Source organism: Cyanistes caeruleus, chromosome 3, assembly GCF_971803275.1.
Source record: "Cyanistes caeruleus chromosome 3, bCyaCae1.hap1.1, whole genome shotgun sequence".
Classification (NCBI taxonomy): domain Eukaryota; kingdom Metazoa; phylum Chordata; class Aves; order Passeriformes; family Paridae; genus Cyanistes; species Cyanistes caeruleus.
This window is the reverse complement of record NC_141703.1, coordinates 73,836,374-73,907,616: the sequence shown is the minus strand read 5'-3', so window position 1 is coordinate 73,907,616 and position 71,243 is coordinate 73,836,374. Positions and strand designations below refer to the sequence as shown.

Genomic DNA, 71,243 nt, shown 5'->3' with positions numbered 1-71,243 from the left:
GGTATGAAGTCATCAATAAGAAAACTTTATCTTCTATTTTTTAATTAGCTCTCTTGGATAAATGCCACAAAACCCATTTATTCAGTAAAAGGATGTTAAGACAAAAAAAGTCCCTTTCTAGAACATCCTCTCTTATGTTCTTTGTTAGAAGAAAGAACAGGAAAGAAAAAAGTTTGTACATTTTCCAACTGTGGAATTGAAATTTTTATAGGGAAACAGCACATGCCATTGAGCAACATTTCAGTCAATGGGAAGACCGGTGTCAGCCCACAAAAAAAGAAAATGAAAAAATGCCAAACTCCACAGTTCCAGCTACCATTAATGTCAAACAGAAAATGTTCAATTGAAACAAAAACAAAGAAAGAATTCTAGCAGTACTCTCAAAAGTGGGCAGTACTTGGAGAAAGTCCTTGGAATGAGTCACAGAAAGGCTAAATCTTTTGTACTGAGCTGGTCCTAGTGGTCATGTGGCAATCCAAATATCTTGCTAGAACAAATCCAATGGGAGATTGTTCCAAGGAAAGAGAGAGCGTCTCCGGAAACACCAAGTCAAGAGCTGTGTACAAAGGCAGCAAAAGGACATGACACAGTGGAGAGAACTAGCAACAGCAGAAATCCAAGTTAGATAATTGTAAACAGAATTTTTACAGAAAGGTTGGTCAAACATGGAGACAGACTGCTCTGAGGGACTGTGGAAACTCCATTCTCAGGGATAATTAAAGGTGCTGGATGTGATTCTGAGTAACCTGATCTAACACTGAGATGGGATGTCCTAGCTTTGAGTGTGGGTTGGGTACAGAAACTTGAGCATCTTGCAAGTTAAATGATATTCTCTAAATCTTTTTCAGTGGAGGATTGTTTCCTTCCTGTCACTGGCTCTTCAACATGGAATAGCATTGTTCCTTGACTGGAAAAATCTAGAGAGATAGAGTTGTTTTGTGGCAAACTAAAAACAAAAAGGCAGCGGAACTGCCTGACATGAGACTTTGGAGCCATTCTTAGAGGTACATTCCATATGTGGGATTTTCTGACTTTGAAACCCTTTGCAGCCAACGTGGCAGCAATGAGTCACAAAGATGAGGGAAGCAACAAGTTTCCTGGAACAGAAGGAACAGGTTGCTGAGCAGGAGTTTTATGCTTAGCATGTGATAAGACAGTGTGTTATGAGAGATGATGTGGAGGGTGCAATTTAAGGTGCTGATCATACACAAAATTTAAGAGCCAAACAGCACACCCACAGATCCTGATTTGTCCATCCCAGTGGGGAAGTGGCATTCTTCACCAAGGATTATTCATATCTAGTAAATGATTAGTTTGAAAAGGATGAGACCATATATTAAACAGTTGTTCCTTCTAATGCCCAACTTCCCCACAGCCCCTTTGCTCTCTCTGCTCCTTTCGTGACCAGGTACCAAACATTTCCCAAATCTCTTTCACTAAGAGAAACCCCATTTTGCAAGATCCATGTGTAGTTGCTTGGACTTCTACTGTCCATAGGTACACAGTTCCCTATACACAGGAAAGAGGGATATTTTCATTTCTAAAAGAGACTTAAGGAAAAGCATAGAGGCACAGGAATGGGGAGAGCACCTATAGCAAAGTCCTGGCACAGAAAAGGAGTGTGTGATGGATGCAGTGCTAAGGTGGTTGTCATTGCTGAAGGGAGTAAACATTTGTACCACAGTAAATGCAAACTGTTGAAAATGGATCATTTAGGTTGGAAAAGACCTTCAAGACTGGTGAGTCCAGCTGTAAACCTAACACTTCCAAGTCTACCACAAAAGGATAAAGCCCAAGGGGTTGCTGTTTTCCGGTGTTTATTTTGGAAAAATACATCATAATGGCAGGATTGCAAGGACATAAGGAGCACCTGCCAGCATACAGTGTAATTTATACCATATAAAGGTAACAGGGAAAAAGCACTGGGATGTAGGCTGGTCACTTGGTTTCACAAGCTCACTTTTTGTGAGGTGCATCCATGCTCCATGTCATGATACCCACCTACCACCCGGAGTGTTTGTCTTCTAGAGGCACTCAGACCTTGATCATTTATTAGCAGGGACACTTTGGGCAATCCCAAATTGCTCTTTTCAGAGACTCACAGGAGTACAGTGGAGAAGAGAAAATTAAAAGCATCTCACTGGAGGGCACATTTGTCACAGCCCACAGCACCTCCCATGCTGGTGCTGGGCTTTCAAATGCCACTCAGAGCTGACTTAAACCCTAACTTTTTTCAAGGTTAAACACAGCTACTTTCTTTATCCAAGAATTTTATTGTGTTGTTTTGCCTTCATGTGCTAGAATATCCTACCCTCTGAAATCTCCCATGTAGACCTTTCCAGACTTTAATCAAGCTATGTAGTCATGACATGTTCTCTCAGATAAATTAAATTGATCTATTATTTAAATAGCTGGTTGTGCAGCAGTTCTTTTCAACCTGGAACAGCTCTTGAGACATGCACCCTGGGGCTGTGTCAGCACAATGCTTTAGTCAGCCATATTTCATACTCCTAAAAGCTTTGTCAACCCGAGACCACTTTGGCAGTAGGAAGGGAAACCTCTGCAGCTCTGTGAGACCCACTCAGATGTGTGCACTTGAAGACAGAAAGTTCTGCCTTGCCTGGTTTTAGCTGGAGATCTGCCTGACCTCTCTTCAGGGACATGGCAGGTTTGCTGTCCCAGCAGTGACCCAAGGGAAGAGATGCTCTCCTCTCCCTCCAAAAGCAGTCAATGAGGGCACTGCCCAGACCCCACCACAGCCACCAGCCTTGGATGGACACTCAGGGAAGAATGAAGCCAAGCTCCCACCCAGGACCCCTAGGACAGGTTTAACCCCCCAGAGCTGATCCTGGAGCAACCAGGCAAATTCCAGGGCAGTCACAGACTGCTGGAGGAAGGACAAGGTGGGATGAGAGCAAAACCACACTCGGCAGTGAGTGATTATCACATGCTGCAGTGAACATGTGGTGGCTTTTTCCCTGCCTACTCCTTGCGGGCCGACAACCTTGCTCTGGTAATTTCAGTGGGAAATGTGATGAGTAGGTGAGTATGTCCCCTGAATTGGTATTTCAGGAAGAAAAGATTAATTTATGTATATTTGATAATTGGTGATGCATTTCTTAATTTGATTTCTTTTGGATGATTTCCTATATACCCACACATATACAAAATAAAGGACAAAAAATTTTTGGCTGCTGCATTTCATATATATTAGTAGCACGGTTGGTGGGCTGGGGTGTTTTTCTGCCAAATACATAAGACCTGCTAAAACTTACCAAACAGACTCCATTTTTAAACTTAAATTTCTTGTATAGGGAAAAATATTCCACAAGCACTAACAGCTGCCCCTAGACCACACCAGTAAATCTTGACATCAGCCTTTATTTAAAAAGGAAAACACACCTCACTTATCCTTCTCTGCATTTTGCTTCTGGAGATGAACTGCCTAGTATATTGGTGACAAAGCTGTCTGTCCAGTTGTAACTTTCTTGGGTCAGCTTGAAGGTGGTGTCAAACTTTGGTGCTGATGTAGGGGAAACCGCTGTAGGGGAATGCCTGAGAATTGATTTGAGCCACTCTTTCTGCTGCTGATACAAATATGCTCAGCTTTTGAAAACCTGTTTGTCCCTGAAGATTCTCATCACCTATGAAACAGCATCTCTCAGGGCTGCATAGGTTAATAGTAGTTACATTGAAGGTCAAATATCAATAAGGAACAAGCCAAAAATGTTAAATTAAAAAACTTTGTAAGCATTTGGTTTTAGTTCTCACAAATACCTTGTCAGGATTTCCTTTAATACTTGTTTAAAACAGGTTCATACCTTTGTTCAGTCCCTATTATTTCTCTTCCTACTGCAGTATAAAAAAATATGCATATTGGGAAAAACTTTTCCAGGTAGCCATTGTATCCAAAGTTTGGGAAATCTAAACAGGACACTTCAGTTTTGCTACCCACCTCACTATACTGGTTCAAAAAACTAATTTTAAATTTCAGTTTGAACTCCAGGTTAAATATGACAAAGGAGCAGAGATAAGTCTAGAAAAAATATCTCTAATAAAAATGCAGGATTAATAAGATCAGTGTGGAATTTATACTGGAAAAACAAAGACACTGTCAGAAAAGCAGCTTGATGGGAAGACATTGGTTCATGCGAAAATATAGCCCCAAAGCTCTCTGTTTGTTTACTTTCTGGTATTCATTTTTAGCTATCAAATTAAATTAAGTCTAAACAATGCCATTGTGCCACATAAACTGTATCTGTCACAACTCTGGACCTGCTCACTTTTCTCAGACACTCATCCCAGGATAGTTCCATAGCTCAGGCCTTTGACAAGAAATATTCCATCAGGAAAATGTGCTATGCAACTAACCTGAGAAGCTCCCTTCTGCCCTTCCAGTTTTATGATTTCCTTTTCCTTGGATGCACCACCGAATTTTTGAAAAGTCTCACCATGGATGTTCACCATTGTTTTTGGAGGAATGTTTTCAGACTAAAATCCATTTATCTCAGTATCACAGAATCAGTTTGAATAACCAATATAGTCACTTCTTAACAATGGGACTTGCTTCTTCCTTTCTCTTTCATTCTCAAAGAGGAGCTTTTTTTTCCTTAGTAGACTTTGGATGAGACTCTGAGCCAATGATGTTCTCGTGGGCACTTGATAGGGAATATTCTTTAAATTTCCTTAGGAGTTACAAGTGCTAATTTGGTCTCTTCCTGATAGCATCTGAATTCTCCAACTGTCCAGGCTCTCCACCCTTTTGTTCTTTGTTTGCTCCAGTTCTAGAAGCACAGCAATGCTGGAGAGGCTGTGAAGCAGATGGAAAACCTGCCACAGGACCTGGAATGCTTGTGCCATGCTGGACAAGACTAATAAAGGAAAACAACCTCCTTCCCTCCTTTTGTGAATGAGTGCTGTAAATTGCTTAAAGAATCACCAGCAAAGGTATCAGTAAAAACAAGTTAATTATAAAAGTGACAGCATGACAAAGTTCATTGGCAAGGTTCCCTCTGCTGCTTACTAGATGGTTAAGCACAGTGAGAAAAACCAGCAAGAGATCCAGGGTGAATCAATCCAAACCAAAATGAACCAAAACAACCCCAAAACTATCTTTGCGAAGACAGGGGGAGGGGAAGGTACAGGGAGTAAAAGATTTGTATGGGATTTACAATAACACAACAGTAACTTACTTACAGGGCTAATTTACTTAAAAACCTAAAGTACTTCAGAAGCCAGGAGAGCAGCATTTTTCCCACATTGGTTATAGCAGATACACACTTGTAGGCACACAGACAGTGTGGTCCGGGAGAGTTCAAAGGATCTCATTACAGGGACTCAAGAGAGTAGGCTCTAGTCATAATGAAGTTTTATCCTGGCTGCACTTCAGGTCGGCACCCTTTCTTTAGAAGTTTGAGAACAAAAATGTCATTCCACTTGGGTTGTTACTCAGGCAAAAAAAAAAAAAGTTTCTAAGGCTGTATATTAAAAAAGTAGGGGAAGAGGCAGCACAAGTTTCTGGGAGCAGGTGGTGTTTCTGATAAGGTCAAGAGGAGCTCTTTCCAGGTGCTGTTGGTCATAGGCCGAGGCCTCATGGGCATTTCCCTGATAATAGTATGGCCTGGGAGGAAAGGAGGGATGAACCACCTCACCTCCCACTCACAAAAACCACCCAAACAAAAACGTCATGTGTCAGATTTGTAGTGTGCACCTGGGTAGGGGTACACCAAAACTTGGGACAAGTGTTCAACTGCATTACTCATGGGCTGAGGGGAAGCTCTTATCCTGTGGTCCATGGTGCCTATCTTCCTCAGAACCTATATTCTCCTAAACCTCCTCCATATGGTTTATATGCACACACAGATGTACACTTTCCTGTTCATGTCTCCATCGACTGAAGAGCAGTAGAGACACTGCTGAGGCCTTCTGAGCTTCCCCTGGTGCAGGCAATGGTGAGGATGCCTGCACAGTGATCATCAGGAGAAGGACCATGGCCCTGACACCTTCTGTGCCATGCAGAAGGTTCTGCTGACCCCAAGGGAAGCTGGCAGATCAAGTCTGGAGGCTGCTCCCTCCCTCTGACAATGTCAGAGCAGGTTTAGGAAAAGCTTTTCAAAGTCTGCTCCACTTACACTGTTTTTGTTTTTCTCCTAACCTCTTTCTGAACTCCTGGATAAAAAGCTGCGAACTGAAGTTCACAGAACTTGATTTCTTTCCCAAAAGACTTTTGTTCTACAGGAAATAACTCTTTTCTACAAAAAGAATAAACATATGAACTACTCAGACTTAACAATGCTCATGTATCAAAAGGGAGAGTGTGAAGAGGGCACAAGGGATTTATTTTCTGAATGGATTTGCTCATCCTGAATAAAAGCTGGCATCTCTTAATAGATTGGATTTTCTTTTCTGGCAAACAGACCAGCTAAACTGACAAGCTTCTGAGTACAGCCTCCTAAATAAACAGCCCTGTCTCCGTCTTGCAAAAACATTGCAACAATTATAAACACTGCAGATGGAAAAAACAATCTGAAGGAAGGGAAGCTGGCAGGCTCCAGGAAGAAGGAGGAGCCGGCACGTGCATTTCAATTCACAGGAAGGGTCCTTTTGTGATAAAAATGAACTAATTCAAGTATTTGTGTTCACTCTTGCCTCCGAAAGAATTGCTTCTGGAAAATCTTTTGTTATCAAGATGATCTAGGATAAAAAAATTTAGATTATCTACATCTTTTATATGAGGTCAACTATAAATCAGTATTTTATGTGACAATGCCTATTTGACTAGACAGAATTTTTTTTCTTTAGTGTGAGATAGTTCAGAGGCTGGCCATAACCCTTAGCTAGTCCTTCAGAAGTAACAGCTCTCCTGTAAACCACTCTGGATTAGAGCACCATTTTTCTTCTATAATTCTGAGCCAAAGGATCTCTCCAGCTCCAACCTGTAAGAGAAGCAGTGTTAGTTCTTTTACCTGTAGTCCACACTGAGTGATTTAGAAAGCCATTAGTGCACCAGCCACCATCCCTAGAGCAGACCACGCAGCGGTGCTCTGGGAGGTCTCTGCAGGGAGACCTCCACACATCTAAAAGCTCTTGCCCAAGCCCTATGCAGGTCATGAAAAGTAGCACCCACACAGTCATACAATTTTTATTTTTTAAAAATAAAAATAATTGTTTTTTAAAAAACAATTTTTATTTTTTTAGTGTTTTCATTAGATTAGTCCATTTTTGTCTCCTGGGCTCAGGTCTGAGACTTTTTTTGTGTGCTAAAACCAATACAAAAGAACAGTAACAGTTATCTATGTTTTCTTTCCTTTCTGTATTTTGTGCAATTCCTTAAGCTTTGGGGCAGTTGGCAGAGGACAAGGATGCTGAACCTCTCGTCCTCCCAGATGCTCAGAATCAGCACAGGCTGACCCTTGGGATCCCAGGCTTAAGGACCATTGCACTCCCCAGGGGTCTGTGCTGATACTGCTCACCATCCTAATTTCACCTCCTGAATTCTCTCTAGAAATCTTGAGGCTTATTCCCCAAGGAGGGATCACCAAGCAGACCTCAGTTCCACAAGTGCTTAAAGCACTATTGCTGTTCTTGTTCAGCATATCTGAACCCAGGCATGGCAAAATTAGTCATTCATCTCTTCACCTTTGCATATTTAATTTCCCCAATTTTTTCTGCTGTGCTTTTACTTTCTCAATTGCTATTTTGATGCAATAGTGAAAAAAGATGCATACCAAAAGTAGAGTAGACTGAACAAATGATCTGTCTTCACAGTACTTCTTCAAAATTTTCTTGGTTGGAGTAGCTTTCTGCTCTCAGAAACAACATGAAGTCCTTCAACTAAAAATGTTTGTGTTAGTAGCACGTGTATAAAATAGTAGTGATGTTTCCATTTCAAAAAGTCAGTTGAATGCCTGAATCAATAGAAAAGCATATTGATCCTGCAGAGCCAGGAAGAGAGGTGAGATGCTATCCATTCTGTAGCTGCCATCATTCTTGGCCTTCACCCATGTCCCTGGAATTCACTTACTGACTCTACCTCTGTAATCCAATTCCAGATGTGGTCTTTTTGTGTTGTTCTTTTATCATTACAGCTGGCCTTGACACGTCAGTTTTGCTCATCTGCCACGTAGGGGATGCTGGAAGGAGCTGCTCTGGTGGAAAATCCAAAGCAATTCTGTATTAATATTATTCCCTTCTTGAGAAAGGGGAGGAGGCAGTGGAAGGCAGCCCAGAATGCTCTGTCTGATGCCTCGTTTCCCTGTCTCCTCGTCTCTCTACTTGATAAGTATCACAGTTAACTCCCTTCAGCTGTTTTAATATCCACTGTCAGAGCAGAGTGTGTACCACCCACCTCACCAGTCCAGTCCTCCTGCTGCCCTCTCTCGTTTGAACTACCTCTAACTGAATTCTGAACCTCTGACCTTTCCCAAAGTTTTGGATACAAAATGACCTTGACATAATTTGAGACACAGCCACCTTGCTTTGCTTTGGTGAGATGACAAAATTCCCATTAGGGTACCAGACCTTGGCTTTCTGAGGGATCTGTAAGTTTGTTATTTCTGACTAGTGGAATCTATCTAGTATTCCTTGGGGGAAGGCTTACATACAAAAAAGGATGGCAGATAGGATGTAAGATGGAAAAGTCCAAGGTGCAGCCCTGAGCAAAAGTCAAAGAGCAATGAAGGGCAGAGAATTTTACAACATAAACAGGAAAAAATTCTATTTATGTTCAAAATCTAGGAACAGGTTTTGCCCTCATATCTACAAAGATATGCAAGAACATGAACTTTGCTTTATTGAACCAAAGCAATTGTCTGTCTGGACAGAAATTCTGTCCATGAAATTGGCTCCTAGCAGGTCCTTTTCAGAAAATTGTAAACATGCCCCACTAGGATCAGGCTTTCCTCTGCTGTAACCTCAGGGCAGTAGGATGTCATTTGTTCCTAAAGGCCCCAGCTCTCTCCATCCTTACTCCACTGGCATGGCTGTCCTGGCTGTCCCTGCAACTCATGCTACACTCTTGTACCCTATAATTGCTACCCTTTCCTTGCTAGGAAAAGGCACTCCCTATATCCTGTATATCCTATATCCCTATATCCTATGACTGTTTGAACATTTCCAGCACTTCAGAGAATTGTTTGACTCACACACACCTCTATGACACAGAAAAAAACCTTTGGAAATCTTTTTTTTTCCACAGGCCTAGCACTGAGCAATAGTAGTAAGTAAGATGATGAGCTCATTTCACATAACCCTTAGAACAGTTATAAGAAGCAGGTAATGATTTTCTCCAGTACATTAAACAGGTGACTAGAAGATTGGCAATCCATTAACAGAATAACACACAATAGCTTTCTGCAGAGGAACATTTAATTTTTATCTTTCCTGGTTTGCAAACCAAAACTTTATAAAATGCTTTTCAAACTTCTATTCTCTCTTTTAAGTTCTCATTTCTGTAATCTCTACAGTGAGATAAATATTGGCCTGAAAAGAAGTATTCGAGTAGCTAAATTGACAGAGGAGCAAAATTAAAAATTTGCTTCTTCCTTTAACTCTTATACACTCTGTGATGGGGCTATCCATCACAAGTGAGCTATCTCAGGACTGATCACAAGTCTGGCACAATGTAATTACTGAACCAAAAGCATTGTATTATACAGCATGAAATGAAATAGCAACTTTGCCTTCCACATTATGAACCCGTTGACTAATGATGGAGTGTTGCAATTAGAAAATATGGAAATAACAAGACAAGGTATTTCACAGTCTACTAATGTATAGAGTAAAACTACTGATAGAGTGAAGCAGGGAAATGAAAACCAATAAAACTAGAACAGAAAATAACAATGGCATTCTTAATAATCTGTAAAAGGAGAGGATGGAAGTGTCCTCTAAAGCAGGTCAAGTTTTAAAGGATAATGTGCAGCATCTGAAAAGTGCTTTTTCTGGTCTTGTGTCAGTGGACCAATTGTTTTTATTCTGGTATTTTTTGTGATGGCTGAGAAGTCTTGCATTCATTGGCATCCTGTGACCTAGCATCAGGAGATTTTGCTTTAAGAGACTAGAGAGGAAAACCCAGTGAGCTGGGGGCAAGAGCTCCCACTGCCCAGAGCTCCCTCCCCGACTCCCATTTGATGCTGCCTGAGGCAAAAGGCTGATCACCCCGTCACTGCTAGATCACCTGGGGACACCAAGCCAAGAGCACAAGTGGCATAGCTAGTGCTTTGGAAATCATGGCTTTGGTACAAATTGGCAACAAAATACAACAACAAGGAAAAGATGAAGTACTATAAATTGCCCCGAGCCCACACGAAAGCCATTCTTCCCTCCTCATATTTGCTTGAAGCATGCATTTTCAAATAAGTTGATTATCTGGAAACAAATACAGGTGGGAATTTATTCTAAAAATGCAATCTTTTTTCTTTTCTTCTTTATCTTTTCTCATCTTCTCTCTTCTCTTCTCTCTCTTCTCTTCTCTTCTCTTCTCTTCTCTTCTCTTCTCTTTTCTTCTCTTCTCTTCTCTTCTCTTCTCTTCTCTTCTCTTCTCTTCTCTTCTCTTCTCTTCTCTTCTCTTTTCTCTTCTCTTCCCACACCTTCCCACACCTTCCCTTCCTTTCCTGCACCTTCCCTTCCTTTCCTTCCTTTCCTTTCTCCTTTCCTTTCCTTTCCTTTCCTTTCCTTTCCTTTCCTTTCCTTTCCTTTCCTTTCCTTTCCTTTCCTTTCCTTTCCTTTCCTTTCCTTTCCTTTCCTTTCCTTTCCTTTCCTTTCCTTTCCTTTCCTTTCCTTTCCTTTCCTTTCCTTTCCTTTCCTTTCCTTTCCTTTCCTTTCCTTTCCTTTCCTTTCCTTTCCTTTCCTTTCCTTTCCTTTCCTTTCCTTTCCTTTCTTTTCCCTGGATTAAAATCTTTCCATAGTCCTTAATACCAACTACAAACATTCTGAGCCCCTGATGCAAAACAAACTCATTAACCTACAGAATAATCCAGCCTACTTATATTTCATCTTAATGTTAGCTGCAAACTTCCACAGTGCCTGAGTGATGCAGGTATTCAGATTTACAGTGATACACAGAAAAGAAAATGAAAAAGAGAAAGAAAAAACAAACAGGAAAAGATGAAGAGAAAAAAGGAAAAGAAAAAGAGGAGAAAAAAGGTGAATACTATTGCATATGGTGACATTTTCTGACACCATCTGGCTTAAATTCACTAATTAATTTCAACAACAACAATGAAAAATTAGTCTTTCCTCCTCCCTCTTCTCCCACCTATCACTTCTGTCAAGACTCCTGACTGACAGAGAGTAGGATTTTTGATGGTATTTTTGTGTCTGTAAAATATCAGCCCTAGGTCTGACTCCATCTCCTTGGAGCACTCTGTGCTTTTCTGCAGAGACTTTTTGGGGGTGAATGAGCCAGACAGGATACTCATCACTGATTCTCTTTTGTGGCAACTGCATGAACAGTTCCATGAAAAAGTGAAGAAATATAAATTACAGGCTTCTGTTCCCACTTGCACAGGGGATTTTAGAAACTCTTCCTCTCCTGGCTAATAATTCCCTGGCTAGTAAAGACACCTTGAGGTGATGAGGACACAAATACTTACGAAATCCTAACCATCTCTTGTTTATCTTAAAAAACTAATGTTTTATGCCTTGTATACATTGCTTGCAGCATCTCTTTATGCACAATGAAAGAGGGTCAAAATGTCCTAGAAATAACATAAGACCACTGACTCAAGTAAAGGAAGTTCTCTTTGAATTCTACTCAGCTGTGTCCTGTTGGGATGCTGTTCGTCCTGGGCTGTTCCTGGGGACTGCATCTACAACTTTAACCCCATGATAAATGTTGGTAGAACAGTGACTTCATGTGTATGTCCTAACTTGGGTTACATTTACAGGGTTGAAATCTTAACCTTAGGCTTCACCATCAGGATCACAGGTTGGTAAATCAAGCAATTAAAGTTAAAGAGATTGCAGATTAGTATTTAAATACATGACATTTTAATTCAAATTAGCACAAAATGACTGCATTTTCATTGTGAAAAGCAAGCTATAAAATGGATGTATTAAACTCTGTAATTTTCTCTAAATTTTATGTTGAAACTATTTTCAATGATTTATCTCAATACTTAATTTCATCATTCAGTATTTTCCAAGACGTTTACTATAACCAGAAGATGCATCATTTCCCTAGGAGGCTGAATAGTTGTTAGGAAAAGTAATTGCTTACATACAGCACTATTAACATTTGGAAAAGTGTCCAAATTTCCAAAACAATTAAGAATTCAGAAATGGTTCAGATTTATCTACCTATTCTTCCCTAAAACCTTTAATGCTCTTGGGGTACAACAATTCTGAGGATGTTCAATGTAAAATACAAATCATTATCCTAATGAATAAATGGAGTACAAAACATGAAGACAGAGGTGCTGGGATCAAGCAGCAGCTCAACTACCTGTCAAAACAGGAGCCAGAGTCCACACCTGCTCCTTCCTGGCCAGACATATCTTCCAGATAAGATCATAGGAGCTTTCTCTCTCTTCTCACTTGGTCCTTCTGGTCACTACCTCTTGCAGAGCTGGTTACGTTGCCGCTTGTTCCTACTCTGACCATGTTTGGCAGTCAGAATAGTTATTTAGAATGTTGATCACCTCAGATCACAGCAACCATAATATCCATGCTATCCCACTATCTTGGTCAATGTTCTGTGCACTAGACACCTGACTAACTCCGTAAATTCTGCCTCTTTCATGCTTTAAAAGGAAAAGGTAAGTATTTTCTCTAAATCACAGGCAGTTACTTTTAATATCAATTTGCATGATACATATCAAGGAGCTGCTGATTTGCCCCTTTATTTTGGGGTATTTGATTTGTGAGGTAATGTCTTGCTGGCAGAAAGGGCTACAGGGGTGTTTCTGAGAGAAGTTGCTTGTCCACATGTCCAACAGAGCCAAACCCTGGGGGCTCCAAGATGGATCCACCCCTGGACAAGTCAATCAGTGATGGTGCTGAGCAATGACAGTGTATTTAACAAGGGGGAAATGCACAGAAGCAAATACATCCAGAGAGGAATGACAATATCCAAGCAAAAAAGCCCCAGATGCTAAGGTCAGTGCACAAGGAGGGGCAGGAGGTGCCCCAGGTGCTGGAGCTGAAGTTCCCCTGCAGCCTGTGGTGCAGACCACGGCAAGGCAGCTGTGCCCCAGCAGCCCATGGGGGTGCAGAGATCCACCTGCAGCCCCCATGCTGGAGCATGTGGAAACATCTGAAGGAGGCTGTGACTGCAGGGGAAGCCTGCACTGGAGCAGACTACCAGCAGGACCTGTGGAGAGAGAAGCCCACACTGGAGCAGTCCTGCTGGCAGGACTTGAGACCCCACAGGAGACACACATTGGAGCAGCCTGTTCCTGCTGCACCCTGTAGGAGCCACACCAGAACACTTCATGAGGAACTGCTGCCTGTGGGAAGGACTCCTGTTGCAGAAATACATGGAGGACTGTCTCCTGTGGGAAGAACCCTGTGCTAGAGCAGGGGAAGTGTGTGAGTCCGACCCTTAAGGAAGGAGAAGACAAGTATGGGATGAAGTGACCATAGTCCCCATTCCCCATCCTCCTGCACCACTTGCAGAGAGAGGTAGAGAAATTCAGGAGTGAACTTAAGCCTGGGAAGAAGGGAATGCTGTGGGAAAGGTGGTTAAAGATTTGGTTTTCTCTTTAATCTACTCTTAACTGATTGATAGTAAACTAATTTCCCCATGTCGAGCCAGTTTTGCCCATGACTGTAACTGCTGAGTGATCTCTTCCCTGCTCTTACCTCCACATATGAACCTTTTGTTGTATTTTCTCTCCCTGTCCAGCTGAAGAGTGATGGAGCAATATTGGCATGCACCTGGCATCCCACTGAGGTCAGCCCATCACATTCAGGAAGAAAAAACTCACAGAAACTTCCCCCTGGGAATTTTTATCTAAGTGGTTGGTTTCTCCTTCCTTGTTCATTTCTCAAGTAAGCCCCAGCTGATTTAAGTCCAGCTCTGAGGCGCTTCCTCATTCTGACTACATAGGGAATTACAGGCATCAGCAACTTTGGGGCGCTGCAGTGCTCAGTATCCAGGTTTCTCTTCAGATGTAACCTAGTTCTCTGTGAAAAAAGCCTCAAGAGACATTTTGGAGTGTAGTAGTCAAATTTATTTCCACTGTAGAAGCACATTTGTTTCAGTAATAAAAAAATAATCTTTGCAGAATAAAAGTAAACCTGTAGTGGTATAAATATTATTTACTTGCACAAGAATTCACCTAAGTCACCCAACATATGTTTAGACTTAGTATTCCCACGGTCCTACATTTCCAATGGAGTTTACAAGATAGTTACTAGCAGAAAGATGAGAAAGGTGGAAGTCTGGCTCAGCTGGGATTTAAACATATATGAAATAATAGAAAGCTTCCTTGGTTGGTTTTTTTGGTTGTTGTTATAACACTACACTGCCTATGAAAAATACTAACAGCCTTCAGCACTGACCATTTCTGTTTGTCTAATTAAAATATATAACTTAGAGAGCCACAGAAGCCTCTTCTGGCTGCCTTGCAGACATGACCTTGGTGCTGGCCAAGCAGAACCAGCAATGAGTGTATATAAGTGCTCAAGCTCAGAGGTTCTTAGGCTGTGCTCAGTCTCCATTTCTGACTCCCATTACCAGCTGCTGCCTTCCAAGAAGAAGGTCTAGTAATTTCCTTCAGGGGGTCATCACAGACTCATTAGTCAGCATGCCTTATCAATCAGTAAATCCTTGTGCTATGCTAACATAGGTGCTCTACTCCATACAGCATTATTAATGATCTGGTGAAACCAACAGGCCAGCTTATAGTAAAGTATGGCTGATGTGTAACTTGACCTAACACGAATACTTCATCCACAAAAAAAAAAAAAAAGCCAAAAAAACTCTAATGTTTTTTTCTGCACTCCCATTCAGTTCAAGCCATGAAACAACAGTAAACTGCAACAAACTTAACTTGCACTTTTAACTTCTGGATAACTCTTCAACTGTTTTTCCCAATTGTGGGGGTGGAGAAAAAAAAAAGACGGGAATAAAATGTAATGAATCGCTCTCATATTGACTGTATTCCTGTGTTCTGCTGAAGTTATACTTCTTTATCATACAGGCTATTGTCAGCACCACGTCCTCACAGCAAACGCTGATTTATTCTGATCCTTCCTTACTACAAGTACAGTGACAAAAAGTACAAGGTTCAGCCTTGACTCTTCTCAAGGCCACTATGAGAGGAGGACACCGAACTAATACAGCACAATACTGAAGACAAGAGAACGTTAACAGTTAAGTTCTGATACACTGAAAAGCAATTTTACACATAAGCTCATTTATGTAGGCACACCAACATACTGAGCACCATTTTTTTTTTTTTTCCAGTTTAACATCAACATTCAACTCTGAACAGAAGAATGTTAAGTCTCTAGGACAGTTTCAGTATCAAGGAAAGAACTACTTCTAATTTAGAAACATCAAAACACTAAAGTTGACACCTCAGCTGAGACGTTCACTGCAAGTGACCCTCTCTCTGAATTCGAAGGCGCTCCTTCTCCACTTGCAAGCGTTCCTTCTCAATCTGCAGCTTCTCTGACTCAAACTTTAGGAACTGCAGCCTCTCTTTCTCTAACTGCAAACGTTCCTTTTCAAGTTTTAACTTTTCAGTTTCTAGATCCAGAGGCTGCATGATGGGTTTTTCAGTTTGGGTGAGGTCATTTTCCAGAGCAGGCTTTTCAGCATGCAGAGTCTCTAGCCTGAGCTTCTCCCACTCAATCTGAAGTCGCTCCTTCTCAATCTGAAGCCTCTCACGCTCCAAGTCAACGTGCCGCAACCGCTCCTTCTCAATCTGCAGGCGCTCCTTCTCCACTTGCAACCTTTCGGCTTCAATGTCCAGTCGCTGTTTCTCCAGCTCCACCTTTTGCTTCTCCAGATTTATAAGCAAGTGAGAATCTTCATAGGCTAGCCTAGCTTGAGCAGAGCTCAGATTTCCAAACTCTTCAATGTGGGGGAAGTCTGGTAGGTCATTTTCCTTTTTCGAATCTGGCAGAACTGACGACAATATTTCTTCTTCTTCCTCAATAGGAAACTGCAGAGAGGAACGCGACAGACAAGAATTACATTCCAGTCTTTATGCCAGAATAAATTTGTGACACACAACTTGACTGAAAAGAACATACTGCATTTTTTCATCTTTAAAGCTATTCAGAAGTGTTTAACTTGTATGTTGTAAAATAACCATGCTACATCAGAAGATTTTTTTATCATTACACAGGAAGAGAAAGAGGCTTTATCTGCAAGCTAATATCTGGTAAGAAAAAATGGAAAATCTTGTCAGTGAACATACAAGAGCATCCAGAAAATACAGCACAGTAGTTATTATAGATCATTCAGAACAGCTGATAGAAAACTGCATCTAGAAGACCATATGTTGTTCTTACCTTTCATAGAGCTGAGTGACATTTATGTAACCCACCAGGCATTTGTTGTGACTAATTATTTATCAGAGCAGATGGATCCATAGGCTATGTGTTATGTAAGCTAGCCTAACCTTCAATAACTTGGGCTATTCCATTCCTAAAAAATATTTAACACTGACATTTTCCACATGCTCCTAACGCTTCCAACTCTATTAAGTGGGTCAATAAGCAAGACTTGTTTAACCATTTTGTATTATCACATTTGCTGTAAAGCTATTTGTGACACAGATGATGAGGTGGTTAGGACCACTGCTCTTGGCAGGCTGTAACATTTTGTGTCACAGCCCTTAGGTGCTACAAATTCATAGTGCAAAAGAGACAATTTGTCTCCCAATATGTAGGCTGCAAGAGAAAGGCAAACTGAGGAAGGTAAGGTTCAGAAAAACCTTAGGACTAGGAGAGCCATTACCAGTCCTCTAGCATTAGAGAAGACACACACTGTTCTTCAGCACTGTCTGACAGTAGTTCTCACTAACATCTAACAGCTTACAGTGATTTTCTCCCAGCATATATATCAAAGGAGTTCAGGCAGGAGTCTCTTCCCCACTCCTCCCACTCAAAAAAACCCAAACCAAACCCAAAAAAACAAAAAACAAAAACAAACAAAAACAAAAAATGTCCCCTCCAAAAAACCCAAAGCAATAAAATACCCCAAACAAAACTGAGTACCCCTTTTGGAAATGAGAACTATGTACTTCAAGAAGAACAGTAAAACTATCCCAGCATTTGATTGCACTCCAGCTGGTTGCCTACCCCAGGATAGTCACAGTACTACTAGGAGTATCAACTTGTCTACAGAATTTGATACTGCTTGTCCAAGTCACACTAAAATTCTGACAGAGAGGAAAGGTTAACTGACCAATTCAAGTAATGTTTTCATCTCCTGTAGGTTCACTTCAAGAAATGCAAAAAGTATGATATTTCTTTCTGTATTCTACTTCTTTCTGTACCTGCAGGTAACATATACTTTCACCTGTTAAAGATGAGCACTTCTCTGTTCATCCATCAAGGCAGTCTGAATACTAAAATGACCAGTTTCCTTAAATAGGGTATTTTCCTTGCATTGACTCAACTAATTCTTATCTGTGGCACATAAAATGGCAAATACATGTGAAAAGACATACTCAAAGTTTAGGGATATCAAATCAGTAATCAGCATCCAAGACCTTACACACAATTGCAAGTTGCTTGATTTGAATACCATGTCTCTGAATTATATTTATTTCTACAGTTTAATTCACACGTTCAGAAAAAAACCAGAAACAGATGCTATGAAGAAACACAGTATTATGTGTTTATGCTGACAGTGTATTATGCTGAAATGAAGCAAAGGCCATATTGCATATAGCTCACGTATGTCAGTAACTCACTTCGAAATTCTGCGGATCCTCCTCTTCCTCTTCTACTTTGATTTCTGTTAAAGATCCACCAGCTTCTCTGAAGTCAGTCATATTTTGCCATTCAAAACTAGATTCAATTGCAAAGCCCATTTTCTCGTCCATGTCTTCATTGAGAGAGTCATCTAAATTGGATGAAGGAAGGTGAAACCCAGCACCCACTACTTTGATGTTTGCATTCAGACGTTTTCTCTTCATGAGTGCTCTCCAGTCAAGGTATCGCCTTTTCACTTCTGTCCCTGTTCTCTGCTCTCCTTCACCTACAGCATTGACACACTCAGCTATTTCCTCCCAAGCTTTCCGTTTCATCTCATTAATTGTTGTATTAAGTTGCTTTGAAAAGAGTACTTCTCTCCTTTTTCTGATTTCCTTAAGGAGAGTTTGAGTTTCCTGAACACTAAAATTACTTTTTCTTTTTCTTTTTAACTGTTTCATTTTTTCCAGGCTTAACCTAGTAATTTCACCACAGCAGACTACAGAGATGATCTGACACTAATCAGCTACTAATATAAATAAATTTAAAAGCAAATGAAAGCAGAGCTCAGTTCTCATGAAGTAAATTTTCTCTTCACTTTGTAGTATTTTTCTATTTGTCAGGCTTCCTAAGAGAAAAAGAGCAAACAAGATAAATCTCCAAGGTATACACCATATATTTTCATTTAACAACTTGACTCCTAAGTCATCATTTAAGGAAAGCATATTTTGAACTAACTTGTTATTTGATAAAGGAAAACCATTCTGTTAAACTCTCAATACAAAGCAGTCATAGATACTTCCTCTGGTCTCCTATGAATTATAAAACCATTAATATATTCATATCACGACTGTTAAGGTTGATTTGGTATTTTCATTACAAAAGTACAGCTATTTTCCTTCAGTTCCTAAGAGTTTTGCCGGTCGGGATTTCCTTGAGACTGAAATTTGACACGTACATTTCAGTTTGAATGCTCAATTAAATCCCAAAGAACCTGAAATTGTTGTCTCATTACTTCAAAAATATGAAATGTTTAGGGGACTGAAATTTTGAGAGACATTTTAAATGAGACACCGTTTTCATTTTAAAAAAAAGTAAATTAATATGGTAAGTTGGCATTTTCGAGGATCTTCTAACTTAGCATAATCATAAATAAAAGAAATGGAGCAATCCCATTGTATGCCATAAAATAACTACTAGTTCAAACAAATGTGATTCATTAGAGACATTTTAACAGGAAATAGATTTAAGTTACTACATGCCCAAGGTAAAAACCCTTCTGTGTCCTTCTAATGCAGCTAAACATCTCATCAGATACCATGGCAACTTTAAAGTTCATCCAGTGCTCTGCCCTCAGCACCATTTAGTCCTGTGCCTAAAGAGAACACGAACCCCTATAATTCACCTAGTGTGTGCAACTCTGCAGAGAAGTGGAGAGTGAGTGGGAGAAACAGTGGACTATTAATACAGTAATGAATATTATTACTGCATTAATTACAGATCATATTACCAAATAAACCCCAAAACAACCTACAGAAACTTGGAAGCAAAGACTAAGAATCAAAAATTATTCTTGGTCACAGAGTGCTTGGCAATAGGTTCAATTTAGGATTATTTTAAGAAGTCTTTTGTACCATGCTATCTACCACTGCAGGTAGGTTTAAAAGGCTTTAAGTCAAGAGAGCCAGGGATTCACTATACACTACAGGCAGTTTCAAGCTGCTGTTTGTTCCCTGTTCATGAAGTAGAGGCATTTGTCTACCTGAAGGCAAATGGCTTCCAGATAATAGATTCAATTGTTACTAACTAATAGACTTAATTCTTAAATAACTCCCTCTAGGGAGTTAATCCCAGGATTCTTAAATTACTAAGTATTTTTCCTCCTATTGTCCTCCCTAAACTTGGTTAAAGCATACACATCAGCAGACTGCACTACAACTCCCCACTTGGGGAATAATGTCTAGTAGCTTAGACATTGTCCTTCATCTCCTATACACTATTGACTGTAAATAAATGGCTCACTTGCAGTTTTGTCAAGCAACATTCTTGCATAGCCAACAGGTAAGCATGCTGCCATCAAGTATTTTTTCAAACACTGCATTTAAAAAACTGCTTTACTACTTTTCCTCACTAAAATACTACTCTGACTGTGAAGACACTTACTTCCAGTCATTCCTAGATAGAAAATCTGTAAAACCAAGTCCCAGGAAGAAACTGACTGCATAAAGCAGAGGCTTGTATCAGCACACACCACTCTACAGCGCTCCCAAGTAGCTACCCAGCACTTTGGATTCCTCAGGCTCAAGTAGGAAGCTGCATGCTGCTGTTTAGGACACGTGAAACTTTCTGTCCTTCTGAAAATAAAATCCCAATTGTTTTTGAGAAATATTTATCCAGAAGACAAACTCTATCTGCTAGAATTACACCAATTTTTTCTGAGACCTTTTATCTGATCTTTAAGCATACTCTTTAGCAGACTTGTGCTGAATGACAGCCTTTTTCATCTCAAGGTATATACTGGTTAAGTCCTTTACTTAGCCTCAGCTAGGTTCTTTTGGTCATTTCAAGATGGAACCTTCCAACAAGGAACCACAGGAATTTACAGACTCACCTGTATCTCTAGTTACCCTGGCTTCTTTTAAATTTCTCAGGGCTAGCACAGCATGCTAACGTGGGCATAAACACAGAAAAACAAACAACAATAAACTGGGTTTCCAAATCAAATTTTCACCATCTTCCAAACACAGTTCTGCATCAACATGGAAAATGCTGACAGGTAAGCTTTCTCCTTAGCTCCAGAGAGAGCTGAGAGTTAAAACATGCAAATGTCAGGCCACTGCTCCTTGCACCAGTGCTCTGCATCATCCGACTGATCTCCCCAGCCACGCTTTGTTAAGTGTCTAGTCTCTGTTTTGGACTTTATGGCATAAGCCAAGGAAATAACCTTTAAGAACTACAATACTAACTTGGAAACTATTGGCAACCAATTCTTTTATTAAGTAGTTTTCTTTTAGATTCTTTTAAACTTTTGCTAGAACACATCTGATACAAGCCTCTGAATTTCCCACTGAAACATCACCAAAACCTATATATTTTAAAACTCATGACTACCAACTTCTGACTGGTAAGGGCATCCTGTCTCTTTAACACTTTCCTTTTTGAAAGCACACTGCCTTGCTAAGGATAATTCCTTTCTAATTAACATGAACTGAGTTAGTGAACTGTCTTAACAGGATATTTACTGCCAGAGATAGCTCTGTGTACCTTTCTGATATATTAACTAAAAAACATTATCTAACAAAAGCTGAGATTTGAGATATTCGGTTCTTAGCCATTGCCAGATGGTCTCCAGAATATTATGCTTTAATGAGGAAAAATGAGCTGTTATATGCTCAAAGTACCTAAGAGACAGGAATGTAAATAAACTAGGATTTGTATACCTTCTCAACAGCTACAGCAAAAAAACATCTAACATTCCAAACCTCAGCTTCTGGGATAGCATTAATGCTCATCCTAGTAGCTGGGACAACATTGAGTTTTGGATTAGTGTGACTATAATGTTGGCAATGCACCAATGTGTTGGTTGTGGTTAAAGAGTGCTTACTTTAAACCAAGGACTTTTCAGTTTCCCGTGCTCCACCAGTGAGGAGGTGCACAAGAGGCTGGGGCGTACTGCAATGCAAAATGTGTAATGTGTACTTTTACAGTTTGGGTAGAAATGTGAAGTGCTGGCTAAAAAAAACACAATTCTGATGACATCAGAAAGACATCAAGGGTCTTCCAGAAAAGATGGGCAATATGGAGCTTTGACTTTGGGCCTGTCAGGCCAAAAGCAGCCTGTGATCAAGAAGGCTCTCGTTACTGCACCAAAGAAACACAAACTGTTGGGGTTGAAAAGAAACAAGTACTGTAAAACTAAGCTGGAAACTCCATAAACAGATAGAATATGCATACACTGAATACCTTCTGCATAAAGACAGAAGCATCTACATTCTGCCTCTATCTTTTCTGTCTCCTTTGTTGACACTTTATTGTCTGACTACATGTTGGACCAACAGAAAAAAATTTAGCAAATGCCCCAAACAAGCAATGAAGCAAACAAAAAGGTCCATGCATTCACCAGGAATGGAAGACTGCTGCTAGCATTAAACTTGAATTTTACGAAAATCATTACTTTTTACAAAAGATGATGATTTTATTTATTTATTTATTTATTTTTTACTTTCAGGGCTTATGCTTGAATAAAAAACCATTCAAATTACGAGGACGTGATATCTCCAGGTTTTTTTAAACAATAAATTAAGAGTCTTGAGTACCTTCTGCCTAAGGCTTTCTAGAAAACTTTTCCGTGTTTCCTAACAGATGGCTACATTGGCTTGGAGCAACTTACGCTTTTGTACAAAGGTTTTTAGTACAGAAGAATCTAAGTGCTGCACAACACATCACCCAACACAGCCCTGCAAGAAGCCCGAGGTTTACACGAACGAAAAAGCAGGCACAGAAAGGACCCAACAACACCTAAAAGGGTAATTCACCGAAGCAGGGAGAAAGCACGGAAGATGGGAAGCGGCAGGGCATTCAGGCTATGAAAGGTACAGACTTATCAGGCCGAAGCTCCCCTTGCCCTGGACGAGCCAGGGCCAGGCAGGGCAGCAGAAAGCCGCGTCCCTCCCTGCGCGCTGGGTTAAACCTGAGGGGGCACAGCCACGGGCCCGGGGCCAGCGCGGCCCCACCCGCAGCGCTGCAGGGAAAGCGAGGCGGCAACAAAGGGAGGCGGGGGCACGGCCGGCTGCCCCGGCCAGCACAGCCAGAGCCCCGGGGGGCAGATGGGCTCTCCCCGGGGAGAGAGGCCCGCAAGTCAGGGCCTCTCCGGCCGGCGAGGCCCTGTGGGTCTCCCGGGAGACAGAGAAATAGGAACGGGACCTCCCCGTGGAGAAGATAACACGGCGGGCAATCGCCTCATCACCCTCAGGGGCTGAGGGCGGCGGAGGCCCAGCGCTCTACCCCCGAGAGGGCCACGGGGGCTGCCCACACGCCGCGGGGGGAGCGGCAGCCCCATCCCCGGGCCGATCCCGCTGCCGGTCCCGCTTCCCGCCCCGCCCGGTCCCCGGGGGCCGCGCGCGCGACTCACCTGCGCCCGGCGCTCCCCTCCGGGCCGCCGGCCCTTCAACGGCCACCGCCCTCCCATTGGGCGCACCGCCTGTCTGTCACTCTCCTCTGCACGCCTATTGGTGCTCCGTGTCCGCCGCTGCCTCCGCCCCGCCCTGTTGCTCCAGGCGGGCCGAAATCCCAATCGTTCCTCCGCCGGCGGAGCCGCGCCGCGCGCAGCTACCGGGCGGCCATTGGCTGCAACCGCCGCTTGTCTTCCCAGACGTGCCGGTGATTGGCTGGGAGCCTCCGCGGCCCGCCCCCTCAGCGAGGGACCCTTCGCGGAGCGGGTTTGGTGCTGCCGTTTCTCCAGAGGGCGCGGCGCAGGGAGGGGCCGGCGCCTTGGGCGGTGTCGTGCGAGGGCTCAGGGAAAAGCGGGATGGGCCCGAACGTGCGGGGTAACCGGGCATAAAGCCACCGGTGTGGCCGCTGGGTTTATAATGCTGCTACCCAGAGCGAGCGCACGGCAACCGGCCGTTCCTCCTGAACTGCGCGGTTCGTGATTAAAATGGAGAAATGACGTTTAGCACATACTGTAATTAAAGAAATTTGTCTTTTTTCTTTGCATATGTGGGCCACCACGCCGCTGATGGGGGTGAATACACAAACCGCTTTCCCTCCACCACACAAGATGTGTCTGCTCCTTGCCTGCCTTCTGTGTTACGTCCTGGTGCCTTGATCATGTAACCCTCCTCTTTCCAAGTTTGGTACCTCTATTCTGCCTAACCTGATGTGTGCATTTGTTACTTTGCCTATTTTTTAACAGTTACTTGCTCAGTCTTTCCAGGTTCTTTCATTGGCCAGGTAGTTATTTGATTATATACAGCTTTAAGTGATCGTAACTGTGATGAAACCACCAATCTCCCTGAAGTGGTATTTTCCAGTTTCAGCCGACTATTAATTTACCAGATTGCTAACAGGTAGTGATAGTTTTGCTGCCAAACTTTCCCATTGTGTACTGAAAATCAAGTTTAAAAGGAGAATGGTGAAGAGGAGTCGTGTAGCAAGACCATGCTACATTACTGACATATATAATAGAGGGATGTTTCTTACTGAGACCCATACATGAAATTGGCTTCACCTTAAATTATTACCAGTATTTTAACAGTGCTCAGGAATAAGATTCAAGTGCACCCTAAAGGTCTTGCAAGCTAGTTCAAACTAGATTTAGGTGCAAGTAGGTGGACAAATCATGGAAAGGGGAGGTCATTAACAGTCTGAACCTCTGCTAGTCTGCAAAAATAATTATTCCTAGTTATACCTCATTGAATATCCTTCGTTTATTGTGAAGGACAAACCCACTAAATATGATTAGTGTCCATTAGAATAATTTTAACTAGGAATCCTATTATTTCCTGGAGTAGCCATGCACATAATCCTAAATAGCTCTACTTTCTCCCAGAATTGTTACTCTACTTTTACGGAGATCTTTTACTTTTCAAAAGTAAAAGATCAGCTTTTACTGTTGATCACTGGTGAAAAATCCTGGTGTATACTAGTTTCCTCCAACAAAAATTCTTGGACCTCCTTCCTTTATGTGAACTGTTTTGAAATTATGCGTAATTTATGTGTAGTTTAATCATTAAATACAGAGTCTTTCTTCCTTGCTTTTGATGACAGTAAGAAAATCCCTGCCATATGGTCTGCTTCAGATGCAAACTGTTCAAATCCATGGTGAACTCCCTGGATTTGTAGAACATATATATACAATTTCCTTCTGATTGTGCACAAGGGTTACACAACTTAAGCTCTCAGATTTGGTCTGTGAATCCCTTCATTGTTCAATATAAGCTTTTAATATTGTGAGTGCTGTTGGAATGCTTTGTACATGTCTCCAAAAGGCTTTTGCTAGCTGAAAGCTTTTGGGGCAAAGGCCTTGGAGTGTTGGAAGATTAATTTGTATTGCCGTAACTCTAATTTTTCTATAGAGGAGTCTTGGGGTTACAGAATTTTAAGTTTTGGAAGAATGCAAGACAATACAGGGCTCTGACACTTCCTGTTGATGCCATTTCTGAAAGCCTTGGCATGCAAACTTTAGACTATGTAGCTTTTATATCTCCTTTGATTTAAAGCTACTTCTATTAGTATGGAAGGTCCATTTCAGTAAAAATAAACACCTAATCATTTGCAATACTTAAACTGTTAAAAAACCTTGTATATCAACCTGATCTAATTTTAAAAAAACTTCACCAATTTAAATGAGTACCTTACAGTGGTAAACTTAAGAACTTTTCAGCAGGCAATTGAAATTAGCATGGGAACAGTAACTCAGTATGCAAAGGATACACAAATACAGGGTTTAAGGATAATTTTAAACCCCCCTTACTCCACTTTTCATCCATGCTAACTGCATTCTTTGTTATAGTGTTCAAAATATTCTCCACCTGAAAAAAAAAAAAAGGAAAAGAAAAGAAGAAAAAAACCCAAACACAAAAGAGATTACCTGCATTAGAAACACTGTAGATTCTCTGCAGTTTGAAACTCACTGGAAAAAAAAAAAAAAAAAAAAAAAAAAGATGCAAGAAGGATTCAGTTGCTCAGTGCTTTATTTCACAAAAGAAAGAACATCTCAGCAAACGTGTAGTATTGTACTTTCCACATACCAGCAGAGCCCAGGCAGCAGCAAAATGTTACTGTTCTCTATGCTTTATTGGGTGTTAGAAGGAAAAAAGTAAATTGAGCATAATGTTCAACTATACATACTGTCAAATTCATCCCTGTTTTCAGTCTGTTTTAATTAAAATAAATCTTATGCTGCCTCCTGTTGGTCACCTACAAACAGAAACATCTGAAATTAATCTCCACATTAGGAACTGCAGTCAGCACATTCTATAGCCTATACCTTGCCTACTACCCTCTACTAACCAGAGGAGGAAAACAGTTTTCTTCAGAGTAATTCCAAAAATAAATGTGACCCAGAAAATCTACTCCATTTTGTGAATATAACGAATTTTTAACAGCAGTAAACTGACTTACTACAAATGTATTTAGAATATAGAAAATAAATTAATTAGTCCTTAAATAATAATCTTCAGGTCTGTGCAAACATAATCAATAAAAACACCTGAATAATTGATATTTATGATAATAACTAAACCAGTATGATAACATTACCAAAGTGCCATAATGTTTTGATAGCATTCTTTAAAAATTAAGATGATCCAATATAATCATCACTGGATATTAAAATCCCACATACAATATATATTATCTTCGTGTATATTATACTGGTCATGCTTACAATGTGTTCTGTGACATAAAATAGAATACTATTAGAAATGTTTTGGTTACATCATTTAAGTGCAAATAGATTATAATTTTACATGCATTTTGTATGTTTAAACATCATTCTATTTCAGTGAGAACATACGTAATCATTAATCTAGTTACTGACTATTTTTTGAGGAAGGTACTTTTTCATAAAGCTTTGATTCAAAGAGCTTTGAAAAGTCATAAAAGATATTTAAAAACTCACTTTGTATTAATTTTGTGACTTTTGTTTTTAATTGCATAAATGCTGCGTAGACTGAAAAATCTGTTTGATCCAGACTACAACAGTTATTCATGCAAGTAATTAATATTCTTTTGTGTAGTTCACTGAGATTTCTTACATCTGTAGCAATTAATCACAGGGTTTGGAACATAGGTCCTTCTATCATAAAGCCTTGTTTTTAACCATGACTTTCTAACACTTCTGCTTCTGCATTCAATTCTGCTACCAGATTTAATACTTTGCATATGGAAATGTGGCAAACGATCTTTTTTCCTTCTGTGAGAGCTGTAGTACAGGTTTACCTGCCTAACTGCAGAAAATCAGTACCATTTCACAGTAACTTTTCTGTAAGCAACGCCAGAAAGTAACTGACATTACTACAGTATTTCCTGATCACTGAGTAAGAGCTGAACTCCCTGTGAAATCCATGAATGATTTGTCAAACTGGGGACTGACATTAGTTCCTGCACAAGTGTAGAGTATTAAAGAAGCGTGTCTATTTTCCCAGTTTAGCTTCAGTCAGTTTTCACTGTCTATACTGAGGAATTTCTCACATGCGTCATTGCTCTGTCTGATGTCAGATGTCAGAGTCTTATAGCAAGTAGCTGGGTGGAAGACTGCCAAAAAGATCTGCTGTAGGGAAAAACTTAGGGGAAGGCGCATCACCTGAATGATTCACTCGTTTGCTGTTTATGTGGTCTAGCAATTTGGTCATGACACTGGCAATTCAAAAAACCCTTGCAATTCTCTAGTCTCTTCCAATTTGCATAGCTATTTATACCCATGTACTACGGGCATAATATGTTACTTTTATCAATGCATAAATTGCATATTCATATTATTCAGCTATAAACACAAAACAAATACAGAAGCAAAGGTGAATTTGGCCTTGTATTCCAATGATGTGACAAGTGGCAATAATTAATGGTTAATGAAATCTATGCTGCCCTGAGTAGCTTCACTGAAATGAAAACTACCATTTTCCTATGTGTTTGGTTTTTTCCTATTGTTTCAGTAAGTAGGAATAGTATTCTTCCTCTCTCTACTCAATACATTTACTTTGCACTAGCAAAAAGTAGTTGTGTCCCAATATAAAAATACTTGCATTTCTGTAAGGTGATTGTAAAGGTTACCTAGTTACATTTAGTTAAAGTATGGAGACTTACTATGAAAAAAAAAAACAACAAAATAAATGTGGAAGTTGCCTGAAATACTGTAGCAAGCTACTTACTTCTACAGAACTGACATACATTTTGATATACAGAAATGACTGAGTGGGAGGGTCCTGCTCTATTAACATGTTCTCCAAATGTACATGATGCTATTTTACATACTTATGAAAATTGTTATGTAGAATGTTATATAAATTTGTAAAGGTATCTGATAAATTACAGAGTCAGTCACGGAATCAGAAGCTTCCATTGTTAATGTTTTAAACAGAAGCATGTTCTAGGCAATATTAAGCTTTAAGCATTAATATTCAGCTTGGGTTTTGCAAAAAGTACATGCAGTAGTGATGTGATAATGGACTTACCACAGTTGTCTCAAGACGTAGGAAAGATGGCTCTGATGCTTCACTAAATTTTATTCATGTTTTTAACTGCTTGAAAAGATGTGATTAAGTGCTTAAAACCATTGCTCTGTCTGGCAGAAGACAAACTCACTGCTTTCACAATACTTATATGGTACGTAAGAGCTCTCAGTGTCTTATCTGGATGCCCAGTAAGAAAAAAAAATTCTCATGCTGTGAAAGATTACAGATTTATGTATGAAACCTAGCTAATTTCAGTGTCCTCCTGTCAGAAGGAGGACTGACTTTGTAAGCATGAGATCAAATTTACTTCACAACGTATGACTAGACTAATATTAGCACTAAAAGTCCATTACAACTTCAACATTATAATAGCTGACTATTTAAAGTTTATCAAGCAATATATTGTGTAGTGTTTACTGTGTAATATTTTAACATCTGAAATTACCATGAAGCTCAAGATAAAGTGTTTTAGTTAATTTAAACCACAAGAGATGATTTCTCACCTCAGAAATACTACTTACTATTCAACCTCTAATATGGGGGTGCAGTTTTGTAACTTTGTATTTGATGTATGACAAGATACAAACTTCTCCCATAGTTAAGCAACAGCTACCATTCCTTTTACAGCTTGCTGCTATAAGCAAGTGACTGCTTAGTAGGCAGCACAGGAGACTTCAGAGATGGAAGATTTCTGTTAGAAAACATCCTGAAGTGTTTTTTTCTTTAGTTAGCAATATGACTAAAGCAAAGGTATCACATGAATCCATCCTGTAGAAATCTTACCTACCCTGCACTATGTTGTCAAAGTTTACTTTGCCACAGGTTAATGGGATGGAAACAGAAAATAAAGCTACTTCTAAGGCACAGGGATGGAGAAAAACTGGTAAAACTGAAGAGCTGAAGTAAGATGACAGGAATTATCAGTCTCTTCAAGTTAAATACCTGGTTTTAGTACTGTGAAGGCCACTTTGGCTATTGTCCTTGCTAAGGTCATTGTGATAAGATAAAGCTGACAATTCATTCCTCTTACAGGTTTATGAACATAGAAAATCTAAATAATGCTAATGAAAATGTCTTTCAAACTTCAGTTACATGGGGAAAATAATATCACAGTCAGTTTTCTCATTTAGCAATTTGTCTATTGGGACAACTGTGAATATTACAGAAATAATGGCACATATTACACAACTAATTCCTCATGAATATTCCTTTTGGAAAATTAATATAATTTTGAAAATTAATCTGATAGTTACAGAGAAGAGTTGTATATAAAATTAAGTAATACTGTCTGTATAACAACTAGCATGAATGACATTTTAATGGACTCTTCCAAAAGCAATCCTACAGCATTTAATTTAAACTGAAAATTTAAGCAAACATGTACATATTTCTCCATCTGTAAACTAATACTAAAAAACTGTTCTACAACTTGTGCATTTAAATAGACTCTTTTGACTTGGGAGTTTCAAAATTCTCCAGAGCAAATTGTCAGTACGGGTGACCAGGGGTCCCTGTATTTATTAAACTGAATGACCTGACAGTAAAACTCGGTTAAGGCTCTTGGCATTGGTGAAACTTCTTCCCACTCAGACCTACTGCTGTGGTAGACTTGAACTTCATCTGTGATTTCTTCTGGAGCATAATCACCACCTAGTATATAAATTTTGTCTTCTGTCCCAACTGCCCCTGCATTAAAGCCAGCGCATTCAAAAGATCCTTCTCCTTTCCAAACACAGGTTTCTGGGCAAAAACTGTAGACCTTGTAGGTGGAGAGATCACATATGTACAATGTGCAGTTCACTGGAACAGCTTTGATTAGAGTTGCATGGAAAAACTGCCCAAATTCTGCTACAAGCTCAGACCACTGATCAGTCATAGCATTATACTTAAAGAAACAGTCAAGAGATGGATTAAAGGCATCAGTAATCTCTACTTCTGAGCCAAGGACATAAATTATATTCTGGCATGCACTTGCTTCTGGATAGTAAATACCTCTTGGTAACTGGCTTACAGATTTCCAGTCTTTGGAAAGAGGATTGTAGGATTCTACATCCAAAAGACTCCGAGTTTCTTGAGCTCCTCTGGTCTTTCCACCTATTACAAAGAGCTGATTTAAGGTTACAACAGACGTGTGCATTGTCCTCGGTTTTTTCATAGCTGACACTATGGAGAATTCATTGTTGACTGGACAGTAGCACCAGGTTTGGTCAGTGGCATCATGAAACGGTTCAGCAATATGAAGCCTGACAGTCCTATAACAATTCCCCTTGCATCCTCCGGTTATAAATATTTTTTCTCCATAGCTAGACAAACTTGACCCTGGCAGATCAATCATGTGCGTATGTGGTAGTTCCCTCCATTTATCTGTTTTGATGTTGTAGCAGAATGTATGTCTGTTTTCTCCATCTTCATCAGTTTTATGAACAAATATGTATTTTTCTGTTGTTGAAGGACGTGCATCTGGAAACAATCCACTGAAGTTCTGCACACTTTTAACTGCATCATTGATTATTACTGAGCAATTAGCACTCTTAAGTAAATGTTCTTCAGAATGCAGAAAGTCCTGCAAAGTCTTTTCAGGTAACTGGTGTAATCTCACTTTTTTAATTAAATTGGGCAGGTATTTCTGCCGAGTTTCTAAGTTGTGTTTGGTCCATTGGAGGACAGCTTTCAACACTGATTCTTCCTCAGGGACATTTAATTCATCAGCCTCGAGACATTTTTGTAGTATCTCAAAATTCATCTCCAAGAAATCACTCGATCTGAGCAGCAATGAAAAGTGGTGTTGTACAAAATCTAGTGCATGATCAAACAAGCGGACAGACCCATAACTTTCTGATAGAGAGAGCAACTGTAAGCAATTCACAAGATCAATACTTTTTATTAGGAAGTCACTGCAAGCTTTGGAAAGGAGTGAAACTTGAAGAAATGATGACAGTTGGAAGAGCATTTCCACATTATCATTGGTTATCTCTGTTTTTCCTGTGTAAGCATAATCAAGAAAAGCTTTCACTGCCTTGGGCGATAGGTTACTAATAGTAACATTGCCATCATCCCGTTCTTTCATATTAACTTCAAACATGGCTCTGTGAATAGAATACAGAAGATATACACACAAATTAAAGACTTAGCAAACAGAGAAGAACACTGATGTTGGAGGAGACCATCAGGTGGATGTAATAATATTGGCTGGTCTAAAATATGGAAATTCTTATATGAACAATGAATTTACTTGGTGTGTTTGAAGAAAAAAATGATTGGTGATAAGAACATATTCAAAGTGATGGCTTAACAAAATCATAGCAGCACCTGTGTTTTTGTATGGATTTTCACAGTGATGAAGTATGCTGCTCTCAGTGTGAGAGAAAATGTGAAATTGTTCTGGACAGCATCAATTTCAACTTTGGGAAAGAAAGGCTGATTTAAAAAAAATATAGTATAAAAGTACCATGAGTTAGGTCATGCAATGTGGATGAGTACATAAAATTATGGGGAAAAAAAAAGCCTTCCAGATTACAGGCTGAGCAAATGGCCGGACAGATAAAGGGTGTAGTCCTCGAAAATAAAAATAGGTGGGGGGTAAATGAGGAGAAAAACACAAGGTAACTTAATTCTTGCTTTAGAGCTGACAGAGAGGCCAATGTCGAAGAAAAAATGAGGTTTTGACATATGATTGCATGACACAATGAAACTGTGCAGAAAGTAGATTGTGACTGAATACAAAGATGATAGCTGAAATTGTGGAATGAACTATTGATCAGGAGATTTGTAGAAATTTTATTACTTTAACTGCTTTATTCTAAGTATGCAATAACATTTAACTCTTTCATACAATCTAACATGGCAAGATAAAATATTGAAGTTTAACAAGAAGGTAAGTGCTGGCAACAGGACAGTGCTGCAATATCCCTTGCCCAACCCTCTCAGAGCCTAAGCCTCAAGCTAGAGTCCTCATGCCTTTTTGAAAATAGAAACAGCCATATTTGTCATACCCTTAAAACAATGTTTGAGTGCTTTGCTCTAAACTCTGCAAATGTGTGTAAATTTTGATAATTTTTTTAACTTTTTTTTTTTTTTAAATTCTATTCCTTCCCTCCCTCACAGAGAACTTAGAATCTGTTTCCTGCAAACTCATGCCAAAATTAGATTTACCTGAAAAAATCACTGCATGCCGCCAGTACACAACGATGACAGGGAATTATTTCATCTTTCACAAGAATTTTAAAATCAAAAAATATATTTTGTTCTCTGAACTTTTGTAGTACTTTTAGAATTTGTTGTCCATGACCTTCAGCCACTAAGGAATTGATTTTATTTTCAGAAACAGAAATTCCATTGCAAATAGGTCTGCTAATGTAATCCCGTTGATTGGCCATGTTTTCTTCAATCTATTCCTGAAATGGAAAAATAAATAATTGATTCTACAGTCTTATTACTAAAACAGCCCAAACAAAATCAATACACATTGAAACAAAGAAGTTCCCAGCATTGAATTTAGTTTGTAAATCATATGCACAGTTAAAAATTTGTGTTACAAATTCAATACACTGAATTTGACAACACTACTACTTTGTAAAATATATTCACGTGGCAAATTTTGAAAAGTAAATTATCTGCCATACATCAGCAATTCTACAGCTAATACCCACCTGTAGGAGTTTTTTCAGTAAAGTCCACAGGAAGCACACCAAGGAGTGTGTTTAATTGTCATTTAAGAGGAAGACTAGTCCTAGGCTTACCCTTAAAAAACCCCAAATTCTTACAATTTTATGTAAAATGAAGATGGAAAAAGAAAACTTTGTTACCTATTTTACATTCCAAAAGGCTGATCACTCTACATCTTGTATTGGAAGGGAGTCACAGGCTATAAGACTGAATCCTAAGTCAATTCTCATGAGGCACTCTGGACTGCAATAATGGAATACAGGCAACACCAACAGCCTGGCTGAATAACAGGGCTGCTGGGGCTTACCGAAGAGGGTCATTAAGCGACAGTTTGGTGACAGTACACCTTTGAGTGTTTAGTCAATTGAAACACATTTTGTCATGTAGTTCTAGTCTTGTTAGGAAGCTTTATGTTTGCCCACTCTGAGTTTCACTTATGGTGGTGTAAATTAACTGGCTTTAGAACACACTTAAATTTAAGACCCTTTCAGCAGCCAAACTTTTTTTTTTTCTTTCTGGTGAAAATTCCTTCACTGAAGCGTGGTTTCTTCTATGGTAAATCAGTTTTAACTGTTTTATTACAATGAAAATATTTTATTCCACTTTGTCAACATAAAGAAACTTTAAACATGAGTGTATTTTATTTACACCTATTTAAAGAGCTGTTTTTATATTGCAGATACATAAACTGCCCTTACTGCAAATCCGAGTCAAGACTGCCTATTTTAAAGCTTAAAGAAACATTCCAATTTTTTTTTTTTTTATTATTCCAGGATTTTGCTTCCACAATTCCAATTAAAATCAGCAACAATGGCCCACCTGAATTGACAGGGGACAAAAAATTCCAAACAAAACCCAGAAACAAGAAAATATTGGTTCTGAATTTTGTGAAAAGGCTCATCTGATGACACAATACATTCAAAGCAAACTAAACCATCAGGCAGTCTTCTTCATGTGAGATACTTTCACAGCAGACTGATCTATACTTTATCTAGTCAGGTAGCTCCAACCACAAATAGACCTCCATGTCTCCTGGAAGAGAAGAGATCCAGTGATCTTGCTGCCAGCACTGGCACCCTTGGAGCAGGCATCTTCTCCTTCCCATGGCCAGACAATCTCAACGTATTCACTCTTTCCATTCTAAGCCTGAGGAACTAGGAAAATACAGAAGAACAAGACCACCATTTATTCTGATAATGTATGGCCTCATAAACCCCAACTTCCATAAATCATAAAACTTTTTTGTATGTCAGAATTCTCTAGAATACCATTTTCTTACAAATTTAAAAGCCTGCTCCTCAAAAGGCTGAATCTTCAAAAGCAGAGTTGCTTCAATAACATTAGTTTCTCACATTTGAATGAAACTTTTTTTTAAAAAATAAGTGAATTTCAAAGTTTATTTGGCATCATATAAAATAATACTTCATCTAAAAGAAATGTAAACATTTGTGCAAAATTCTGGAACTGACAATAGATGCTAGACATTTTTCTACACTTACATATGTAATTTCTATAGCAAGCTCCAACCTACAATGTGCTTTCTGTAGATAAAATTACCAGTTTCAGTAATACTTGTATTTGTATAATGAACATGGAAACATCTACTGTAATCAAGTCCAACTATGCTATTTTAGGCAAGACATCATATGATCACTTTCATACAAGCAATTGATGTTTCACAAAGTTTTCTTTTACCACACTATTACTGCAAAAACTCAATTCCAGTACATTGGTGCAGAGACTGTAAACCTCTTAATTACACAATAAATTTATTAATGCTTACATATATTTTTTCTTCTGTTCAAATTGTTATTTCACCTAATTTTCCTTTGTATTTTTATTCACTCTTACAATTATGAAGTGTTGATATCCTCTCTCAACTTTCATTAGAATGAATAGTTGTCCAACTTTCCAAGGTCCACTTATAAGGCTGAATCTTTGGTTTTCCTTATTATTTCTTGCAGTTTTCTCTTTCATCCAATTTGATCCCAAATTTCTTTCACTGATACAAGATTTGTTGTACAACATTATGGTTCAGATCTGATCACTGTCTCACTAGTCCAATTTGCAAGTCATCTAATGCATCCTAATCCTAGTCTCTAATAGCAGTATCTCATTATTTTCTTAAAAGCAAAATTCAACAGTGTATCTTTAATGTATTTGTCCATGATTAAGGAATGTAGTAATAAATACGGTGGAATGACTTAGCCTGATTCACACTTCACTCCATTAAAAAAAAAAAAAAAAAATTAAAAAATTCCATTTCCATCTGTCTTGTAGCCAATTCCTGACTTATAATTTTGGTATTAATGTACCACTTCACTGAATCTGTTGATTATTTTAGAGCCCTCCAAACTCTCTTAACAATTCAGCTAAAACTTGGTATGTTAAACAAGGCATTTATAATTATTTTACGCATTCTTATACAATGCCATATGAATTAATCAAGAGGGTTTTTAATAAATATTTTATGAACTCTTACAAAAGGGTAAGAAACATAGGGGGTGCAGATTTATGTTGAAGAGGACTGCAGTTCAGGAGCGCTGGGGAACATCCCTCTTTTATTTGCTTCATAAACTCCCGCAGGATTCCAATTACAAAGCCTGTCTTCACGTGGATTACCAACAACCAAGCTCCAGTAAATGGTTCATTAGAGGTTGGGATCTCTTACTTTTGCTTTTTGAGTCACATCTGTGTGGTATTCGGCAATCAGCCTTGCAGCCTCTCCTGGAACATGACACAAGTACTGCTGAACATGATCCAATCTCTCACCACTTGACAAAACCTTCCTGCTGGAGTACTGGACCTTTACAGTCTTACACTGACAAATGCCCCCTTAGCTGTTAGCCTGCTTTTCTGAAAAAAAAACAAACCAAAAAACAACAAACCAACAACTGGTTGACAAAGACAACTGAAAAATATTCCAAAACTAAACTCCCCTAAAGTTAAAAGTTAAACATTTGCTCTGGCTTATTTTTCTTGTAAGCCACCTCAAACACAAGGCCAGTTGACTGCTACAGAAAAAACTGATACAAACTTCACAGTTATTAAGGTCTACCCCATATAACACATGTATGGGGGACATATAAGTACCTCTCAAAACTATCTGTACAGGTCTCCAGTTGAAGGGCCAGGCATTCTGCATGCCTAACAGTCAAGTGGCAAGCAATGGCCAGTCTGTGTAGGGCCACAGAGAAGCCAGCAGCTGAACAGAGCGCTAGAGACAGTAAGCTACTTTTGGTCATTACGGTGGCTGAAATAAGGGAGCACCTGGGAGCTCTGAGGGTAAGAGCATTCTTATCATCTGTCACAAAATCCAGTAATAAGGGCCCAGGCCTCCTTAGCTGGGCTGTTTAAAGGACCTCTCTGCCATAGGAGCATAGAGTGGTTTGGGCTGGAAGGGCCATAAGGAATCACCTTGTTAGAACCCTTTGCCAGTTTTAACAATGCCCTTTTCCCAAGATACTACAGGACGGAGCAGTCTAGAACATAATGAGTTCATTGACACAGATGCCAGGGAACCACACTGAGAACTCTGATAAGATCACAGTCAAAATATGAGATACACGTTCCTCTTAGTAACTAAACATTCGTAAAAAGCCATAAGAAAGTGTTTAACTGACCTAAATTCCATGCAAACAGCTGCCAAAACCTCACTGAATTTATTGTGGAACTTTATGCTCTCTTTCAAAGACATATGGAGGACGTAACATATTTATGATTGTCTTTTAGTTAGCACCACCAATCCTTCTTAAATGTTCTTATAATTATGTATCTAGAAGATACTGAAATGTGTAATTTATTTTCTTGTACTTTTCCTTTGTAAAGTCCAAATGACCTTAAGACTATGAATTTAATAACCTGGATATATGTGGAATCTAGATATTACACTAGGAGACTATAAACACAGCATACTGTTAAAATCTGTAAAAACTAAAGGAGACCAAAAACATCCAGGACAGACATTTTCAGAAAATACAGGCACACTAAAATCATAACCACTGCAATACATCTGCTAGAAATGATTTTCACATCCATCTGAAAGATCAAAGCAAACAGAACTGTGAAGTGACCTTTGAGCAGAGATGAACTTTTGTTTGTGCAGAAATCTGTTGTAGTTCCCACCAAAGCGCTGATCAGAACATACTCACATAATATATGTATACTAATAAACACTTTTGCTGAAAACATTTTGCTAAAGCAACAGTCCAAATAGCTGCTACAACTGATAAATAATATGGTTACAGAAGTTTAAATATCCTAATGAAGCTGAGATTGGTGGAAGATGTGCAATTAGTTCTTAGTGAATAACCAAGGAAAAGATATGAAACTAGGGAGAGGATTTGTAATAACAGTGAAATATGAACACCCAGATGAGGGTCCAAAAAGAGAGTGGCAAAGACACCAAACTGTTTGATCGCTTTATAAAAGTGAGATAAAAATATACATACAAATATGTGTGACTTTGAAATAGCTAAGGAATTCTGTTTCGTGGAAGTACTGAGCACACGTAAGTATCACACGTAACTCAGCTCGTACTTTGCCAAGCAAAGCCCCTTAGGGCTGTGCCTGCCTGACAATAAACAGGACCAAGCCCTTGGAACAGGACTGAGGCTCAAGACTGTTCCCAGCACAAGAATGGCCATTCAGAAATTACAAATAATACTGTGCAGGTAGACATTCTCTCCTCTTCCAAAGACAGCAGGCAAAACCAGTCTAAACTCAATCCTGATTTGGTACTTTATTATTTACAAACAATTGTAAAACAATCTATCTGCTTTTATCTGAAAGCACAATACAGCTGTGCTACAGCACTCACCAATTAAAAAAAATTTAAATCTTTGTACTTCATAGCAGGTATCATATGAGAAATAAATTGCTCTTCAATGGAACATTATGTTTATTATGTGCCCTTCTTCCAGCTTGGATAGTATGCCTTACTAGGGAGCAGGATTTTAAAAAAGGGAAATCTAAGAGCTGGTATTTTACAGAACACTTAATGTACCTAGGATGAAAGAACTAAGCATAGTGAAGATGAAGAAATTGTACAGATTTCTCTTGAGAACTTTCAGGGGTTTTTTTCATACAAAATTTAACTATGCATTAATATAAGTTTTGAAAAGGTCAAAATCAGCATTCTAAGATCTAATATTAAAGTATTATATTGCCGAGTTTACTGTATATCCATCAAGATGATTTGATATTTTCATTCCTTGTGCATTCAAAAGGAGAGAAATTAATGACTTGTTAATGAGTTTTAAAGACACCACTCTATACTATGCATGCAATTTAACATTCACTAAGACAAGTATGAGTGGAACAGGTATCTGTAGGATTTGGCAACACTTCTAATTGCTGACTAAAAAGACAAGAGTGGTTGAAAATGTGATTAAACTACAAATACCGAGTACAAGTTCTGTGCTTCTATATTCCATTAATGTGTTGATTGTCACTGATTACCTAAGATTGAAAACACTATGAGAATTCCAAGTTCCTGCCTGGAAATTTCAATGCAACTGAGTCTCAGAGGTTTTTCATAAATAACTGAACTTCAAAGAAAAATAATATTCAGTCAATCATTTTAGGACAAGCAAAAAAATGCACAGGATGCTTTGAGACATTTAATCCACAAAAATGACATTTATCAATAATAAATGTTGAGACAGTATTCTCAGATTGAAAGGTGACACAGAAACTTTAAAGCTTTGTGTTCTTTAGAAGTGGTAAAAAAAAAATCAACATGGGAAAAAACCCAGCATGGTACCCATAGGAAGTAAGGAAATTGCACTAATTCCTGGAAGCATTCCAAAAGTAGAATAGTCCCACTCTGCAAGCAGTGATCATTAAATGCATGTTCCCTGACAAATACATGAATCCATTAAGATAAAGCAGTAATCACTTCAAAGAAGTAAAACTGGCTGGATTTTATCCTAAAATTAAATTACTCCAATTCATCGTTACTTTGCAAATTATTTTCTTAGCCAAAAAAAAAAAAAAAAAGTTCAAGAACAGTAATTTTAATTTTTAGAAAAAAAATTGAATTAAAATGACATACTGTATTTCTAATTCTGGTAAAAATAACTGCAAATTCTATAAAAGAAAATGACAGCTTTTAATGGTATCTGTAGTCTGTCACTTTTGCATGTGATTAAAATGTGGGTTTTTTTCAAAACATGCATACAATATTGAGCATTTTTAGAGAATATTTTAGCATACCTTATTATAATAGCATGTTTTAATTAAAATAAAGATGTGGGTTTATATTGAATACATTCATAATTGTATTATGCATTATACAGTGCATCTTGAGCTTCAGTTTGCATTTACACATGAAGCTAATTTAAAAAAAAATAAAAATTAATCCACCAGTGAAAAAATTGCTACATGTTTAAATCTCTTAAGTAGAGAGCATGGACAAGCCAAACCTGTTAATCAAACCACGTTTTTTTTTGGAACTAGGTAAGATCCACAATCCATTAGTATTATTATCTATCAGTAACTAAATATACAAAGACCACAATTTCCTCTTCAAAGTGCGCAGGATACAAAGTTTGAAATGCAAGCCACAGCTACAGCTTGATACTGGTGAAGAGCATTTTCCTGAGATTGTTTTCCTTGACTATGTTAAATCCTCCTCTGCAGTCAGTTAACTTTGTCTATGGGTTTGGATAATGCATAATAAAATTATGCCATACCTTTCTTCACTAAATCATGAAGAAGAATAGGAATAATATGTTGAAAAAAGTCAAATATCCAACTGATTCATTGTTTAAGCATTTTTTTTATGCAACGTTACTTCTGAGTTTAAAATCTTTTGCAAAGACCAATCTATACTCAGCTGTAACTGAGACTTATTCTAGACAGAAAGGCCTGGCCTGGGTAGGAACAGCAGTTTTCTATGTTAACAGTGAGCTGGTAATGGTAAACAACAAGAAGAAAAAAAGGAGGATTTTAACAAACACCTGCAATAATGCAGTTTTCAGCATCTTTGCATCATTTGTACATGGGCAGTACAGGATGGATGAAGTGTAAGAATTTCTAAAGGCAAGCAACAGAAAGACGAGTTGTAAATTTTCAAACAGGCTCTAATTTTTTAGCTACGGATCAACTCCAAAACCAAAGGGCAAGCAAATTTATTACCTTTTGAGCATTTAGAGATAACCTATACTTGAGGGAACATGGGAATCCAGTTCTGACAACTATTGGAATTCTTAGCGGAACAATGAGCACGGGATACAAGAGGCTTTTGTTCGGACAGATCCTTAGTAGCCAGAACCCTGCTAGGGTGATGCAGAGCGCTGCATCTGTTCTTGGGACAATCAGCTCCTCTTTACAGTCAAAAAAAGGCAAACAGAGCCCAGCCCGCTGCGACAGCTCTGCCAGGGGCCTGGACGGCTCTCCAGCAGGATGGATGCGCTGACGGCAACACCTCAGCAGCACATCTGCTGTGGCAGAGATGGGCTGCGCATCACCTGTCCTCAACGGGGCGCGCTGCCACAAAGAACCACCTTCCCCCCCTCCGAGGGCATAACCACCTCCCTGTGCCGCACAGGGCCGAGGGAGGCAGAATTTAGCAGGCAACTACGTTCCCTGTGCCATGGACAGGGTTATCGGCCGCCCCCGGCCTCACAACAGCGGCCGCCATCGCCCCCGCCCCGCCCGCCGGGGGGAGGGCAGCGGCGTCCGCGCCCCTACTGCGCATGCTCAGGCCGCCCGCGCCTGCGCCCCGCGGCGGCTCCGTTCATTCTAAGGGAGGACTAATTCTGACAGGACGGGCGGGATGGGGCAAAGGGATCCCCTTCTCTCACAGCGCGACCCAGCCGCGCCATGCGGTGCTCTCCGCCGCTGCCGCCTCTCCGCAGGCGGCGAAGCGCCAGTCCCCCCTGAGCGCTCCCTCCGAGCAGCGCGCACCCACCTGCAGCCAACACCCGCAGCTCACCGACCGGTCTGGCCCACCCTCCGCAGCAGCCACGCCAACAGATTGGCTCCTTCCGGCGTCATTCTCCTGCTCCCTGCACTCGGAATGGCTCTGCCGGCCGCCGCTCCAGGTGAGAGCCCGCCCATCTCCCTTGAGAGGGTTCCTCTCTGACGTCATCGCGGGTGCAGCTCCGCCGCAGGCACCACCTTTCCCCTGATAGGTCGCTACCTGGCGCATTCCACTGTCACTCACTGGGATCTCTGACATCGGATTGGTCATTGCCCTCGGGGGCGGGGCCCTACGTGTTTCCCGAGCGCCGATAGGCTCCCGCCAGGCCCGGGGGGCGGGGCATGGCGGGCGGGGCGAGGCGGCGGGAGGGTGCGGGGAGCGCGGCCGGGCCGGGCCGGGCCATGGGCAGCGTGCGCTGGGCCTTTCCCTGCGGCTCCTGGCGGCCCCGCCGCCGCGAGTGGCTGCTGGCCGCGAGGCTGGTGCAGCCCGAGGAGAAGGAGCGCATCGGCCAGTTTGTCTTTGCCCGCGATGCCAAAGCCGCCTTGGTACATGGGGAGCGGGGACGCGGTTGTCTCTCTGCACAGTGAGCCAGCATTGCCCAAATTCCTGATTTGTCGTAGGAAAACATGCCGTGCAAGGGCATTTCAGGGAGGTAGAGCTAAAAGATAAAGCCCGTATAGACGTATGGAGCTCTGCTTCACTGAGGAGCAAAGAGGGATGGCAGGCTGCTGTCAGTAGTTACTCTGAAAGACTTGGCAGTTTCCAAATCGTGATACCAAGTCAGGAGACGAGATCAGCGTACCCTGAGAGAGTGTACATAAGACCATCAGGGTAACGAGTAGGAAAATAAAGCTGTTTTACATGATTCAGGTTTTAAATCTCGCCTAATAACATAGTAATACCCACCTGCTAATTAGTCTGGAAGGAGTTACTCATCACTTTTAGCTGTTGAGTATTTCATCTAGCACCTAAGTAGTGAATGTATCTACTGAAAGGAAGGCTGTTGAGATAATTTTACTGTTCAGGGTGGTGTAGAAAAACCTTTATGCCATAAAGTATTGTAAATAAGGTAGAGAAAGGAACTACTGTGATTTGTCTAGGCTGGGACTGCTTTTTGTCTCGTGTTAATACTAATAGTGACAATGTGTTTGATGAACTCTTGTTTAAACTTACTCGACACAGCTTTTATAAAAGGGAGAGATTTAAATTATTTGGCTGAAATACACAACTTGATAATAAACCAACATTTTTTAGGCAGGTGGTTTTCTAGCAACCACATAGCACAATAGTTCTGTATGAATACTTCCGTTTTATTTCATAGGCTGGTCGCCTGCTAATGCGAAAATTAATTTCAGAAGAGCTGTGCATACCTTGGAATGAAGTACACTTACAAAGGACATCAAAAGGAAAACCTTTCCTGGCCAATAACTTACTCGGTATCAATTCAAATTACAACTTCAATGTTTCTCATCAAGGAGATTATGCAGTCCTTGCAGCTGAGCCTGAGCTTCAAGTTGGCATTGATATTATGAAGACCGATTTACCAGGTAATGCATTATGGTCACTAAAGCAGATCCTGCAGTGTTTGAGTGCTGAACATTTTCACATTTCCCAAAGAATCAATCTATGTCTTAGAATTTCAATGTAATTAGAAGAGAGTGTATGAATGTATTTTGTGTTTGGGATTTCTAGCTGTTCAATCCACTCCTCGTTTATTTTGGGGTGCATTGTAGGGCAGGTACAGATATATTTTTCATTTAGAGAAGCAGAACCCTAGGAAGATATCATCATGAAACCTTCTATCATATGGGCAATACCAGCATCTGCAGATACTTTAATTATGGATTTGCTGTCTGTGAGGCAGAAACAGGGATATCTTTCCAAACTGGGACAATGGGATCCATCCCCATGCAAACTTCATAGACTGTGTTACTCAGTTGTCCCATAAGTATGAACATTTCACGTGTCAGCCAAGTGGCAGCGCGAATCCTCTGTGAACGTGCAGTAATCCTCAGTGAGAGGGGATCATGAGGAGGGACATGAGTCTTGGAAAAGACTTAAAATTTGCAAAATGTAGTTATTGGCCTACTTATTTGCATGAAATGACTGTGTAGATTAGTGAACTTCAGGATCAAAATAGGATTGTAGCAAAGTGTATTTTAAAATGCAGTTTTATTGAGATCATTTAGTTTGCAAATGTTCATTGGTGCATGACTGGGTTAAAGGAGAAACATACTGGGAATTTATGATTCACTGGAACTCTGGTTTTTTAGAATCTTCTTATAATGTTTAACCAGATATGACAGTATCTGTTCTTAGAGAATCTTCTTTCACAGTTTTTTACTGTGAATTTTATGCTGCAAAACACGTTGTGTGGGAAGGTAGAGATGCAGATAAACCCTGACTGGACAACTTTCTGTCTGATCACTTTACACTTTTTTAATGATAATTACAAGTGTACCGTTTTGGATTGTCACGTTTAGTTAGGGTGCACAGAAACTTTGCTGCCGTCTGAACTCCTTCCTGTGACTCCCACCTGCTGTAGATCCTCACTCTGAACACGGTGGTCAGCGTGTGAGGCCACAGGTTACCCCCCCACACACAGACCTTTGGAGAATCCTCCACCTGAGCTGTTGTGTCTTTCATGACAGGAATTGTGTTCAGTGGGTAAGGCTGCTCTGGTACAGGCACACACCTGACAGGACTGCAGTAACACAGGGCCCAAATAACCAGAAAAATAGAAAAAAATGTATGTAGAAGTGGGGATATCTTACATCCTCTGCTGGTATTTCCTGCAGCTGTAAATGTAGCTGGCATTTTAAAGGCATGTTGTCAATGTCAAGCTGACAAGTTTTATGATGCATGTTATACACTATTTCTGAAGTCTAAAGACTAAGGGATACTTGGAGATCTGATATAGACAGGCTTCAGTGCTTTTACCCAGAGAGAGAAAAATGGTGGTTATTTTGGAGATGCTGTTGATTCGAGGAACTGAAAGATGACTCATGTCTTCCTTTTTGTAATTATCATTTGTATTTTTGAAAAAGAAATAAGATAACAATGGAAATGTAATAATTGTATGTGGGAAAGAGAGCCAGTAAATAATGTTAAGGCTAGAACTTCATATTACAGAGAGTATAATTTAAAGCTGATGATCTTTTCACTTAAAATTTTTCAGAGGAAGATTTTTGTTGTAGTAGAATCACCTGCAACTTTTTTTTTTTGTTGTTGCTGGGCTATGAATAGATAACACTGACTTTACCAGTATTGTTTTCTCTGATAGTTCCACTGAGTGGTGCTCTTGTTCTGCACTTGTGAAGTGCATTATATTTCTGAAGGTGGATCCACTATAAATCTCTTTCCTTGGAACACCTACAAGGACAAAGAGTTCCCTATGAACAAAGTACATTTCAGTAGGTTTGTTTGTATTCCTCAAACACTTGTTTAAATAAAAAGTACTTTATCTTGTGATGTTACCCAACAGCATCTTGATTGAGGTCTCTAGGACTGTAGCTGTTATATTCCTTTACTGCTCAGCCAGTCAGCAAGCAAAATCTGCAGTGCAGATGTACAGGACTATCATGCAGCTGAAAGTTTTGAGAATTCGGCTGTTTGTGTGCTACTTTGTAACAAGGAGTCGTGGTGCACAGAAACATTTTATGTCAATTCCTAATCTATACCATGTATTTTTGTTTTACTTACTGTTTGTAAGAAGCTGCCTCTTTCCATGTAACTTGTGCTTCATTATTAAAATCTGAGAAATTAAACTACTACAAGACATAGCCTTATTCAAAGGTGAAAGCAAACCACACTAGAAGCTATTCTTGCCACTGCAAACAGCAGCAGTTCTACAAAAGTTCCACAGGTGTGCAACAGTTTATCATCTTTTTTCCTCTATTCAGATATTGAAGTAAATACTGCAGTGATGGTCGAAAAGGAAAATATCCTCTTTTGGTATTGTGTGTTGCTGCCTTTTGGTTATCTGGCAGGTTATTGTAGATTTAAATCAGTCTTTCAGTTTAATTGTTTTTGTAGAATTACTGAGATCAATGATTATTTTTCTTCTCTTTAGATCAGTTTAAGATGCACTCTTGAGTCATTTGGAAAAATGCACACTGTCCTGTAAATTTGTTAGTAGAAGTGTCTGTGGACATTATTTGGCCAGACAGGTAATGCATATGAATTTATTTTAAGCCTTTCAAAAAAGAAGTGAGAAGGATTCTCACAGTACCATTAACACCTGTGGAAAAAACTGAACTTTTGTTTGATTTTTTAACTTATGAAAAAGAAACTCTGCAACAAGTCTCTACTTGGTTTGAGTGGTGTGTGGGATGTTGATTGACCAGTCACTTAAACTGTAAAGTATAACGTTTTTGGAGACTTAGGAAATAATTATAGCTTAATAAAGATTGCCTTGAGCATTTGAAAAAATTTAGATCTTGGGCTCAAGGGCTTTCCTGCTATGCATGTGAATTTCTTTTTACTAATGCAATTTTTTAGCTTAGATGGATTTGCAAGGTTAAATAATTTAACAGTTCGTTCCATATCCATATCTTCAAAAATCAGCCCGCAATCTTTCTTACCTATCCCACTATATTTACTTTGATCCAGACGTCTTCAATCTTAATTTTATTCCAGAATTAAATATTTGACATGCAGTAGAATTAGATTTTCTCATTAATATTTTGGTTTTATACTAGGTTTGCCTGTTAAAAGACACAAAAGGGTGTATTTTCTGCATGTGAATTTCACAGAAAAATTATTTTGATCTAAAAATACTCCAATAAATGCTTTTTTAAGAAAGTAGGCTATTATGTGCAAACATCTAATTATTTGAAACTGGTTTTCTCTGAGACAAAGAAATATAAAAAGAACTTCACTTATTTTTATCTCTTTATTCTCGTTACTACGTTATTGCGGTGAGGTAATGGAAGAGGTGATAGAGCTGTTCAAATCAGAGACAGGTCGCATGTGTATATAAGTCCCACATGAAGAAACTAAATACCATACTTCAGTCTAGCTAGTGGAGGAAATCTCTGTCTCCAGACAGTTTTAAACTTTGTGCTGTTAATTTTGGTGTATTCATAGCCTAATTGAGTTAGGCACATGTACATCATAGTTAAGATGTTTGGCATGTTTTTTAGCTAGCAGCCACGTTCAAATTTTTGAACTTGCAATGCTTATTTAATTGCTGCATTTCAGCTTTTCAATAAGAATTTCCTGATTAGAAACAAATTCCAAGTCAGATTGTTTTTAGGGTGCTTTTGTCCTTAAGGTGTTTTACCCTTACCTTTAACAAAGTTTTAACTGTTTCTGGTTTTATTGTTATATTTCTGTAAATCTCATAGCAGCAATCAGCATCTAATCTTTTACTGCTAGAGATAATCTGCAAATCATTAGCTAATGTTACAGCTTTAGGTGTGCAGATGCACTGCTTGGAATGAAGAAATTAACCAGGAGTTTGATTTAAATGTTACTTCTTACAGATTAAAGAAGTCATAATTTATAAATACTTAGGCAAGCACATAATTTTTAGATGTGAAAGATATTAAAACAGCTGATATGCTTGTTGAACTAAAGAATCACAGTGATGCTATGCATTTACACTGAGTAAACAGGGAGGCATTTCTTTGTTCTTCTATTTGTAACTGGGAAGAAACAGCCATCTTAAACATACACTTTACAAATATGTAGTATATAGCAATTTCATTGCTGTGCTTTATTCATGTTTCTAACACAGTTTTAACCTGGAATTACACAATTATGTAATTGATAAAGTACCAATGCTTGGTAAATTGTGAAAGAAAGTTGATATTGTGATTAAAAATCCTCTTTAAAGGAAAAATTCTTTATTTTCCAAAGAAACACTCTTAATCCTTTATGAAATCCTTAATACTTTAATAGAAAACAATTAAACAAAGTAAAACAATTTTTATTAACATATAAACTGATAGCAAAATGCAGAACTATAAGATTCGGATATGGAGAATATATGTTTAAAATGAGGGATAAACTAGCAATAAAGTAAAGAAAAATCCTAACCTAGAAGCTTTTATTAAAAATAAGCATTGGAACAAAGAGTAACTATAAGAATGCTTGTCAGATTGTCTTGGTGTTGTGTTGTTTGGGGTTTTTTCCATTCTGCACGCTGAATTTACAATAATCACAATTTATTACATGTGTTTTGGGAAATTAAGTTATACAGTCACAGTGAACAGCTAAATACAACTGATTTTTTTTTTCTTTAACAAAACTAAAAGTGCTTCTCAGCCTCCACTAATGACAGTTAATTTTGGCTTTCCAAAATAAGAAAAGGTAGCAGAAAAATCTAATCCAAGGACTAAGGTTAAGTAATTACCATGCAGATATTAAAAAAAATTGCCTTTGAGAAGTTTCTTGCTAACGCTGCCCATTTCCAGTCACTTCAGCTTTACAGATACAGATATTTGTTGCATAAGCTGGAATACAGAAGCTGACTTTATTTTGCATTGTCAGAAGCTTATTTGGATATTGACTGTGCAGGTATTACAGTTTAGAGCCCTTACTGGTTTAAAGGTTGTGAGACAGTCTTTTAGAGACAGACGTGCAGATTTTTTTAGACTGACTTATGAAATGGTAGAATTTTATCTTAAATATTTCACATCTCTCCTCAGTAAATGTAAAAAAAAAAAATAACCTCAGATGCATTTTGCTGATGTATTTCCTTTCTAAGAGAAATTCTGATTTTCAACAAAGAAAATATTTTTATATTTCTTCAATAAACATGACATGTTTCTTATGTCAGGTTTTCAGGAAAGTAGGGTCAGGAGACATTTGCTACTTCCATAGGTAGCTGTTTTCTTGCCATTTATTGGGTTCTGAAAATTCTAAGCATTCATAGCTATTATGTGCTGTGTTGTATTTTAATGGAAAATCCAATTTTATAATATATTAAAAAATTATTACTTGCCCTGCATAGTTTTCCTGTTTGTTTACCAGATTTGTTGGATTCTGTATTAAGCCTGTATATCTTCCTTTTTTCTTTCCTAAGTAAAAACAGATTTAATAAAAGCAAAGCAAACACTTGGAGATGATATCTACAAGAGTAGATACAACTGATACAGGTGAATAGACCATTGAAGTTCATCAGTTTTTCATCTATGGACCTCTCCTTTTTCATCTGCTTTTGCCATATTGCAGCACATTTATCTTCCACTTGCATCTTTCCTTGTATATTTTGGCTGGATAAAAGACAGCTCCTGCAGTGGCAGAATTTGATTTGTGTGATGTTAAGGCGAAGGATATGAGAGGACAACACGCCAATGACTAGCTGACTGCTCTCTCTTCTCTGTGGGAAGGCCCAACAAAGCAAAACATGCTGGATTTTAGCTGTCAAGTGGGACAAACAGTCTTTCAGCTGCTGGCAAGCCAAACAAATGGCTTTATAAGGTTTTGGGGATTTTTTTTATTTTTGTTCATTTGTGTTTAAAGAATGTCTTTATGTAGGAGTGATTGATTCCCAGATTTAAAACACTAATACTACTTCCATCATCATGTGAGGTTTTTTTGACTTCATTATGAAGGGGGAAAAGAGGGAGGGATGGTGTACAGACAGAGGTGGGAAAGTTTTAAGTGTGAAAATAAGGGACATTTTTATTGCATTCGGCTGTGAAATTCATGTTCTGGGAAAGGCTTCTGTGCAGTGTTCCAACTTCTGCCATTAAAAGGCAACTCTTGTTCTTTTCTGGGTTCATTACTACATAGGATATTGTAAGGTTGAAGGACATAGTTCCAGAGCATGTGCCAATATTGAAGACTATTTCCACATGATGTTTTGAGGAGACGTCTTTCATTAAAACCTTTCAGAGAAACCAGCTCAGTTTGAATCAGCTTGTGCTTTCTAAGGTCGCAGAGCTTCCCAGGAAAAAATTGCATTAGTCAGATCAAGGAGATGTTAGAAAGTGTGAATCGTGTAGTGAAATTCATGTGGAAAATGAGGATGACTTAGGTGCTGAGAACTGGCTACCACCGCAATATAGCATTTTACATACCGAGTAATCCATACCAACTGGACTCCAATGCAACCCCAGGTTCTGCAGTGGTGTTAGCTTCTTAAAGATGGGCTTACATTCCCTATAATTACACTGTCACTAAAGCTAACTTTTCCTGCCTGATAAACTGTGAAAGGGAGATCTGCTATTGTGTTTAAATCTCCTTTTCTTTTTTGCTTGTCCGTTTTCTTGGACTAGTAAGTGTGGGGTTTTGCTAGTTTGTTTTCTTGGACTAGTAAATGGTGTTAAGTGATAGGTTTTCTTTAAAATTTTAATTTAAAAGCAAAGGATTAATTGCCAAAGATTTCAGTCAATATCTCTGAATGTGTAGAAAGGCCTTCTAGTATATTACTTCATAAAATGTAGTAAAACTTTTCAGAAATGTGATGGCTTAGTAGTACTATGTAGTGTAAGGCTATAGATGGTCAGACACCATCTGGGCTTTTTTTTTACCTCTGTATTTGTATCCTCATGACTTGCTTTATAAAGGAAAGTGTATTTTGATGTTTATTTAGATTTTGGGGGTTGTGTTTTAGTGTGATGCAGCATAACTTCGTAAGTGTTGAAAGGAGGTAGAGTTCCCTGTTCTGGCAATGCAATGATTGCTTTAACTATTTGATATATGTTTTATAATGACAACCTGATTAAACTCACATTTTTTGTGGGGAAATTTTTGTTTTTGCTGAAATATTATGGCTGCCTAGAGCTCTGCTAGCTGTGGTCATACAACTTCTTGGAAAGATCTTCAGCAAGTAAAAGGTATGAGTTGATGCACAGAAGTTAAGAAACTTCTTATTTTATTATTGCTTGTTTTCTTATTTGCTATCACTGTTTAGTTGCAAGTATATTTTTCTCAAAGAATTTGAGGTCTCTGAGCCATCTTAGTGATTAACACCCTTTGTATTTTAAATGCTTTTTTCTCCACTTAGAAGCAAACTAAAATTATGAGCTTGTACCCAGATCTGTTTGACTGCAAGCTCTTCAATAGCAAGTATATGTTCCAGCTGAATGTTTGACATGGAAAGAACATGTAAAAATATTCTGGAGTCTGAACAAAATTTGAGAGGATGTGGAATTCTTTTTAAAATTTCAGAATAAATGACAAAAAGCATAAATCTGTTACAGACAGTGTGCTACTTGTCTTTAAATTGATCCTATATGAGGTATCCTGTTAACAGCTTTTAATTTTATTTCAGTTTTTTTTTTACCAAGTCATAGATGTGTCAAGGCTGTTGTTTTTCCAGTCAAGTTTTAGTGGTAGAGCTGTCTAAGCCATTATGATTCTTTACTTCCTTTTATTTTACATTGACTATCAAGGCAGCTTGCTTAAATGTTAATCACTGCTGTTAGGCCCAACCACACTAATGCAATTGAAACATTAGCAGTTTCTCTAATATAGCAGTCTTAATGATGCCATCTACAGAAAAAATATCAAACATGATCAAATTATTTCAGTCTCTTTATGACTTTTCCATTTTTAAAATCTGGAAAATGCTGAGTTATTCACAGGAGGCAATATCAGATTTTCAGGAATTTTAGAGTTGGTGCTTCTCTGAAGTGTGCCAAGATAAAAGACATCAATGTTAACATGATGAGAATGGATGTTTAACATACATATAATTGGCAGAATTGCAGGATACTGACAGGAAGTGTGGAGGTCAGAGAATCTAAATCCAATTTCCAATTCACACTAAAGCTGTGTGAAGTAGTAGACTGAAAAAAACATGCATTATTAATGTTCTATCTGGCTCTTGTAAGTTAGTCATTTATCTCTGTAATTATTTGTCTTGTGTTGTTTCTAAACATCTGTTCAAGGGTTAGTTGGTATTAATAAACAATTAGGGCTTGGGCATCTGTTGCAGAGAAATGTTTTCTCTGTATCAGGCTACTTTGGTTTCCTTTAGAGACAGTAAAATGTGATCAAATACACCAAAAGGATGGTTGGCCCAAGACTTGAAACATTCATCCAATACAGTTGGTTAGTTTGTAAGCTTCATAGCTGTCTTGTGTTTCACATTATTAGGTAGATTGAGCTGTTCATGCTTCAGTTGTTCATTTTGCTATGTATGACATCACAATGCCACTTTACCCATTTTCCATCTGAAAGTAAACTGGTTGTATTGATTAAGTATTAGTTCTCGATCACTGATCTGTATCTTTTATGCAGTTGAAGTTGGTGAAGAGGCTCTTTGCATTCTGGGGTTTGTTTTGTACTTTTGAGTGTTTGTTTTGGTTTGGTTTTGTTTGTTTGTTGTGTTTTTTCAGGAGATTAGTTGATCAATGAGCTAGCAGTAGTAGCTTTATAGCTACTACTATATATACTAGTACTATACTACAGATATACTGTATCTGACCAAACCAAGTTGAAGTTGTAAATTCATAAAACCAGAAGTGAAGATGGTCAGTCATCTACTCTTCTTACTGTTTTGAGAATGCATGCCATGGTTTTAATAATTTTTGGTAAAAGTTTGTACCCTGCCTTTGTGAAATGTACACATTTTTGTATTTCCAAAGCTGACTTACAATTAACCTGGTGTTTGTAAAAAATTGTATGAAGATTTCTGTATTAGCCTTATAGGTAGTAATTTTCATTATTAATAGCATCATAATTTACATGGATCTTAATTCTGATTGCTTTTGTCTTCCTACTGATGCATCTTGTTGGAATTCTTTAGCAGGTAGAAAAATGGGGGAAAATTATGCTGTATTTCTGTACTATTTCTATAGTGCATTTGCAAAAAGGGCTAGAGAATATAGTCTGTTTTCTTATTCTTCATTCCTGCCTCTTCTTAAAGCCACTTTTTTATATCTGGTCTGTGGCATTGCTGTTCTACAGGGAAAATGCAAAGCAAATTTTTTGCCTAGTCTTTAAAAAAATGTAACAAAAACCCAGTTGTCATTGCAATGGAAAACATGGCATTATGTATTAACGTAAATAGCTTGTACAAAAAATCCAAAATGCAGACACATATGCACACATGTGAACACACACACTTAACCTGCATATGGCATGTTTACTTTCCAGGCTTAATATTGGTGTCTTTTTTCTAGTATCACTTGCTGTTTCCTCTCCTAACTTTTCCTGAAATTTCCAGGGTGTTGTGTGCTTTTAATTTAATGAAGAGACTTAACTTCAAGTTTAGATTTTATTTTTAATTACTAGAATGCAATTTTTGAAAGATTACTCAGTTCATATTCTTAAGGAGCTAATGTACTTAAAAGCTGATTAACAGGAAATGTATTTTAAAATCAGAGAGGGCACTATAATTAATGGTCAACATTAAAAAGAGTTAGTTTGATATTTTGAAGATCTCTGTCTCCTGGCATAGGCAAGTAAGAAATACTTGTAAGTTTATTTCTGAAACAAGTTGACAAGGGGGAGCTACCTTAGAAATACAAATTTAAAACCAAATAATTAATTGCTATATGGACTTGTTCCCATTCTTTCAAAGGAAGTATTTTTATAAATTGTGGCAAGTACACTTGAGGCTTTTTTTTTTTTTTTAAATCAAACTAAAAGCAAAAGACATAGCATTTAAACAGAAACTTTCTGCTGCTTCTAGTTTTGTCTCCTTCATATCTCCTGTGTCATGAGAGACATGGGAAAATTGGAGGGGGTTTAGCAAAGGACCACCAAGATGATTAGAGGGTCGGGGAACTCGACTTACATAGAAATGCTGATGGAGCTGGGCTTGTTGAACCTGAAGAGTTAAAAGTTCTGAAGAGGAGAATCTAATCACAGCCTCCCTGAAATGTAGCTGCAGAGCAGATGTACATAGCTGTCTTCAAGAGTGTGCACAGGAGCAAGGCAAAGGGCAGGAGGCTCAGGTTGCTTCAGGGGAAGTTCTGTCTCTATAGAACAAGTCTTTACCATGAGAGCAGCAGGATACTGGACTAGGTTCCCCAGAGAAAGGGTGAAATACTCTGCTTGACAGGGCCCTGGGTAACCCAACATAAGGCTCTGTTTTTCAACAGAAGGTTTGACCAGGTGGTCTCCAAAGGTTCTTTTCAACCTACATTTTCTCCATGGTTCTGTGAATCTGTCTGTGTCTGATACTGAAGCAAATATGGGGTAATGGATTAAGCAGGCTGTGGTACTGCAAGTAACTGTGGAGAATAGTAGTCCTAAGTCCTCTGATCCATTCTTCAGAGAAAAGCAAACATACTGCCTTAAGGAAACAGGGAGGGAGTGCACTTAAGGACAGAGTGCCTGAGCTTTTCAGAGGAGGAGTGTGACAGACAGTGGGAGTGGAGGGGAAAGTACTGTGTGAATTTGAACATGAGTGTTGAGGAGGGTAGCTGAACAGTTGAAGAAGCCTAGGACAAAAAAAGGGGTGAACAATGAGGAAGAAATTGTAGGAGCACATGAGTTTGATAAGTACTTGCTGTACTAAATGGCTTAACCATCAAGTATGTTCACCACATGTGATAAAGTTGGGATGGCAGGACCGACAGTGCAGGAGCCTGTCTCTGCACTTCTATATATGCATTTTGTTTATATGCCTCTACATGCTGAAGGTAGCGCAGTATGAATAGTCTTGGGTGGTTTCTCTGTTAGTCCTGGGTTATTGAAAGGAGGAGAACTCTCTGAAACTTATAGAGGACAAAGGGTACACCAGGCCATTCTGGAATATTTTGTAGTTTTACTCACAAGAACAGGCTGAAGCATCACCGCTGTTGTCTTAAATATTTAAGAAAAGAGAGAAAGGGGGAAAAAAAATGGATTTTTTAGAGCAGGTATTAATGAATGTAGTTATTTGATTGTAGTATTGTAAAAAGGGTCATACAAACACAGAGGTGACAGAAAATACCTTTCTCCAAGTTCAACAAATTTTGTTCTTATTTTTTATTGTTTCAGGGAAGTTGGATTGTGTAAGTAGATGGATGTAGAATTTGCCTCGGTAATTCATCAAAGCATACTTAACATTGTGGTTGCTTTTTTCTTCTACTCCAGAGGGAAGTTAGTCCTGTCCTTAGATTGTTCTGGATCGTTCCATTAGCTTAGTGCTGCGGCTTTCAACAAAATTGTCTTAAGATGTTTACTTTAAAATGCAATTCAGGGAGTTTCTGAAATGTCACTGCCATGTCTTGTGGGATGTTCATGTCAGATAACACTTTGCAGAATGGTTTGGAAATCATGAGAAAACCTGAATGTGTGTTTTAGTGTAATATTAATTTGTTCAGATCAGTTATTACTGCTGCCAATACCTGTTTTTATTTACTGTCTAGATATCTGTAGAAGACAAACACTTTATGGAGAAGGCTTAATGCCTTTACCCTTGGTTTAGGATGGGGAACATGAGTATAGAAAAGGAAAGTTCCTTGCCCAGCCAACTCAAGAATTACTGGCACAACTACAGTTAGAATCTTCATCTTAAGCAATTATTTAGTGAATAGGTTCTTCAACGTAGCATGGTATTGGGAGGGAGAAAATGTTTTGGATTAAATATGATTAATGTTTTATTTTTAGTAAGAACAATGAGTTTCCTATCAAAGAAATTGTCTCAATGTGTGGAATTGACTCTATTCAGATTTTTATTATCCCTACTAAAGAAAATAGGTTGTTTTCTGCCATTGTCTCTTTAGCCACCTGTAAACCCAGTTGGACTTGGATGCTTGCAGGGATACTGATTAACATAGGCTATGGGTATGTAACAAGGTCCATAGATTTCAATGTACTGTGTAAATGCCATTAATCAGTATAACCACACACTGCAATATCTTCTACAAGGTAAATATAGACTAGTGGGAAAAAGTGGTGTAGCCCCCAAAGAGCCGCTGCAGTGCCACACAGCTGTGATTATTTTTAGAAGAAGCTTAAACTTAATCTAAGGATTTGAAGGTTTGGTGGTTTGAGGCTGGGTTTTTTTGGAGGACTTTTTTTCCCTTGGTATGTTTCTTACAGTTATTATGGGCACCTCTCTACCCCCATTTTTAATCCAGAGTAAATCCAGTCTGAATAGTTTAATGTGTATGTGATAAATTGTGCAAGTTTCTACTAGCTTCTACAAGTGCTTAAAAAAGTATTTCTTTTGTATCCCAGCATCCAAGGGTGGGAGGCAGAATAGCTTGATAAATTTTGACAAACAGCATGCTATTTTATAAAATGTTACTAGATGAAGCTGTCAGATGCCAGAGACTATATATGCTACTTTTGTAGCTGAATATAATTTTTTTATGTCTATATAAAATCATCATTGGTTAAATACTTTGCCTTTTAGACAGTGCTGAAAATGCTGTCCTGAACAATCATCAGCTTGCTGCTTTGAGGCTGTATAAATTCAAATTGTGCAGCAGAGTTGGTTCATAAATTTTTTTTTCTCTACAAGTTTTTTCTAGAGTAATAATGTGAGGTAATTCATTTGCTTATTATTAGTGTTCCATTAAAATTTCTGTAAATATCTCTGTCTAATTTATAGGTAGTAGCTCAATTCCAAATTTCTTTCACATAATGAAGCGACAGTTTACTGAAACGGAGTGGGATGTGATCAAGTCTACGAGTAATGAATGGATGCAGCTGGATATGTTTTATCGGCATTGGGTAATCCTTTTCCTATTTAAAGTCTTCAAATGTTCACATTCTTATACAATTTATTATTTTCATTATAGTAAAAATGTAATCATTTTGTAGCTGCATAGAATCATAGAACAGTTTAGGATGTTAAGACATCCAAGATCATCAAACCCACCACAAACAAGGTGAAGCATTCATATCTGTATGTGCCACTGAGTAATTTCAGTTGCGTGTTTATTTTAATGCAGCAAGTTAGGCTGGGTATAAACTATGCTGATAACCTTTTCTCTCGATAATTTCATCAGTCTACCCTCACATTTAGAGTAGTATAAGTCTTAAATTTATTTTGTCTGCAATGTGTGCTCAGAAGTAATGTTTATAGAAGAGTAAATAGAGTTTAAAAAACACTTTACAGCCAGTATAAATAAAATACATTTTATTTGTCTTTTAGGCCTTAAAAGAAAGCTTCTTAAAGGCCATTGGAGTTGGAATTGGCTTTAACTTGCAAAGAATTGAATTTACTGTGTCTCCATTGCAACTGGAAATAGGGAAGGTGTATAAGGAGACAAAAATGTTTCTGGATGGAGAAAAAGAAGAGGAGTGGACATTTGAGGTAAAGAACATGTTTTCACTAGTGGTAAGCAGTTCAAACTCCTTATGGTTGCATTGCATGTTTGATTTTTTCCTTTAATTGCAACTTCACATCTTTATTCTGTAGAACTCCATTGAGCTTATATTAATCAAAACTTAGGATATAAATCTGCAGCATTTTTTTTTTTTTTTATGATTGCAAGAACACCCCATAGATGGATTTGTTATAATGTCTTCTTATTTTTCATGTGCCTGGAATATCTTTCCTGCACTCTGGGAAGGTCATCCTAGGGTAGGCAAAAAGTTCAGAGAAATATATTCAGGTTTGATTTTTTAAACAGGTCTAAGATTCTAAAGTTCTTCATCAGTTGGTCTAGAATTGTTGGTCTTAATAGTCTGAGTCTTGGGGTTTGGATTTTTGTTTTCCTTCTTCAAAGTTGGGGATTACCACTGAAACATCTATCCTTTCAGATTTGGTCAGAAATTTTCAGTATCATCTCATGTTTAAAGTTTAAAGGATATATAGGTAAAGAACTGATAGGGACATGGTTTACTGGTGGACCTGGCAGTGCTGGGCTAACAGTTGGACTTGCTGGTGTTAAAAGTGTTTTCCAGCTGAGATGATTCTGATTCATAATGATCTCAAATATTTAATTACCTGAAAAAAACAAGCTTTAAAAACAAATTGAATCATAATCCTGTTTCTCTATACCCCAGAGGCATGTTTTTTCAACCATTTAAACAAAGCAAAAAATGGAACAAACTGTCAAGTGCGCTTTTCAGTAAGATTATTCAGTTTCTAATACATATTTGCATTTTGAAAATATCTATATTGTTGGAGACAGCTGTTCCAATAGAGGTGTCTAAATGACAAATTTCTGCTGTATGTTTATTTTCTTTAGTATACAAACTACATGTACCCTGTGCATGTGGTATGAAAGATTGACTGTTCCAGTAATGTTTAACTTCAGAGTGTAAGTTTCTTTCTTCACAGTCCATTCCTTCATTCAGCATTCCTATCCACATTTGGTTTTGTATTACAAGTCTATGCATACTAAATCAGCCCTCTTACTCAATTCCTTTATAGTATAGCAATATCAGTATGTCAAGAAATTCACTAGTTGGAATTACACTGGCAAAGGAAGTTATTGGGAAAGCCTGTGATATGTCTTGTACCAGAATGCTTTCTGTATTACTGCAGTGTGCCATGGCCAAGGGAACATCCACCTGTCTTCAATGAATTCTGGAACTCCTAAGTTTGGTCTTTGATGTGCCTGTGAAGATGATGATGCAGATAGCTACTTGTAATACTTAAGTGCTTTCTAATTGTTTAAATTTTCCTTACGATTTTGTAATTATTGCTAGAACATTCATGCAGTTTTCATCTGAGGCATGTCTCCAATTCCACACTTGCCCTTCTGCAGCATTATAATCAGGCAGATTCTTGTATTTCAAAGAAAAGGTTTAATATCAAGGTTCCTTAAAATACAAGCTCAATTGGGATATAATTTCATTTAAAAATCATTATTAATAAAAATTAATAAGTAAAATATTTTTTAGTTGCTAATCTCCAGAAAGCCTAAAATTAAGCCCTGCTTTACTTTTTTGTCTCTTCCCAAGTTTATTTTAATTTTGTCTGTTTTCTTACTTAGAAAAGTTTTTTCTCTCATCAGATTTTTGAAATAACTTTTTAGTTGAAAACAGTAATTTTGAGAAATCTGAAAGAGTCACGCAAGAGCAGACACTGAGTCAGCTGTAAGATTACATATTACTGATACAGCCTTTTCCTGTTGTGCCAAGTTTACTTGAGGGAGCTTTTTCTATCTAATAAAAAAATATAATAACCTCAACTTCTACATTCCAGAACTGACAATGTCTTAGTGAAAGGAAATTTTATAAAAGAGGCCAAGACTGTTTAAAATTCAATTATCACATATTTTTGATTGATTCATTTCAGTTTTAAAGAGAGCCTAATTTACTAAAAATAGAAGGGAGAAATAAAGGGGATTTTATCCATTTAAATTACACAAAATATTCTGAAATCTCCCTCAGAAAGCACCATGTAATATGAAAAGATAAATTTAAATTCATAAAGACCAAGAAAAGATCCACCATCTTATACTTGTCATGACTTAAAGGTCAAGAGAAATACTAATGAATCAGAACAAATCAAAGTTGACACTATTTGGACACCCTGTAACTGTTCACAGAGCAAAGCCAATTCAAATTGAAGATAGAACTTTCTGTGAACAGTGCAGAAAGGTTTCGCTTATTTCATTGTAAATACCAAATTAACTACTTTGTTATGTAATTGACAAATTTTTACCAAGGGTTTAGTTTTGCTTGAAGTATCTTTGCCCTCATTCACTCCCTGTATTTTTGGCTTGAATGGAAAGCAGTTGATCAGAAACAGCCTCTTCTTGTTTGATCTTGATGGAAGGATTTAGCTTTAGGGTCTTGTTTTTGCATTTTACTCTAGAGATTGCTATGCAGATTCCCTTCAGCTGTTTTGTAAGGAGGTGGAGGAAAAAAAGCTTCTTTTACAAGCATCAATTTAATTTTAAGATATGTCTGCTATATGTGTTGAATATGCTTTATTCATATAGACAGTACGTGCTTTCTTCATTTTAAAAAGGTGGCTTTGTTTAGTAATAACTAAAAGACAGCTAGCCCAGTGAAGAGTGATAAGTATTTTGTCAGGGTGTTGATTTAGGATGGAGTCATTATGATGATGGTGATGATTATTATTATTATGGGTAATTCTATATGCTCCATTTACTTCCTTTGAAGAAAATAAACTTGGGCAATTTTCCTAGTTTCATTTCTGGTACAGTTAATTTTCTTCTTAGTAGCTGGCATAGTGCTGTGTTTTGAATTTAGGATGAGAATAATACTGATAACACACTGAAACAAAGTCAAGGACTCCAGTTTCTCATAGTGCCGTGTCAGTGAGGAGGCTGTGTGGTTTGAAGTGCCTGCTATGGATGAGCTGCCTACTACTATGACAAGAATGAAGTGGTAGTTAATTCGAGTAGAAACAACATAAGTTGGTTGAAAACAGTTAAGACAAGTTCTGTCATTTAAAGAGGTCAATATAAGTTTAAAAGATAGCTATATTAAATAGCTAGGTAGATTTGTAGCAGATCTTATGTATGGAAAAATGTATTGGCACTGGAAGTATCTTGGCACAGGAACAGTGTTCCCAGAGAACATGTAGATGTCCCATCCTGGAAGTGTGTAAGGCTAGATTGGATGAGAAACCTGGTCTAGTGGGAGGTGTCCCTGTCCAAGACAGGGGGCTTGGAATGGGATGATCTTTGAGGTCCTTTCCAATGTAAGCCATTCTTGAGATTATGCAAAATAAATTCCTACTTAGTGATTTCCAAAGTGTTAAATGTATTCATGACCCTTTCGTTATTGGTCCCTGTTGTGTACAATTGATCAGGAAGAATAACTGGATAGCACTTACTAGAATCAATATTAAAGAATTTGAGATGTAAGACATTTCTGTTTTCATACCTACCTCAACATTGTGGGTACAATTATTTTATATAGGAAACACATGATTTATCCTAAACTTCACTCTGGGATTAAGAATCACCTGGCAGGAATGCTGTTGCACAAACAACTTTTTTTGCATTTTTTCACAACAAATATTTGCCTGATTTGTTTATATGCAAATAGATTACTTCCAGAACATGAATTTCAAAGAGAGATTACCTGGGTCAATTTGAAACATACTTAGAAATTGCTGGTGTGCAACTGTAGTTGGCACCTTTCACCCTCAGTAAGAAAAGTTAATCCTATTGCATTGTCAGGAATAAATAAGAATAGAAACTTTTATTTCTAGGACTAGCTAATCCAACTGGATTCACTCATCAATCAGTTCTGCTGACTGGGAAGGTACAGATTCATCCTAAGCTGTTGTTGAGTGAATTCATAATGATTTGAATTCCAGACACATCATTCTGCCAAGTCTTTGAAACGAGATCATTGTAAATCTCAGTGTGCTCTAGTAACACTTTTGTTCTGTGCAGACAAAAACAAATTTTGGTCCATTATATGTTTTCTGGTTTATAGAGAGGAATCTTAACAAAACAAACTCTCTACATGTCCTGGGGTGACTTTATGATGCTTGACACTACACTGAAGGAATTCTGTATGATTGTCCTCTTTTTATTTAATCATCTATTTCCATTTAAGATACTAATTTTGTAAGCTGGTATAGCAATATCTCCAGGGAAGCAAGTTGATTTGCTGTTTTTTATGGTTTCAGTATGTTTTATTAATTCCATTGCTTAAGGTTTTTGCTGGCCACTAGTAAAGGCCAGGAAAGTTGTTCCTTTCTGTACTTCATTTGGATTTATATTGCTCTGAAACAGCAAAGATAGATGAAGGGCATAGTTTATGTTTTATTGTAAGATGCTGAAAACTCTCTTGTGACCACAGAGGATACATGAAATAAATGAAATGGAACATTTTTCATTCACTTTTCATTGGGGAAGATCTCTGCAGGGAAGTTGTGTCTAAACAGTCACTACCTGTTAAATGCATCTTTGAAATGAAAAAAATATTATTTTGCTAACAGTATGTAAAATACTATCTATAACATGATTTTAGGTGCCCAAACAAGAAGTAAAATAAATTGACTTCACAAAAAGAAAATTCTGTGCTTGAAGCTGTTTACAGACTTCTGATGTCAGGTGTAAACCACTGCTGAATATGCTGCATTGTGCTCTCTGTTCCGATCTGTCTTTGACCTCCTGGACATGCAAGAAAAATAAATGAAGTGATTAAAAAGGGGATATAGAAAAACACAAAACACTGCCACCCCAGAACTGTAGAAATGGTTTAGCAATACCTGGTCAAGCATTCATAGTCTTTCTTATTTTTGACGAAGTTACAGAAAGGTGCGCTCTTAAGTGGTTACCTCTTAGACAGCATTCTTTATGCTTGACTTACTTTCAGTTTGCCAGAAACATCCCTCCAACTTTACAGTTGTACTGGTGCTGCACACAACAGGAGCAGCTGCTGCCTTGGCTGAGTTGGGCTGAGTAAATCTGAGCTGAGCAGCTTGGCACCTTATATATAAATATATATATATATATATATACACACACACAGGGCTGGTTTGGAATCACAGAAATGGTATCCTGGCAACTGAAGCCTTTGAAAATTCTGTATAGTAGATGAACTGTAGAAAAGCCTGATGCACACTATCACCATTGTTCTAAAAGACATTTTGCTTAGATTAAAAGGGAAGAAAAATGAGGCGATCAACAACCTGTCAGAGGAAATTGGAGGATATCATGGTGCTTTGTTTAAATTATAGTATAGTGCAGTTAGGATATTTCCCAAGGAAGATAAAATTGGAGATTCAATCTTATATCCCAGGAGAATATTCTAAAGACTTTTTAATTTTTAGATTAATGGCAATATTGAAATGGATCATTTTACTAGGTAAAATTCTTGTTATTCTTGATTTCTACTTTAGAAAGTGTGCAGAAATTACATGAAAACTTTTGAATAAAGAAGGAGGGAAAATTTTATTTCCTCCCCCTAGGCATTTTTTAAATTTTTAGTATTTTTGAAATTTTTAAACGTCAATGGAATTATGTCTTGGCTATAGTATAAGCATTATTTAGAAGTCTATGGGGTTCTTTTTCCTGAAATTGTTTAGGATACATTTGTAGTCTTTCTAGAAAAAAACGCTTTCAAACCGAACTATTAAATAGGTAAAAATTATATTACTAAATATAGTTACACATCTAAAAATGATGATTTGTATTTACACATAGCAGTACTCGGACTATGTCAGGAATTTAAAGTTGTGCTCTTACATGCTGTCTGAAGCCAAAAAGAAGAGAGTCATTGTTTTAAGTTTACATTGACATCATTGTTTTTGAAAATACTTTCTAGAGGTTCACAGTTCATATCACTGGAAAAGGATGGCTAAGATGGTTTATATGGTTTGAGATTTAGAAGGGACTGGTAAAGGAATGCTCAGATCACAAACTTGAATACAAATATCTACAAATGGTGACACAATGGTGATGGTAACCTGTAGTAATCTGTCCTCAGCCCTGTGAACGTTTTAATGTGTCTGCATCATTGAGCTCTCCAACAAAACTGCTAAAAAGTACTATTGCTTTTTGAATGTCGTTATTTTAAAGTATTTTGAATGATCTTGTGTTATTGTTCTGAACCATACTCTAAACACTTACATAGTCTATCCTCTGGAAAGGGAGCAAAGAAAATACATTTACATTGGCATTTTTCATCTTTGCTAGGAAACCCGCTTGGATGACCATCATCATGTTGCAGTGGCGCTTGGGAAACAGGAGGGATTTGTACAGAAGGATTCTGAGGTAAGGAACTGTGAAGTGCTTTCATGTCTTGGTGATCATTTGAATATAAACTTACGCTGTAGCTAAAAGTGTGTCATCTCACATACAGGGCCAAGAAGAAGGCTTATCTTAGGCACAGTATTAACCAGAACCAAGCAGTATTACTGAAGTGTTTCCTCTAGTTCTGTTGTGCCTGGTTCAGGAAAAGTCTGTGAAGGAGAAATAGTTTCAGAGGACAGCAACAGATAATGTCAAGTCTGTAATGCATGTATTCAATGTGTTCATTCAAGAGAAGATTAAGTGATTTTTGTCACAGCCTGCTAGTACTCATGTGGGAAAGATGGTTTTCACAGAGGGAAATGGAAACAGTGAACCAATCTGGACTGCTAAACTTGTATGACACCTCACCAATTTGATTTTAGTGGGCGACTGTCAGTGTGTGTATCCCAGAGCAGATCCATTGCTCAAACACCATTATGACAAGATAACCCTTGAGACAAACAACAACAACCAACAGATGGGAAGAACAGCAGTGTTAGTCTTCATTCCATGTGGTGTCTCTATTGAGAGAAAGATAAAATCTACTTAAAAGCTTTTCATGTTTTTCTGTGTAATGTAAAAAAGACCTCAGTCGTGAAAATAGCAATAAAAGTCAAATTTAAGGGAGTGGCAGACTGACAAGATGTAGCCAAAACAGCCAGACAGTCAGCAAATGAGAGTGTGACAAATTGCCAGATTTTTCTCTGGCTTTCTAGTTCTCATCAATATATATATTTTTAACAGATAAATAAATATCTGTTATTTAGATACAAAGTTTCTACCAGGAACTAGAAAAAAAAAGAGAAAATTAGTATAGGAATGGTTAAAAGCATGAAAGTGTTCATTACTATCTATCATGGTAACAAAGTCTATGTTCATGGATAACAGAGGGAGTCAGACCTTGTAGCTAGCATTGGTTAGACTGAGAAAAAGATATATTAAACTCCCTCTGGGGATTTATTGTGAAAAATTGGTGGGCAAATATTTTTAAAGAAATTATGTTCATTCTTTTTGTCAGGACATACTTCAGTTCCTGGTGGGGTTGCACATTATCCTTCTGACAGGAGTACTGATAACTCTAAATCTGAAGTGAAAAGACGTGGCCATTATTTCAAAAGACAATTACCTAAGTATTCTACAGGAATCCAGGATTTTAAAGCATTGACCTTCACCATCATGGTCACCATGATATGTTACCTTAAACGTATCATAATAAAAATAGTCATGATATCAAAAGGTTATGATGAAAAGTGTTTGAATCAAGAGGAGTCTCAAAGGCTTACTTGTCCACTGACTAAACTTATGATGACCTAAATTTCATTATCTCAGTTCAATGAAGAATGGTCATTTTAAGCAGAACAAGATCTCATTCATTCTGAGTAAGGAAATTAAGTGAAAATGTATGTACTGTTGCACTGTGCCTTTTCAGGCCTCCTTCTAACAGGAACATGGAGGAAATGAAAGTTACCTTCTTTCTTTGTAAAACAACCATAAAAAGGAGTCTATTTATTACCAAATGTGTCAAAAGAAAAAGTTGTTCATTCTAGCTTAATGTGTGTGTAAATGTTACCCAATTGTTTCAGGTTGTCAGTGTTTGTGTCTGTTCCCTCTCTGCAATCACAGGAATAATTCATTATGGCCTGTTTGCAGAACATCTTTTTTCAGCTTTCTTCACAAAATGATAGTATGTACCTACAATTCCCAGGAAAGAACCATTGTTATGTCAATGTACTGTAATTAAAAATCTGTAGTGTCAGGAGTCTTATCAAAATGCTAGTGACTGCTATATGCTTGAGTAAACAGAACATATATCTGTGCTCTTAACCTAGATCTAGACATTTATCTGAGGTTAGTCTCAATAAAAGATAGCTGAGTTTAAAATTCTTTAAATAAATAAATCCTGTGTAGGATATAAAGTGTCTTCTGTCTATCACTTGCTATACTTCACAGGAGTTGTGCTGCATTCAGTCAGGGCACATTTCCTTCAGACAAGCACGTGCTGAAGTTCAAACTACATCTGTTAACAACTACTTAGCTCGGAGGCTTCGTTCATATTTGGTATGCATCTGTAATGTCACTTGCATGGCTCTAGGCACCATTCCTCCAGCTTTACCTCTCCAAAATGTCAGATGAACAGAAATGTCTCAACACCACGTCACTTGTGTGAGGACATAAAGGGAGAGGCGACTCAACCTCGTTTACTTTCAGTCTGCATTGACAGCTAAGAGTTTTTCTGTGCTGTTACAGCAAGCGCAAACCATTTTGTTTTCTCTGCATTTATTCCTAATACTAACCTACTGCTCAAATACTGAATTGGAGAAATTTTTCTTTTTGCCTATTTACTGACCTATCTTCATTGATACGACAGAAAGGAATAACAAAATCCTCAAAATTGACCTTGGACTGAGTCACCTCCAGCACTTGGATATAGGCAAAAAAGGATCATCCCCTCCACTCTCAAGAGAGTTCCATCTCATTGCATATGAAGTCAGGCAAAAGACCAGAAGGTCTGCATGGATGAACAGGGAGCTCGTAGCCAGTCTTGGACATACAAAGAGAAGCATACAGAGGGTGGGAGCAAGAATGGGTAACATAAGAATACAGAAATATTGTCTGAGCATCCAGAGATGAAGTTAGAAAAGCTAAAACCCAAATAGAATTTAATCTGACCAGGGATGTTCAAAGCAAAACAAGAAACACTTCTGTAAATGCAAAGAAGCCAAAGGGAGAGGTTTTGCTCAGCAAGATAAATGTTAAAAGAGGCTGAAGTGCTGAATGCCACCTTTGTATCAGTATTTATTAGCAAGGCTAGCTGTCAGGAATCCCAGGTTGCAGGGATGAAAGAGGAAGAAGGAAGGAGGATGTGACCTTGGAGGAAGAGGGTTTGCTTGAGCAAACTGGATGGGTGTAAGTCAGTGAATATTTATGGGATACAGCTGGCATTGCAAGGCCCCTCTCAATAATCTTTGGATGATCATGGGGACTGGAAAAAGTACCCAAAGACTGGAAAAAAACATGGAAGAAGGAGGACCCGGTCAATGGGTCTGACAGCTTCACTATGATTGCTGGAAAGGTGGCAGAACAGCTAATTCTGAAGACCATTTCCAGGCACAGAAAGGACAAGGAAATCATCAGGACTAGTCAGCATAGCTTCCCCAAAAGAAAATCATGCTTGACCAACTTGGTAAATTTCTGCAGTGAAATGACTGGCCTGGTAGATGAGGTTAGAGCAGTGGGTAATTTTCTACCCATATTTCAGTACCATCTATCTCTGGCACTGTCTCTCATGAGATCCTTTAGAACAATACTGAGTTCTGGGTAAGCAGACAGTGAGGTGCATTGGAAACTGGCTCAATGTTTGGGCCCAGGTTGTGTTGACAGTGCTGCAAAGTCTGTTTGGAGGCCAGTGCTGTGCCCAGGGATCAGTACTGGGTCCAGTCCTGTGTAATATCTTCATTAATGACCTGGATGATGATGCAGTGCACTCTCAGCAGGTTTGCTGGTGACACCAAACTGGGAGGAGTGGATGATACACCAGAGGGTTGTACTGCCACAGAGAGAGACCCTGACAGACTCATCAAAAATGAGTCAGTTTGTCTGATGTACTGAGTAACACCACTGCAGAGGAGCCCTACTGAATTTTATGAAATACTAAACATTAAGAATATGTCACTCCAGCAAATTCCCATTTAGAAGAATCAGCTATATTTATGTTTGATTCATGCAAGCTGTACTATCTGCCCTGCTGTCTGGAAACAATTACATTTGGAGACTGCATACAGCAGGCTGCACAGTAGTGTGCTCAAGGAAAAAAAAAACCAAATATTTTTCTTCTTTAAAAATGTGATTTTTTTTTTTTTCTTGGCATGATGAAACTAACCTGGAGACTGTGACACTGTCATCTCTAATATCGCAGTCTGCATTTAATTGGATTTCACACAGGGAATTGCAGGTTGATTGTGACCACTTTAGTTTTTAAGTAGCACTTAGATCTGAGAGAAGCACGCAAAACGTCAGTGACTATTGGTATTAGAAAGAGTACAGATAGGCACACCTAGTGGAATAAATCCTCACACACTTGTGTCAATTATATCTGCTGAAAAATGAAGTACAATTTGTTTGATGGTGGTCTTTTTCTTTTTCACTCGACTTAAATAGTCATTCTGTCATACTTGCAGCATTCTATAGCCCTTGTTCCATCAATTTTGTGAACTGTGTTTCAACAAAAAAACTCAGGTTTTCTGTGTGGCTTTGTTACGTGCTTCTAATAGTTACTGCATAGCCTAAATGAGGGGAAGTGATGTTAGTCTCAAATGTAGAATATTCTCTTTCTTCTCCAGTAAGCAATGTGTAGTTTAAACATGACACAGAACTTTGCAGGAAGAAAATTTATATTTATTGATCCATGTTTTGTTAATATGTGTTTTCTTTAGGTCCATTCCATGGAGCCTAACCAACCACAATTTACATTATTGACTTTTGAAGATTTAGTTGCATCTGGTATTCCGGTCACACCTGAGGATTCTGCATATTGGGACAATTTCTGCTCAAAGCAGGAGTGTCCAGTGAGACAGAGTTCACATTCAAGATAAGACTGTGTATAAGAAAAAGAAACTTGTCAAAGTTCTTATGCTGTTATCCTGTTTAATTTGAAGTACAGGAATAAGTGCACATATGTAAATTAAATGTATCTTTCCCTATTTAAGCTGACAACCTAATTTTCATGACGCTTCATTGGAATTGTAAGGAAGACATGTTTCCTTACTGAAGGAATTCTGAATGAGAAGCCTAAACAAAAATGCCTTTTTGCATCTCCTTGCCTGTGGTTCTTGCACTTCAGTAATTATCCAGGCTAGGAACAGAAAGAATTGTACAGTAATGTTGTTTATTAGTGAACATGTGTTTAGCATATAAAAATGTGTTTCCATACTTACTTATGCTGAAGCTTAAATTATGATACTGCTTTTTCTCTTACAAAAATTATTCATTTATTCTTAGATAGATGAATAAAGTCAGGAAAATTGGTACAAATTCTTATGCTGTTACTGTGTGGTGCAAGTGTTTGCACAACACTTGGTGTTTGTGTAATGCCAGGCTGAAAAGGTCTGAGTCTTAGTAGTCTTGGAGCTACATGTGTGCAAAAATAGTTTGAGACAGGGAATTAACTGACAAATATTTCATAGTCTTTTCACTTCTTATCTTTGTTAATTAAAACTTCCTGTATGTAGCTTAGAATTTGTCTTTTAACAGTTCTTTTTTGTATTTTTTCCCTCAGCAATAGATGCAAGCCAAGCAGCAGTTCAATTTTCCTAGGCTTGCCATTGGCATCAGTCATGGGGGGGAACCCAAAGGAAAAAAGAAAGCTATTTACTTTTTTTTCCAAATAGTCTTGTAACAGCTGATGACAGAACATTTTAATACCTAACAGGAAATTAAGGTTTCTGGAGATCTATAGATCTTGAGTGCACATCTAGAATATTTTGTCGTCTTTCAAAACAAATCATGTTTTGTGCCATTACCTCTCTCTCTTCTTTCTAGAAATCACAGATACAATGTGGTTCATCTAAATTTAAGAAAGCATACTGAACAGAATGATCTTTGCACAAAAAATAATTACCTTCTGTCCTACAGTTAAACACAGATCTTCATTGAATTTGAGCTTGTGTACATCTAGGCTGCACCCTGTATTCTGGTGTACACCATGAAAAGGAAAATCCACTTGTACTGTAACTACTGAATGATGCCTTATTACAAAGATGAAGAAAAGTTTGCGAGAGAGGATGATTTTTACAACTATTATACAAACATTAGGAGTTCTGCTGTAGGTAATTCTGAATTCAGACATGCTGTTAAACTCTCATGCTTCCAGTGCTGATGAATATTTTTGTTTCCATTTCTATGACTCTCATCCTACATACTAATCATAGTTTTTAGCGTTTTACTTTTTTTTTCCCCTCCAAAACTACAAATCAGTGAAGCAATGACTCTTCCCTCCAGAATCCACAGGGGCTAAATTAGATGTTCAGTAACTTCAAACCTGAAATTTTAAAAAATACAGAATATTTTATATACAAATTTATATACAAATTCTAAGACATGTATTTTTTGTCTTTAATGAAAATGAAGTTCAGCTTTCAATCAGTAATTTGCAATGCACAGATGTCCAGTATATTCCAATTAGTCACATGACCCATCAATTGCAGCTTTGCCTGAGAGTTTGAAATTGCCAACTTTTTTGCTTGGACAGTTAATCTAATTGCAAATATGGGATGAGCTGAATAAAGACATTTCAGGTCTAGATTTTTGTGGATAAGAGAATTAATTTCATATTAGAGATTAGTTATTTTTGCATGGAAGCAGTGTCTCAAACAAGAAATTTTCTTTCATTGGAGAGAGTTTTAAAAATATTAATGACATCATTTATAATATTTTGCTTGCATGTAAGTAGAAGACAAGCCAATTTTGTTAAATTAGAAAATTGTGCTTGGTTTTCTTGCAAGGAATATGATAGTTTTCAAGACTGTATCTAATTAGAAAGACCTAGAAAAGTTTGTTTTGGTTAGTTTTCCATGAAATAAAATTTTAGTCTAGAGTAGTTCCTAGGGAATTGTCTAGAAGACTGCAGTTTCTCACGTTGTGATTTTTTTCTATGTCTTTTAATTTACACTGAACTGTTTGAAGAATAAGATTAATCTCCTTTTTAATCTTAATAGCAAGAAGGTTAGGTGATGGTAATGCCTTTTGAAGAGCCACTTGAGACAGGTTGTTTCATGTCAGTGCAAATGGACACAATTGTTACACTTGCTTTTACCTCAGTGGGAAAGAGCAGCTGGATCGTTACAGAATTTTTGGCTAAAAGCATGCTGTTAAAAGGCCAGCAGGACATTCTGACTCCTTATGAATGTGAATGATTCTTCTTAAAGTCAGAAGCAAGTTTTTCTGGGTATCTGTGCTGTGGAGGCATGCACTGAAATAAGCGTTGCTAGTGTGTACAAATAAATTAATGTGATTTCACAGTTCTAAGATTAATTTATTTTTTAATTCACCATCACACTTTTTGCTGATAAAAGGATAATTGGGCCCTTTCTCTACACAAGGCCATAACACTGACTTGCATTTCCACTTAATATAGTCTTAATGATCACAGAGTCCCTCTGCCGTTTTAGAACAGATCCAGCTTCCCTCACAAGGTCAAGTTGTTGGCCCAGTTCAGGGTAGGTGAGCTGATCTTTGCTGTCTCCCATCATTCTTCTGTCCCTGTTACATCTGAAAGCCTCAGGGCCTTTTGTTTCCTTCTCCAGAGTTCCATTCCTTCATCTGCTTTGTTTTCTAGATACTGTCTTTGACATAGTTGTACCATGTGCCTGAGAGTAAGAAGCTGCGAAAACACAGGCTCTGCTCCACATGAGCCTTTCCCTGCTGTGACTGTGGCTGGGTAGACCTTTTCCCTGTGGAACAGCACTGACCTGTCGTGCTGTTTCTCAAATTCTCAGATTTAGGTCTTAGATTAGATCTGCTGTCCTAGGTGGCATATCAACACAGTGTTTCTGAGAAGCGTTTAATAACAGTCTCTGACCAAATAATAAATTTTAAAAGTTTTGGCCATCGGTGAAAAGATTGTTAAAAATGAATAGATGTGTTTTAGTTTGGATTTGTTCAAAAGTTTTTGTATCTTACACCAAAAATGGTCAAGTGGATTAGGAGCTCAGTGGGTAACACTGGGTTCAAGGCAGTCAACAACTGTGTGACAAGAGACAGATGCCATTTGGTGTGAAAATCTGTAACTTTGAAAAGTGGATCTTGTGAGTTCACTCAGCCTTTTACAGGGTCTGTAAACTTGGACAAGATGTAGATTGTTACTGTCTTATGGGATCAAGTCCACTGATGTTAATCAAGTCTGCTCATCTTAGACAAGAAATCAGCGACAAGACAAGAAAGCAGTGTATATATGGTTGTTATATGTGTGCTCTGGGAAACATCCAGGCAACAGTTCAACTTTAAACAACCATCTTTACCCAAGACACTGCAATAAGGCGATGACTTGCAAAAAAAGTTGAAAAGATGGTTATGCAAGTCACGACAGAGTGCCCTTTGTTGGAGCTTTACAGGATTGTAGTGCTACATTCTAAAAAGAAGATAAAAGTGGTTCTTGGCAGAATTGATACAGCCATGTCTCAGCAACTGAGATTATCAGCCTTGACTGCTGCCTAATTCTGCAAGTGTGCTTCATTATCCTCTGGAATACAGTTAGTTTTGATTACTTCACTCTTTGTAGAAGACACAAGCATGAAAATTACTATTGAATTTTCAAGAGACAACATTTGAAAAATGGTTTGTTTTTTTCAAAAAGTCATTTTTTGTAATATGTTATTTTCTTGCACTGCGCATGTTTTTTATGGGTAGACACTGTATTTGAATCCCGTTTCTTTTAATATTTGGTATAATTTCTCTACTGCAATAAAATGTGGATTGTTTTGTGCTTGTGTTGTCTATTTGTGGTTATTTTATCGTGTTATTACTTAGATCCAGACAGGTGAGATTACTGAAACACTTGTCTAACACTCATTTGCTATTTTGGAAACAATTTATGGGATGTGAAACTGTACACTCTTAATGACATCCTTTGGGGAACATGAAGCCAAGGTCTGGACCAGTTCTCCACTGTTTAGCTTCCTCCAATTTTAATTTCATAATGTGCAACCCAATTTCTGACAAATATGGTATAATGTTGGTGTATTCTGTGCTGGAGTGTCTCATCTTGTGGTCAAAATTTGTGTGAAATATATATATAATAATATATATTATATATAATATTATTATATATATATATATAATATAATAATATATAATATAATAATATATAATACATAAATATATTCACACTATATAAAATAGTGTGAAGTTTAACACTCTTAGCAAGATGGACATTTTCAAATACAAGACTACAGTGCTCCCCCAGTGTTGCTTACAAGGAAATTTCTGAAGATTTGTTTTTTAATTAGGACGTAGAACACAAAGGTTCTTTAGGTTGTAGTAGGAACTTGTTCCTACAGAAAAAAAAAAAAGCTGTTTTACTTG

General features: G+C 38.1%; 3 protein-coding genes and 1 pseudogene across 19 annotated transcripts; 1 reads left to right on the top strand and 3 right to left on the bottom strand.

The window, feature by feature from the left end:
• Positions 1 to 14,151: 14,151 nt before the first annotated feature.
• On the bottom strand, positions 14,152 to 23,677 carry MSANTD4 (Myb/SANT DNA binding domain containing 4 with coiled-coils). 7 transcript variants are annotated; one of them, XM_086881972.1, is made up of 4 exons: positions 22,801 to 22,986; positions 21,482 to 21,549; positions 17,877 to 18,505; positions 14,152 to 16,115 (listed from the first exon to the last, which is right to left on the bottom strand). In XM_086881972.1, the coding sequence occupies exons 3-4, from the start codon at positions 18,336 to 18,338 to the stop codon at positions 15,540 to 15,542; spliced, it is 1,038 nt and encodes a 345-aa protein (XP_086738098.1). In that variant the 5' UTR covers positions 18,339 to 18,505; positions 21,482 to 21,549; positions 22,801 to 22,986; the 3' UTR covers positions 14,152 to 15,539. The 7 variants fall into 7 exon arrangements, with proteins under 7 accessions (XP_086738098.1, XP_086738100.1, XP_086738097.1 ...); XM_086881974.1 differs by having other exon boundaries at positions 22,844 to 22,954; XM_086881971.1 differs by lacking the exons at positions 21,482 to 21,549; positions 22,801 to 22,986 and adding an exon at positions 23,009 to 23,677.
• Positions 23,678 to 25,553: 1,876 nt separating this feature from the next.
• On the bottom strand, positions 25,554 to 35,448 carry KBTBD3 (kelch repeat and BTB domain containing 3). Of its 5 annotated transcripts, XR_015284790.1 has the most exons (4): positions 33,739 to 33,864; positions 32,205 to 32,446; positions 28,053 to 31,138; positions 25,554 to 25,797 (listed from the first exon to the last, which is right to left on the bottom strand). XR_015284790.1 is itself a non-coding variant. In XM_023920351.2 (3 exons), exons 2-3 carry the CDS (start codon positions 32,426 to 32,428, stop codon positions 29,518 to 29,520), a joined length of 1,845 nt encoding a protein of 614 aa, XP_023776119.1. In that variant the 5' UTR covers positions 32,429 to 32,446; positions 35,389 to 35,448; the 3' UTR covers positions 25,554 to 29,517. The 5 variants fall into 5 exon arrangements, 4 of the variants coding, with proteins under 4 accessions (XP_023776119.1, XP_023776095.1, XP_023776104.1 ...); XM_023920351.2 differs by lacking the exon at positions 33,739 to 33,864 and adding an exon at positions 35,389 to 35,448 and having other exon boundaries at positions 25,554 to 31,138; XM_023920327.2 differs by having other exon boundaries at positions 25,554 to 31,138.
• LOC147654254 (uncharacterized) lies at positions 33,578 to 40,987 on the bottom strand (annotated as a pseudogene). The gene is made up of 3 exons (XR_015285307.1): positions 40,967 to 40,987; positions 40,633 to 40,876; positions 33,578 to 33,871 (listed from the first exon to the last, which is right to left on the bottom strand). The product of XR_015285307.1 is annotated as an uncharacterized LOC147654254 (transcript).
• Positions 40,988 to 40,996: 9 nt separating this feature from the next.
• Positions 40,997 to 70,644, top strand: AASDHPPT (aminoadipate-semialdehyde dehydrogenase-phosphopantetheinyl transferase). 6 transcript variants are annotated; one of them, XM_086881976.1, is made up of 7 exons: positions 41,006 to 41,189; positions 41,966 to 42,191; positions 55,094 to 55,215; positions 55,640 to 55,801; positions 62,070 to 62,147; positions 64,116 to 64,223; positions 66,599 to 70,644. In XM_086881976.1, the coding sequence occupies exons 1-7, from the start codon at positions 41,046 to 41,048 to the stop codon at positions 66,755 to 66,757; spliced, it is 999 nt and encodes a 332-aa protein (XP_086738102.1). In that variant the 5' UTR covers positions 41,006 to 41,045; the 3' UTR covers positions 66,758 to 70,644. The 6 variants fall into 6 exon arrangements, with proteins under 6 accessions (XP_023776060.2, XP_086738103.1, XP_086738102.1 ...); XM_086881975.1 differs by having other exon boundaries at positions 55,640 to 55,825; XM_023920292.2 differs by lacking the exon at positions 64,116 to 64,223 and having other exon boundaries at positions 40,997 to 41,189.
• Positions 70,645 to 71,243: the final 599 nt, after the last annotated feature.

What these genes read in the sequence shown, in the direction of transcription:
- MSANTD4 (XM_086881971.1), bottom strand. Translation starts at nt 18,338, where the DNA reads ATGAAACAGTTAAAAAGAAAAAGAAAAAGTAATTTTAGTGTTCAGGAA. An exon ending in AGGATCCGCAGAATTTCGAA is followed by an intron (nt 16,116 to 17,876) that starts GTGAGTTACTGA and finishes TCCTCTCTGCAG; the next exon opens with TTTCCTATTGAGGAAGAAGA.
- KBTBD3 (XM_023920351.2), bottom strand. Translation starts at nt 32,428, where the DNA reads ATGGCCAATCAACGGGATTACATTAGCAGACCTATTTGCAATGGAATT. An exon ending in GCATGCAGTGATTTTTTCAG is followed by an intron (nt 31,139 to 32,204) that starts GTAAATCTAATT and finishes TTCTATTCACAG; the next exon opens with AGCCATGTTTGAAGTTAATA.
- AASDHPPT (XM_086881975.1), top strand. Translation starts at nt 41,046, where the DNA reads ATGGGCAGCGTGCGCTGGGCCTTTCCCTGCGGCTCCTGGCGGCCCCGC. An exon ending in ATATGTTTTATCGGCATTGG is followed by an intron (nt 55,216 to 55,639) that starts GTAATCCTTTTC and finishes TTTGTCTTTTAG; the next exon opens with GCCTTAAAAGAAAGCTTCTT. An exon ending in TTGTACAGAAGGATTCTGAG is followed by an intron (nt 62,148 to 64,115) that starts GTAAGGAACTGT and finishes TATACTTCACAG; the next exon opens with GAGTTGTGCTGCATTCAGTC.